This window comes from Periplaneta americana, chromosome 3 (assembly GCF_040183065.1).
Source record: "Periplaneta americana isolate PAMFEO1 chromosome 3, P.americana_PAMFEO1_priV1, whole genome shotgun sequence".
Lineage (NCBI taxonomy): Eukaryota > Metazoa > Arthropoda > Insecta > Blattodea > Blattidae > Periplaneta > Periplaneta americana.
The window spans coordinates 183,054,121-183,126,209 of record NC_091119.1 but is presented as its reverse complement, the minus strand read 5'-3'; the positions used below and the strand labels follow the sequence as shown (position 1 = coordinate 183,126,209).

General features: G+C 35.3%; 1 protein-coding gene and 1 non-coding gene across 4 annotated transcripts; one reads left to right on the top strand and one right to left on the bottom strand.

Annotated features, from left to right (window-relative positions):
* The first annotated feature begins 18,017 nt into the window (after positions 1-18,017).
* On the top strand, positions 18,018-63,381 carry anchor (integral membrane protein GPR155 homolog anchor). Of its 3 annotated transcripts, none has more exons than XM_069822375.1 (14): positions 18,018-18,350; positions 19,190-19,351; positions 21,859-22,148; positions 27,759-28,081; positions 31,465-31,586; positions 36,043-36,208; positions 36,339-36,494; positions 44,800-44,883; positions 48,983-49,191; positions 51,586-51,725; positions 53,547-53,720; positions 55,544-55,845; positions 57,732-58,033; positions 62,657-63,381. In XM_069822375.1, exons 2-14 carry the CDS (start codon positions 19,236-19,238, stop codon positions 62,865-62,867), a joined length of 2,595 nt encoding a protein of 864 aa, XP_069678476.1. In that variant the 5' UTR covers positions 18,018-18,350; positions 19,190-19,235; the 3' UTR covers positions 62,868-63,381. The 3 variants fall into 3 exon arrangements, with proteins under 3 accessions (XP_069678476.1, XP_069678475.1, XP_069678473.1); XM_069822374.1 differs by lacking the exon at positions 18,018-18,350 and adding an exon at positions 18,700-18,795 and having other exon boundaries at positions 55,547-55,845; positions 62,657-62,944; XM_069822372.1 differs by lacking the exon at positions 18,018-18,350 and adding an exon at positions 18,700-18,795 and having other exon boundaries at positions 62,657-62,944.
* TRNAY-GUA (transfer RNA tyrosine (anticodon GUA)) lies at positions 59,168-59,239 on the bottom strand. Its single transcript has one exon. It is a non-coding gene; the product is annotated as a tRNA-Tyr (tRNA).
* Positions 63,382-72,089: the final 8,708 nt, after the last annotated feature.

The window sequence follows — 72,089 nt, the reverse complement described above, 5'->3', positions numbered from 1 at the left end:
TTTTGCACGCTAGTAGACAAGAATGTTTTTAAACATCCTTGGATTTTTCAGATTATAATGTTAGAAATATTGAGATTTTTCACCTAACATACCTACATTCTCCCCTTAAGACAACAGCAGAAACACAAGAGAAGGTACATATTCTGTGTGGAAAGGAGATGAATCTCCACCTTTCTACTGGAAATCGAACCCGGATTCTTAGGATTTGTAGCCGGATATAACGATGAGAGTAACACTAATGGACTTAATTAAATATGTTTTATGTTACTACTAAAACGATAACATTATTTATATATTTTGCTATTCTGGGAAGTAATAATTTGAACCTTCGTAATAATCAGCGTTCTTTAACAAAGATTTGAATGGCGTGTCACATTTAAATGAGATCTCTGATATAATCGTTACATGAACTAAGAATAAAATACATAAAAATACATGTTAAGGAGCTGTATACGTCATTTGCTATTGCGTCACCTCCATCCTATGTCAATGTTCCCGCAGTTCCATTTTGTGAGTGTTGAATCTGATTAGAGGTGCAGGGGACACTGAAATGCCCTTCAAAACCTGATTTATAGAAGATACAAGTGCCCCTTATTTGCCAGGCAAAGCAGGGCATATGTTACATGATGCAGCTCCGATAGAATTTCTAATTTAAAAAATAAGATTTCTGATGTTATTCTGTTTTTCACAGCTCGGATCGGTGTTCCTAAAAAATAAGAAATGTTCTAAGTCACTTGTTTTAACAGACGTATTCGAGCACCATCACATTTTATACCACGATCTTGAAAACAGAAATGAAATATTCATTTGACATTGTATCTACGACCACAGTCATTCTATATGGAATAATTTGGTGATTTTTTTTTCGTTCACTTACGTCTGTAGAACGATAAAATCGCTATAAAATGGTAAATTATAAATATTTTTCAGGAGACGGTCATATTATATTTTCAGATAGATAGATAGGTGGCTTTATTGAGTAATATTATACATACAGATTTTATATATCATAATTTTCCCTAAAATCAATGCACGGGTCTTCTGACCGTACGTGCTTTGTACCTAAAACAAGTCCTCCTTTGTAGGTTCCTCCCCACCTATGATTATATCCAACTACTCTCTAAAAGAACGCCCATATTAAAATGGAAATGACACAATAAAACACATTATATAATATATCCTAACCTAAAAGACATAAAAGTGTACAGTTGGGTGGATACTATTATCCCTTCCTCAGTTCGCGTCACAAACTTCAACAGCTGAAGTTCTAATCTTTCTCGCCTTCAAGAGGAACAATCCAGTCTTTTGTTCCCATTCTCTATTCCCCATGAGGTCAAGACATGCAAGCGAACTCCTATTCTGACTTAGCATCGAGGGTGTTAGATATATGTTCCAATTCGACACACTGTAATAAAATATATTTATAGGAGTTCTTTTCTTTGCAAAGCGGACAAAGACGCTCCCGTTCTTCGTTGATAATATATTATAGTCCGGCAGTTGGTTCTGACAAATTTCAGTATGCTGTTCTAAAGTGAGTATATAAATATCAAAATAACACAGGATATGCCTTGAACAATGCAGTCATTATTTTTTTAATGACACATTCAAATGACCCCCTCGATATCTTATGGTTGTTGCGGTCTTACCCGGAAATTTTTCATGACACGTTAGTTCTGACGAGTTTGGCAGAACTGTAAAGTGAAATGAGAGCAGCAACAATTAAACGTTGTCTAGGCACTGCATGAACGGCCAATACCCAACAGGAGGTAACCGTATGGTGTGCTGTTTCTACTGTAATCACGACGCTGTTATTCCCGGCGTGACTCCTCCTCTTTGCTTACGTCTTAGAAATGCAAGGCTCTATAAAGTCTAGGTAGGTAGTATCGTTCGCCATTTTTGTTCTTTCGTTGCCGAGCTACCAGACGAGGGATCTATTTGCCACACCGTTAAACATTATCATGTCGTAGCTCCTATAATAATAAATCAAACGCACTGTAATTCAGCAAATAATTAAGCGGCAAATAACGTCCTCGTATGCTTTCTGCGAACGCCAACGAAAGAGCCAAAATGGCGGGCCATTATATATTAAGTATTTATCCAGCCTTAGGAAATTCTTAATTTCTTCATCAGCGAATCACAAGATGCACACGTTTAAATGTAGCCGACCTGCAACGTGATTGGCTGCCGGAAATTAGAGCGACGGGCCTATAGAGTCATCATTGGTCCCATTTTTTTCAAGATGAAAATGAGAGAGTTATTGCAGTGAATGGTGAAAGATGTCGGCAAATGTTTCTTTTTAACTAATGACGGTCACTTCACTTTTCGCCATTCACCAATATGAAGCCAGTTTGGAACAATTTACCGACAGAGTCGTTACCCAGGGTGCGCCATAGGAGGCTAGTCTACGCTACACCCTCTGTGAGATGAGATGATGATGGAGATTTGTTGGGATACCACAGGAGAACCGAAGCTCCCAGAGAAAACCCCTGCGTTACCTGGACCACCGGCTTGCCCAACACAAGTTATAAATCGGGAGTACGCCGGGGATCGAACCCGAGTCCACAGGATTATAAGTCTAACGCTGTAGATACTAGAACAACGTAGCGGTTGTGTCAGCGAATGTCCCAGGCATCACTCAAAGATGCACTAAACAAGGATGTCATTTGGTTTCAAGACTGGGCTACGGTCCATACTGCCAGAGACACACTGTGGTTGCTGAGAAATATTTTACCTCAAACAGTTAATTTCTCGGTTTGGGGATATCAACTGGCCGGCTCGATCCCCAAATCTTACAGCTGCTGATTTTTTTCTGTGGGGATACCTAAAAGAAAGGGTGTTTCAAACCAGACCACATTGTATCCAAGAACTGACGAACAGAATACTGGCAAAATTTCAAGAAATAAACGAAACTCCAGGTTTATTGCAACGTGTCGTGAACAATTTACGTGTAAATTCAGTATCGAAATCTAACATTAGCGAAAAGTGGCCGACGAATTTTACCTGGAGCCCTGTTTCAGAGACAATTGTTGACGTTCCGTAAATCTACGACACGGGCTTTCCGCCTTTACTTCCCTCCCGTAGGAAATCATGCTAAGTATTCTATTTCCCTGGACTGAGTTTGAACCTTCGAACCTTGAATCCAACGGCCAGCATGGTAACTGCAACCCCTGATCACAAGACTCTTCAATGGCGTTAATGCTATAAAGTAATAGTAGTGATTAATTTAACTAGAGCTGGATCTGGGATGGAGCCTTGCAATTAGGCCGTTTATGCCCATTTCACGCTATATATGCGATGATTGTATAAGTACGGCGGATGGCATTCGTGAATCCGATGCTGACAGGCGCGCCATCCTTCTTGGGCCCTGAAGGTAAGATCCCATCGACTACTACGAGCTCGAACTCGGAGCCCCAAGCCCTTAGAGCCTAGATAAGTTTCGTAAAACCTTACTATCCCCAGACATCACCTCAGCCTATTTTTACTATTGAATAGGAAAGCAGAAAAACGTTGCAAACGCCAAATTAAAATTTTACAGGAACCGAAAAAAAAAATAATTTTTTGGAGGGGTGAGTATAAGATAGTCTAAAGCCACACTTTTAACAAAAATGTTTCTTTGTGCGAATTCATTTCTTATGCATATGAGGAAGCTACCAGTAAAATATTATAAAAATTACTCAACAAATGACGGAAGTATACGCCGAAGAAATTATGATACCGCACCTAATAGCATTGGACTCTAAACCTTCAATACGCTCTCCTGTAAAATTTTGTCTGTGTGGCTTAGGACTATATCATTCTCATCCCTTAAAATAACCCCTTCAATTGATGCTTAGCATTGTAACATTTTCTCACAATTTCCGAGGTTCTACAGCTTAAATTGAAGGTTCTACTTTCATTTTCAACTAAAAGACTTCACAGAAACATAAAAGAAAGCATGTGCAACATGTTCATATTAATACATTTCAAGAGGAAATAAAATGTTCGCAACGATTTTCCGCATACGTAAGTACGTACGTACATACATACATACATACATACATACATACATACATACATACATACATACATACATACATACATACATTACATATTCGCCCATGGGCAGGTCTTTCTCTACAACCCAGGATTCTCAAAAATCTTTCCTATTTTCTGTCTTCCTCTTAGTCTCCGCATATGATCCAATGTCGCCTATCATCTGATATCTTCTTCTGTCCCAAACTCTTCTCCCGTTCACCATTCCTTCCAGTGCATCCTTCAGCAGGCAGTTTCTTCTCAGCCAGTTACCCGACCAATTCCTTTTTTTCTTTCCGATCAGTTTCAGCATCATTATTTCTTCACTCATTATTTCCAACACAACTTTATTTCTTATTCTGTCTGCCCACTTCACACGCTCCATTCTCTCCGTATCCACATTTCAAATGCTTCTATTCGTATCTCTTCACTTCGTCGTAATGTTCATGTTTCTGCCCCATACAATGCCACACTACACACAAAGCACCTGACTAGTCTCTTCCTTAGTTATTTTTCCAGAGGTCCGCAGAAGATGTTCCTTTTTGTATTAAAAGCTTCCTTTGCCATTGCTATCCTCCTTTTGACGTCTTGGCTGCAGCTCATGTTACTTCTTATAGTAAATCCCAAGTATTTGAAGCTGTTCACTTGCTCTGCTGCCTAGTTTAGAATTCGCAAGTTTACCTTCTTTATTTTTCTTGCAACTATCGTGGTCTTCGTCTTGTTTGCATTTATCTTCATCCCATACTGCTCACAGCTGTCATTTAGCTGTTTTTCTGCTTAGCTATTCTATTACAGATGATAGATGAAATGAAGGGGAAGTGGAGGGTGTTGTTGGAAAGAAAGAGAGAAACAGGAGTACTCCGAGAAAAACCATCTACATCTATCTATCTATCCAGCCCTGTCCGGGATCGAAACTGGGCTATCTGGATGGAAGACCAGCGTGCTACCACTGTAACCACAGATACAGTGGTGGTGGTGGTGGTGGTGGTGCTAGTAGACTAGTAGTAGCAGTAGTAGTAACCAATTAATGAAGTGAAGACGTGATTGATAACCCTGATACAATAGTGGAGAAAATGAACCAACGATAGCTCAAAATAAAATATATTATTACAAGGCTATCTTTAACACATTAATGGAAATAGAGTGCCAAACTAAGTTTAAAAATAGACTCTAATAAGCTAGAAAAATAGTGAAAAGGATATAACCATGGCCAGAAGGAGTGAATAATTTAATAAATAAAAAATAATCATTTGCTGTAGATTACAGTAGTTATAATTCACGGGCAAATCGACAACAATTGAGATTGGATATCGAAAAACAATGGACAACTGAAAAAAAAACGATATGGTGTTGGTATGGAGGTAATAGGGTGGGATATTAAGCATCCCTAGCGACTTCAACACAATTAGGCTTTCAGTGCACCTGTCATGGAATGAGTTGCGTGCCGATTGTGCTATTTGGCTAAGCCGTCCCCACCATACACTATCAGACATTTCTCTCCAGCCAGCAAATCCGAATACTATCTCTCTGACGGAGTTCTGCCGTACTTAACAAATCTGATGGTTATGGTGATGAAGAAGAAAGAAGTATTAGCGTTTACTTGAGTGACAGAGGACTCCAGAAAACTCCTCACTCAGATGGTAGACCTCAAGATGAAAGGTACGAGCTTTAGATTATACTAAGTCAACGTGTTATTTTCAGTCCTGATCAGTATATTTATCAAATTGACCATTACCATGTTATGAAATGGCAACATAAAAAGAGAACAACCACTGTCGAAAAGTCATTTTGGTAACGACCGCTAGATGGAAGTACAGTTGCAAGCTATTACTCCATGCAATTCCATAAGGGTTATAACGTGAGTTCTTTTGCAGCCGCTAGATGGCAGCATAGTGAAATTGATAAAAGTTGTCTTCAAGGTCCATTAGGCTGATCAATCTGTTATATGTGATCAGGGCTTTTAGCCATAATGTTCAGCTTCAGCATGTAATACAGTCTCCAGTGATTATGAACGACGACCAGGAAAGAATACGCTAATTAGGAACTGAGACCTGTTAAAAGGTAGTAATGACGGGACAAAAAAGTTGGAAAACCCAGTGAAATATCAGTCCGTTGGATTCAATAAAGCACGTGCAGATTGCAAAACATGGAAATTCCTAGTATCAGAAATCTGCAATCCGGCACAAAATAGTGAAATGTCACATAAACTCTGCTAGTGTTTAAAATAATTTATCAACAGTAATGTCACTAGAGGTTTTGATTTATCTAGAGAAAATCAAAACTCGAGTGGGATTTAATTGACTATTATATGATTAGAAGAAAGTATGTAAAGATTAGAAGAAATAAAGTACTCTAATACAATAAAATATTAATTGACTTACTAAAATTCTATTTCACTAATGTTAGCTTCACCAAAACGTTTGAAGGAGCCGCCATTTTCAGTTGACTATCTATGTGGTAAAAAATGACGATCGAAAAGCATGTTTTATAGTACCGTAAAGAATTTGCAGTTTGAAATGTTGGCAAACAAAGAAACAAATAAAAGAGAGGTGATAAAAACAGAAGAAAGTACAGTATATAAAGATTAGAAGAAATAAAATACTCTGATACAATAAAATAGATATTAATTGACTTAATAAAATTCTATTTCATTAATGTAAGCTTCACCAAAACGTTTAAACGGACCCGCCATTTTCAGTCGACTACCTATGCTGGAAACAAATGACGAACGCAAAGCATGTTTTATAGTACCGTACCGCAAAGAATTTGCAGTTTGAAATGTTGGCAAACAAAGAAACAAATGCTAGGAAAGTGATAAAAACAAACAAATGTTAGAGAAGTGGTAAAATTGCAGGGATAAACCATGATTGGTTGAAACACGTCCTTTCGTACTGTTTTGTTGGTCAAAAGTAAGTTAGTATGACGTAGTAAAGTGTATTAGTCAGTGACAAAGCACTTTTTATACTCTTGTATCAATTGCTGTCGTTTTGTTTAGGTAATAATTCAGAAAACATCACATGAATAGATGTTTGCATTTAGTTTTCAGAAAGTTTCAATTTTGATTTCCGTTCCGTCCTTCGGTAGTTTTATTAAGAAGGTCTAACAGTTTTATGGTAATTATTTAATAAAAGAGAGTGTTGTCGTTTCTGATTCTTTGTGTATCACATTATAAGAAATCAATGGGACTCTAGTACAATCAGACAAAATGCTGCATCGTGCTGCACCGCATCTGATTTTGTGTGCACTCGGCCATATAGTTACAATTTACTTTTTTAACCTATGGTGGGTTCTTTTATTGCTGTAGCGAATAATAACATTTTATTAAACATTTCTAACGTAACAATTTCCTGCTTCTCCCAACCCGGAAAAGTCCTTGAATATTTATATTTATTATAAGAATAATGAGAAAGTAATCCAAATTTAATTTAGCGGGTTTTATATTTCAAATATCTTTGGAGTAGTGGTAAGCATGCCTGACTGTGAAACTAGCTGGCCCGGGATCGAATTCTGGTTGGGACAAGTTGCTTGGTTGAGGTTTTTCCGGAATTTTCTCTCAACCCATTGAGAGCAAATGCTGGGTAACTCTTAGACCCGTAACACACTTGCAGAGTTTTCGCCAGCGAGAAATGTGTTGCGAGAAAATTAAAAAATTGATAACATGGATTCAAATGGACGTAAACACACTGGAAGAGATTCTCGTTCGAGGCAAAAACCTCGCGCGAGTTTCTCGCTGGGATCGGTAGCTCAGCGAATGTTCTTGACACATTTAGCAAAGATGTTTGACATTTATACTCTTTATGACGATTGAATGTAGAAAAAGATATCACAAGTGGCGATGGATTGTTTGTTTTTATTTGAAAATGAGGAAAGATGGCTGATAATTGCAGTCAGAAACTTATCGCACTTATACGATGTCATCCGTAGGCCTATTTATAGGATACACGGGATGAAAACTATAAAAACACGAAACTTAAAGAAGAAATCTGGAGACAAATATCAGATTACCTGAAAATAAATAGGGCTATATTTTATTTTGATGAGATTTAATAGTATTAAGTAAATATTTGAAATAATGTATCTATATGTCTTAATAGTTTACATAATTTTAATCAGAACATAGCAAAGAATCCTCTATCATATAATGAACAAATTAACAAAATATGTTTAGGCCTATATAACTCAATTTCCTCATCATTTGAATACTCAGCTTCAACATAGCGTTCGTACGTAATTTGTAAAGTACGACAATATACTTGCAGGTTATATATTTAAGTACGACAATATACGTAAATACATAACCTATAATATTTCCCCCGAGTGATTACTATAGTCCCGTCGCTCTAATTTCCGGCAGCCAATCACGTTGCAGATCGGCTACATTTAAACGTGTGCGTCTTGTAATTCGCTGATGAAGAAGTCATACATTTCCTAAGGCTCGATAAATATTTAATATAATCTCCCGCCATTTTGGCTCTTTCGTTGGCGTTCGCAGAAAGCACACGAAGACGTTATTTGCCGCTCAATTATTTTCTGAATTACAGTGAGTTTGATTTATTATCATAGGAGCTACGACATGATAATGTTTAACGGTTTGGCAAATAGATCCCTCGTCTGGTAGCTCGGCAACGAAAGAACAAAAATGGTGAACGATATTACTTACCTAGACTTTATAGAGCCTTCACTTCCTAAGACGTAAGCAAAGAGGAGGAGTCACGCCGGGAATAACAGCGTCGCGACTATATAATCAGAAAAATGCTTTCTGCATGAAGGCAGTGCATAGATGATCATAGCGAGGTGTGATCTGTGATAGCGAGAACTCGCCAAGTGTGTGGAGGAAGGCTCTTCGCCTCTTTCTCGCAACACATTTCTCGTTAACGAAAACTCTTCAAGTGTGTTACGGGCCTTATAGACTCATTTCGTCATCATTACTGCCTACATCCATCCTGCTTACTTGCATTCTCGTGCCATCCTACCACACAAGGCGAGCAGATTCCGACCTAATGCGTTTCTCAGTATCAGAAGAGAATTCTTTCGTCATAATTTCTAAGAAAGTAGGCAGAGATGCAAATGGCTACACGTCAATCTGTGCGGCGTTAAAAAATGATTCAAATCTCACATAAATTAAGATAATTGAAGTCATAAGTGACAATAGCGATACTGCTACAAGAGTACAGGAACGTCTCTAGCACAACTGCGAAATAAGTAAAAAAAGTTTCACCTTATTTCGATATTTTCTTCTTTTTAGTTGTATATGTATGTATGTATGCATGTATGTATGTATGTATGTATGTATGTATGTATGTATGTATGTATGTATGTATGTATTTATTTATTTACACTGCAAGTGGGCAAGCACCCGGTGGCAGTGGTATACACAATATAAACAATACTTACTTATTGGCTTTTAAGGAATCCGGAGGTTCATTGCCGCCCTCACATAAGCCCGCCATTGATCCCTATCCTGAGCAAGATTAATCCAGTCTCTACCATCGTATCCCACCTCCCTCAAATCCATTTTAATATTATCTTCCCATCTACATCTCGGCCTCCCCAAAGGTCCTTTTCCCGCCGGCCTCCCAACTAACACTCTATATGCATTTCTGGATTCGCCCATACGTGCTACATGTCCTGCCCATCTCAAGCGTCTGGATTTAATGTTCCTAATTATGTCAGGTGAAGAATACAATGCGTGCAGCTCTGCGTTGTGTAACTTTCTCCATTCTCCTGTAACTTCATCCCTCTTAGTCCCAAATATTTTCCTAAGAACCTTATTCTCAAACACCCTTAATCTCTGTTCCTCTCTCAAAGTGAGAGTCCAAGCTTCACAACCATATAGAACAACCGGTAATATAACTGTTTTATAAATTCTAACTTTCAGATTTTTTGACAGCAGACTAGACGACAAAAGCTTCTCAACCGAATAATAACAGGCATTTCCCATATTTATTCTGTGTTTAATTTCCTCCCGAGTGTCATTTATATTTGTTACTGTTGCTCCAAGATATTTGAATTTTTCCACCTCTTCGAAGGATAAATCTCTAATTTTTATATTTCCATTTCGTACAATATTCTGGTCACGAGACATAATCATACAAAATAAACAATACAAAATAAAATTACAATACAATACACAATATAATTATACAATACACAATACAATTATATACACAATATATTTTAACACAAAAATTACAATTAATAATAAAACATAAAATAACCTAATTTTACAATACATATGTATAGACCCTACATAAGTTTCAATAGTCTTTCACTTTACTCTCATCTCACTCACTGTAGTGGCACTATGATGCATTTCACTGACACTTTAGAACACATTTCACTGACACTATAACACATTTCACTGACACTATAGAACACATTTCATTGACGCTATAAATTATCACTGATCGGAACTATTTACTGCACTGTAAAACCACAACTTCACTGACTCACCACGCTTCACTGATACAACAGTTCAAATAAGAAAAATAATTTCACCCTTTTGCATACTTATAAACAGAACTACATTTAAGCTAAATATTTCTAGTCTAAGACCCTCTTACATCCTATTTTTAAATAATTTACAATTCAAACGAAGGGAGTAACTCGTCAGGCTAAATAAATACATGTCACTTTAAAAAGTTAAATGTTAAATGTCACCTTAATTTTAATTTATACTTTATACACAACTTTTTAAGTTATTCTTGAATCTCCTTAGGGAAGGACAGTCCTCAAAGACCACTGCAGGTAGGTCATTCCAATCATTTATAGTTATATTTAAAAATGAGAATTTACCTACATCCGTTTTCTGTTTCCTACATTTGATTTTAAAATCATGATCGTTCCTACCATAAGTACGTTGGCTTTTCTAACCGAGCCGTTATGTCTACCCATGCTTTCTGACCTAGATGTGCTTTATACAATGATGTTATTCTAGTTTTCTACGTCTGTTTTCCAAAGTTTCTCATTTAAGTTCTTTTATCGTATCGTTTCCATCTTCTCTTTTACCTTTAACAAATTTAGCTACCCTATACTGGATTCTTTCTAAGGAATTTACCTGATATATTCTATAGGGATCCCAACATGTAGTTCCGTATTCCATTAACGGTCGCACTAACGTTAAATATGCTATTTCCCTCGATTTGGGGCTAGCCTTTCTCAAGATTCTCATAATAAAGTGAAGTGCCCTCCATGCTTTACCCGTAACATTATCAACATGCTCTCCCCAAAAAAGTTTGGAGTTAAATACACTCCTAGGTATTTACAACATTGTTCTTGCGGAATTACAACACCACTGAATTCGTAATTAAGACTAGTTTCCTCTCGGGTTTTACAAAATGTTATAAATTTACTTTTAGAACCATTTATTTTCATCCTATGCATTAACGCCCGGTTATAAATTTTATTCAAGTCTATTTGAATAGCATCCACATCTGAATTATTTCTAATCTTTCTATAGATAATGCAGTCGTCTGCAAATAGCCTCACATTTGATGTAATATTCTGGCATAAGTCATTTACGTATATTATAAAGAGTATATGTAAGCAGAAGATTTAGATGATGATAGATATAGTCGGAAACGAATGAAGATTCTCATTTATTCGCGACACCTGGTTTAATTTTTGTTGCGCAACTTGACAAGATCACCTTGAAATTAAATTTCACAAACAGCGAGCGTTCTCAATATAATTTTGCATTCGCGGAGATCTGGGCCTGAATGCATGAATTTCGTATCATCCTTGTCTGAATATGCAAATCTGTCAGTGTCAGTATTAAGGTTGATCAAACTGATGCCCTCCAGATGTCACCTAAGCCCTAGCGCGTGGTAGTTACAAGAATGGAGCTCACCACGTGGTTGTTTGTATTTGTCACTATGATGACATGAGAATTGCTTTCCCAACAAAATTCACATAGCACAGAGATTTTTAAAAATAAACAGATAATTTCAGGTCTGCTCTATTTTCATTTTGCGTTTATAGCAATGTAAATAATTTTTGTGCGAGATCGTGCGTATTTGCTTGCTTTCCGCACAAAACCAATACGCAGTAAGTGTGAAATACCACATTCAGTATTCCCAACGTAACACACATAACAATTTCCCTATTCTTACCGCTTAAGCGTCATATTCATTTTACTGCTTTAGGCTTTTAACATATTATTTTTAAAGACGTTCAATGTAGTAATAATTATAAATTGGAAACTTAACACTGCAATTTCACCTAAATTGCACTGTTAATTATTGTTTTTAAATATTTGCAAAATTAAGTAAACTCTAAATCATTACATAACCTTACCGTTTGTTTTAAGTTCGCATTTATAGACTGGGGGGAAAAAAAGACAGACGTATATCACGGCCTACTGGAGTATAGTAAACACAGAAAACATTTTATAGGAACAATGTTGAAGATAGATATATTTGTTTTCCAAAGTTGCCGTCATTGAACAGAAACCAAGATGGAGATTTCATTGCAACTAATTAGAAATTCGTCTTTCAGGTATGTAATAAACGATCTTCGCACAAAATAATGTACGATACACGAGCGGTATGTTTGTTTTCATGTTCGAGGAAAAGATTGAAAAAGCGAAACGTAGTTGAGCTTTTTTAATCTTTTCCTCGAACATGAAAACGTCAACATACCGCTCTTGTAACGCATATTACTATTATTGCATGTAGGGTTCGTCCAAACCGAAGTTGATGAATATAGATCATTGGAAGTATTCGTTAACCCATGTTGAATCTTTCGTACACTACTTTTAACACTTGAATATAAATAATTGATTAAATGGCGATCTTACTCGTGTTAATTGTGTAAGCATGTGCGGCTTACAGCTGTTTCGGTGCTTTTTCAAACTATCCTCAGAGTTATACTAGGTCTCGGCGTCATCTCGAACTTCGCTGCCTGTTGTGTGGGTGCGTTCGATTGTTGAAATGTGGTGTCAAATAGTGTGTGTGGTCTGAAATTCTCAACACACAGATCAATTTCAGAACACACACACTATTTGACACCACATTTCAACACTTTTCAACAATCGAACACACCCACACAACAGGCAGCGAAGTTCGAGATGGCGCCGAGATCTAGTAGACTCTGAGGATGGTGTGAAGAAGCACCGAAACAGCTGTAAACCGCACATGCTTACACAATTAACACGAGTAAGATCGCCATTTAATCAATTATTTATATTCGTTAACATTTACATAATTTTTAACCACTCTAAAATCAAGTGCTTTCTTTTATATGGTCCGGCGTCGTGGTCTAAGGCATCCTGCCTAGGACTCGCGTTATGGAATGCGCGCTGGTTCGAGTCCTCATGGGGGAAGACATTTTCTCATTAAATTTCGGTCCACCCAGCATCGTGATGCACTTGGGGAGCTACGATAGGTAGCAAAATCTGGTTGCGAAAGCCAGCTATAACAGCTGCGGGGATCATCGTGCTAACCACGATACCTCCATTCTGGTTGGATGATCGTCCACCTCTGCTTCGACATGTGAGCGTGAAGCCAGCAGCAGGCTTATCGGTCTGGGCTCTTCACGGGCTGTAGCGCTACGGATTATTATTATTATTATTATTATTATTATTATTATTATTATTATTATTATTATAAAGAAGTGTGAATACGTCAGTGGAGAGGTGAAATTAAGACTCTTACAATTAGTTAAATTATTAACATGATCTAACTTCCAGTAGGCCTACTTAAAGTGAAGAACTTATTATTCAATTAACGAGTAAGGTTTCTTTATTTTACGTGTTACAGTAATCATGTAACTGTCATTCCTTGTCACATGTGACTGATTTTTATCTTTTGAAAATTCCTTCCTCGTACCAAGTGACAAGTTCAATTAGCCATGTATGACACCAATTTACTCCTATCCAAATGACAATCAAACACAGTGCTAAAAGGTATGTTAATATTTATTAGGTATGAGAGCACATTGTTCGTTTTAAGGTTTTATACAGTTTATGAAGGATGGATTGGAAACTATAGAAGTCTGTCAGGAAACTCGATTAGTGACAGAAACTGGTCTCAAAATGATCGCCTAGTTTCATAAAATTTTACTTTTGCGGTCAAAAACGACATAAGTTACAGCGTAAAGCCGTTGGGAAATCATCGCTGATAGAGGGGACTTTAAAGTGGAAGAAACAGTGACTTTTTGTTAAAATGTTTTACATTATATGTAGACATATGGAGGTCATTAAAATTGAGTTGCTGCATTTTCCTTAATCTTGACATACAGAGGAGGTAATATAGGCCTATTTGCCTATGGTTCTATATTATGCTGTCTTACCGGCGTTATACCCGACAAAGAACACCGGAACATTTTTTTAGGAAGCTAAATGGACCTAAAATCGTTCTGAAGTTATGCGAAAATCAAATTACTTATTTCGTCTGGTATCATCTGCATCCATTCTCTCCAATACCAGTAGTATGGTTGATTGGATCCCACAAATATTAACAAAACACGTTGTTCATTCTGAATTAGACACAACTGAGAAAACGTATTCACGCTGTGGTACAGTGATAAACGTATGGGCGAATCCAGAAAAGCATATAGAGTGTTAGTTGGGAGGCCAGAGGGAAAAAGACCTTTGGAGAGGCCAAGACGTAGATGGGAAAATAATATTAAAATGGATTTGAGGGAGGTGGGATATGATGATAGAGACTGGATTGATCTTGCTCAGGATAGAGACCTATGGCGGGCTTATGTGAGGGCGGCAATGAACCTTCGGGTTCCTTAAAAGCCAGTAAGTAAATAAGTAAGTAAGGTACAGTGATAAAAACAGACAATTTTTCTCCGGAAAGGTAACTTCTCAGGGAATGAAACAACAGAGTGGATGATGGGTGGAATGATAGAGACTGGCTTAATCTTGCACAGGATAGGGACCGCTGGCGGGCTTATGTGAGGGCGGCAATGAACCTTCGGGTTCCTTAAAAGCCATTTGTATGTAAGTAAGTAAGTATTATTATTATTATTATTATCGTTATCATCATTATGCACACTTGATGAATACTAGCCCTACCAATCTTTGCTAAATGTCGACCGTTTCATTACAAGTTTTGAAGTTAAAAAGAAAAAGTAACTAAATAGCATCCATTTATTCTGATGCGCGAAAATGCACGTTTTGAACACCTAAAAGTGGTATCGGGTATGTCCTCTTTCTGTCTTTCGGTGTATAGCGATTTTTCTTAAACCCTTTGATATATTTATCTATATACAATACTTGCAATTCAATTCATCCTGGAATGATGACATTAAATATGATCATTTTAAAAAAACTTAGCCAGACTTTATTTGAAATGAAACATACACAGTGAGATTTAATACAATTAATTAAATGCAACGACTTTGTTCATGATATTTTCTATAACGTAGAATAAACTAACGTATCTGTAACTCAGCGCTGGCCCTCTTGTCTACTGTCTAGGATGCCCAGGTTCGATTCCCGAACTGGTAGTAATGGAATTTGTGGTGGACAGAGCAAACGTCGTAGAAGACTTTTCTCTGGATCTTCTAATTTTCCTCTTTCAATTTACTGACAGTATCCACTTCCTCTTGTCGCCCTGAGTGGCACAATCGGTAGAGTATTGGTCTTCTGTACCCGAGGTTGCGGGTTCGATCTCGGCTCAGGTCGGTGGCTTAAATGCGACAGGCTCATGTCAGCAGATTTAATGGCATGTAAAAGAACTCCTGCGGGACAAACGGCGACGCTGATATAACCTGGCAGTTGCGAGCGTCGTTAAATAAAACATGTTTCATGTTTTCCACTTTCTCTTCATTTCATCATCATCTGGAATAGTTAAAAATAAGCTGGGGTGAAATCTTGGAGATGACACTGCTCTCTGATGCCGATATAGAAGTTTATCTGTTATTCGTTTGGGAATGGGAGCTCGTTCTGTCAGGACTGAGGCAGGCGCGCCCGTCTGTCAGGATCGGATTCATGAATTCCAACCAGGCCGTGGACAATCATCGCATATATAGGAAGTACATTGGGTCAGTATTAGCCCAAGTTCAAGGATCCGTCCCGACTCCGACCGTTGACAAGCCAGCAAAGCAGAAACGGTGCGTTTCATATCGAATGAAAAATTATTTCGGAAAATTTAATTGTTACAGAAAATTATGTTTAATTTCTTTGCGAGTTCACCCTGAGTTCCTACCACATTCTGGCTCGTAAGATTACTTCCTTGAAGTATTAGCGGTAACTAGCAGCAAACCAGGGCGCCCACAGGGGGTCGCCAGTGGTAGCAATTATCCTCTATTATGTTTTAAATTTTTAAGTAATAGGTTTATATTATACAACCATAATATTCCTTAATATTAGTTTGTGTTACTACCTGAAATAACCTATAATCAACAAGTCTATGTAGTTTTATTCTCTTCAGCTATAATCATAATCAATAACAACAATCCAGGTTGCCAGGCAACCGTAGAAAACAAAAGATGTGAGAACAAATGAATGAGATATATACTTTTTCATATTTAAGTACAGAGTGATTCAAAAGTCTCTTGACATTATATGGAAAATGGCATGTAATTGGAAAAGTTCCTATACTTCTGAAACATACTATACCAAAGACTACATTTAGTGCATTTCAATGTGGTTGCTCTCTACGTCTAGGCAGAGCCTCCATCTTTCTTCCGTAGACCGGAACATTTTGTTCAGCATAGCATGCATGATCCCGTCTGCTGCTGTCGTAATTCCTATAGGGTGTCGACCCATAATCGATACACATTAGACTTAATGAACCCCCAGGCGAAAAAGTCTAAGGGCATCAGGTCTGGAGAGCGGGATGACCAAATTCTCGATGAGCCACGACCTGTCCACCTATTGGGAAAGTGTTCATTGAGCTATTCTCTTACAATTAAGGCAAAATGGGATGGTGCGCCATCTTGCTGGAAAACAACGGTGTCTGTTATTCCATCCTCTTCCAGCTGGGGTACCAAGAAGTGTTGTAGCATGTCAAGGTAGGTATTCCCTGTAATTGTTCACTCAGCGAACATAAACGGCCCTTCATCACTGAACAGCACATTGTTCATCAGGTTTTCATTCTCGACAGCATCTAACAAGTCAAAACACATTGCCTGTAGAGCTGCAAAATCCTCAGGTTCAAGCTTGTGCATTATCTGGATGTGATATGGCGTATAGCGTAAGTACGCCATACAGTGCTAAGTGAAACATCAAGCTCCCTCCTCAGTCTCCTGGTAGAAGCGGTGGGACTCCGTGTGATGGCACTCTGTATGGCTTGCACTGTTATGTGGTGTTGTAGCCGGTCTCCCCGAACGCTCCTCATCTGCAAAATTGCCAGTTCGTTGGAATTTGTTTACCAGATCTCTGATAGCTTGCCTGCTAGGCCCCGGTTTCCTGAATCTTCTCTCGAAATCTTGCTGGACCTATTCGTAGGTCATTCCACATAGTCGAGCTGAAACGACTGCTATTCTTTCTTGTATGGTGAGCATTCTTTCCAATTATATATAAAAGAAATCCATGCATTGGCGATATCAGGAAAATGTCAAGAGACTTTTGAATCACTCTGTATAATAAAAATACAATAATATAGGGGTGCCATTTGAAATTTCAAAGGAGGGTTGGGGACAAGGGGTTGAAACCTAAAATGGAATTAGGCCTAACAATGGTTTCAATCTTCCCCCTTAATATCTAAATTGACATTTTTTTGTTCAAATTAAATTAAATTGAAATAAATAGTTATATTTATTTAGACTAGGAAGTTTTAATGTCTTCACTATGCCCCCAGAATAATAATTATTATTACTTTTAAAGATGGAAGTTGGAAATATACATTTAATTTAAATTGAAATAAATAGTTATTTAGATTGGGAAGCTTAAAAAAATATATTTGTCTTCACTATGCCCCCAGAACAATAATTATTATGCTTAAAGATGAAAGTTGGAAATATACATTTAATTTTCGCGCCACACGCGTTTGTGTTGTTTTTAACACATCCGCTCCTGCCAAGTGCGAACCGGTGAATCAGCTGTTCCGCTGTGGATGTTTTAATATTAATCAGTAGCACGTATGCAAACACATTGATCGTGATTATTTACCGTTCTGTTGGTGTCAATGGTACATCGAAAGACTGAAGTGAAATGCAGAAAGCTTTAAGCACAGATAGTGTTGTACAGATTACTCGACACGAAACGAACCATTTTGAATGTCTAGTTTTGTGAGTGTAATTATCTTTTTAAAACATGTGATTCACTGACATATGTCAGTGTTCCAATTGATCTGAATCATGTTGGTTAGACATGGTATTTCAACGCTTGCAATAGTATAATAGAAAACGGTACAAGAAGGTACGGTGGATTAATTACATAACATGTGAGTATGAGAATTTATATTTGTGTAGAAAACTTTTTGTGTATACGAGTAATTCTGTGAAAGTGTTTAATTATTTGCATGCACACCGGTTAAACTCAACCTAGATAGAACAGAACTGTATTGCTTGGTTGACGGATCATTGAGGTCATTTTTGTCATGGTTCAGTTTTGCACTACCGTCTGGCTTCATGAACACCCTCCAACAGTTGATTAAATTCCTTGGATGCCTTCAGATCTCTGTGGCATTGTGTGGGATAGAGAAATGGTCCCGGACATTAATACGTTCTACGGAATTGAATTTATTAAAGGTTAGATGCACTTGCGCACTGGCGCAAATTTCATGGACAAAAAGGGGTTGTTACTTCAGTTCTGTCAATTCCTTGAAGAAGGGCAAGTGGGTTGTAAAGTACCATATAATTGTTTTAGTAGCTCTTTAAAATGAAAAGGTAAGAAAAAGAAGTAGGCTACGGCAAAATCAAATATTTTTCTGTGCTTCAAAACTATTTCGAAAGTTAGTACCGTATAGCTTTTATGAAAACATAAATTTAAACCTAAATTTTATTGCAATTGTAAAATTTGTATGTTTGCTTTCAGAAGGATGATAGGCCTAATTGTGAAAAAAGTAGCAATATATTTTAATGTGTGGGACAACGGACATTATAGCTTACTGGTACTGATACTTATATTAAAACCACACATCTAAGTGATCTTTCTGTGATTTATTTTAGGTTTACTGTACAAGAATATGTTAAAATGAAGTTGGTTTTAGATTTATGATGTTACTATTTTCAAAAAATATTGTATGGCAGTGTAACATAATAATATTTTGATATTTTCTAGCTCAAGATTAAGTTTACCGATTCAGTCTTCTGAAAAGTGCTACACTATGGAGAATATTAGCTCCCTCTTTTTGGCCACTACAACACCAAAACCACCAGGGGATATTGCCATGGATAACCTGTATCCTGCACTTTTGGAGTGTTTTGCAATTATCCTTTGTGGGTAAGTCAGAAATTTATGGAAGTGTTTATGAGTTCAGAAATTTTTATCATCATCATCCTCCATCACCTTCTGTCATTCAAGTAATCAGTCTTCAAATATTTTATTTATTACTGAATTATTATTATTATTATTATTATTATTATTATTATTATTATTATTATTATAGGTGAAATATTCCATTTTGACTATATATTTATTTTTAGTTTTTTTTTTGTAATGTGAGTTTTATGTTTTTTTATGAAAACATTTTTGAACTGTTAATTAAATAGAGGGGTGGTTGTAATGTTGCGGTACTAGTCTGTAATTTAACCCTGATTAACAGCATTTTAAACAACCATTATTTTGTAACAGATAGGACATGCACACATAATTTGGAATCCATAATAAGGAATAATATAGGACATGCACACATAATTTGGAATCCATAATAAGGAATAATATTATAGAAAGCAGAAGACTACGAGGTAGTTTACCCATAGAAATTTGCAGTTAGCATCTCTTTGCTGTGCAAATTTTCATTACGTGACATCAAGACATATTTTTCGTGTAAAAGTTTACATCATCATCAACGGTACTGCACTTATCCTTTGTATAGTGCTCATTTTTGCCAAAAAATTAGTTTTCTTTCTGATGTAAAAAAAATAAAAAGAATCCGAGTATGTTTTCATGTAGCAAGAAGACTAAGGCGAGCTTTCATTAGTAGATATTTATTTAAAAGGAAGAATATAAGTTATATAAGCTTAAAAAATATAGTAACTGGTGTGAAAAGTAATGAAGTATTATACTACATGCTTTTCAGTATTACTTAACGTTAAAATATCATTAAGGAATAGGTAACAAAAAAAGATACTAGAAATAAAACTTAAAAAATAATTATAAAAACACAATGGTTAAAGCCATCTTCAGGAGGATTACCTGCCGAGGTATCAAAGTTTCATATTTTATAACAAAAATGCATTTTACGGCCTTGACAAGTTGTGAGAACAAATAAATGAGATGTATAAACAATTGAATACTCTTAAAAATGTAAGTATCATAGTGTAAGCGTGTCGTTTAAAATTTGTAAGGGAAGGGTGAAGAGGATGAAGGAGTGAAACCTAAAATGCAAATAACACTAACTTTCTCCTACATGTTTTAGTTTAAATTAAATTTAATTGAAATAAATATATAGAGACTGGGAAGTTTATAAATTAAATTCCTGTATAATATATGCTTAGAAAGATGATGAATAATTAAATTTGCACTATAGACATTCCTTACAGCTTAGAGCTAATGTCTCCCCTTTGTGACAATATTTTTATTCTAATATTTCGTTGCTTTTAAAGAGGAGAAGAGCGAATCAGTGTTCTCACCTGTCAGCTATAAAATTGCTGCTCTTTGTAAATATATACAGTATTTTAGAAGAATTTATTCATGTACTTTAATAAAACGTTTCGTATTTATAAGTTAATAAACCAATGTTAAAATCAGTATTTCGGCTTGGCTTTTCGAGAGCACGCTTGGCACTGGATCCAAGGTCTGCAGGTTCAAATCTAACTGAGAGCATTGGGTTTTTAAGGGTGATAAAAGTTCTTTAGCAGGTATCCTTCTGTAGTAAAGTAAAGCTTGGGGTCCTATGTCATATATAAAAGCCTACGAAACGCAAAAGAACCTTGTTCCTGATAGGGGGCTCCAGCCTAAGTTTTCTAGCTTTTTCTCGCCTAAGTCAAAATTTGTAGTTAGCACACGAAGTAACAGTTCTTAATATTCCATTCAAATTTCGTTAATAAATTTGACCCTAAATAAGAACACAACATTGTAGGGGTGGATGTATGGAAAAAAAAAAAAACACACGCACGCACATACATACACACACACACACACGTAAGCAATTGATATGGGACCATTTTTTTTTTCAAAATTCAGTTCACTGTGCAGTGATGAAGCGTTTCCCACATAACTCAAAAACTATTCAACATTCTGTTATGAAATTTTTTTTGTGTATTTATGCATGTCATATCTACAATGTAATGCAAGATCACTTTTCTACTTTTGATAGATTGTCTGATAAAAAATAAATTCATTTAAAGAAATGGTCAAATATCAGTATTTTCTTCTAACACAAAATAAAAAAAAATATTATTTACTAAGGAATGTAGTTGAAAGAGTATGAGATTGTAAACATGAGTTTCAGCAATAAAATAAAAGAGAGAGAACATGAAAAAGTTAACAAGTTTATGAGTTATGAGGGAAACGCTTCATTACTGCACAGTGAACTGCCACCATTTTGAATTTAAAATATATATATATATATTTTTTAAAATAGTAAAAATATTTTTTTCGTATAGCAGAAGGACAGTGTTTTACACAAACCAATTATCATTATTGTACAAAATACAGTAATGGAGGAAAAAAAATGTTAAATATTTCCAACAATTTTACTGCTGTAAGCTGTACTTAACCCCTTAACTCTGAATTTTTTAAATGTTGATCTCTGTTACACATTTTAAAATGTCTTCCCTTTGCAGGTATGTGGCTGGCCGAATGAGCATTATTTCACAAGCAGATGCCAAAGGTCTCAACACCTTCGTAGGCTCATTTTCGCTGCCTGCACTGATCTTCTTGTCCCTTGCTGAACTCGATCTCTCCTCTGTAAACTGGATGTTTGTACTGTCCATCTTCGTTGCGAAGGCTGTCGTATTTATTTCAGTGATGGCTGTCACTCTGCTTGTAAGTCGTCCTATAAATCCAGGACGAGCTGGTCTGTTTGCTATCTTCTGCACACAAAGCAACGACTTCGCTATTGGTTATCCCATAGGTAAGGAAAGAAAATCTATGTCAAACATTTTAATATCGTTGAAACTTCAAATTTTTGGTTTGGTAACAATATAGAAACCTAAATTCAGTACATTCCTGGAAATGAATAAAGCCAAATATATCACTTGTGAATGTTCCATACAATCTTATCAAGCAAGGCAGTATCATCATCTTAAGGGGACTGGATAGTGATTAGGGGTCAAAAATCCGATTTTTTATTTTGTACATCTTGATTACACAACTTTTAACACTGTATCACTTCGGAATATGTATTATATGACTTTCTTGTGTTAAATTCTATCGTACCTGGTTTACATGTGTGTTATTTTGTGTTTAAAAAAGTACAAAACTTGCTTCGGAATATAAAGTATACTACTAGGTTCAAAGAGTTCCCGGAATTTTACTACCATTTTTCGTATTAATATATAACAAGGGATATTATACATTTGTTTTGTTGGTAACATTCATGATGTCATTTCCTTAAAGTTTGCTGATAATGGCAATTATTGGTTTTGAGTTGTAGGCAATTGTTTATCATAGTGTTTTGTTTGTTCGTCGCATTTTGTAATTATGTCCACAGAGCAAAGTACAAACATCAAGTTCTGTGTTTTGCTGGGGACATGATCAGTATGGCTGATGAAGATGGTGATTTCTTAAACAAAATGAAACTGGTGCTACTTGTACGACCCAGTCCCTAAACGACAGTCATCTGAGTGGAAATCGAAAACATCTCCTCGGAAGCAAAAATTTCCTAGGGACACTTCCAAAGGCAAAGTTATTTTAAATGTTATGTTTTATTTAACGACGCTCGCAACTGCAGAGGTTATATCAGCATCGCCGGATGTGCCGGAATTTTGTCCCGCAGGAGTTCTTTCACATGCCAGTAAATCTACTGACATGAGCCTGTCGCATTTAAGCACACTTAAAGCAAAGTTATGTTGGAAGTTTTCTTCGACTCTCAGGGTCTCATGCACCATGAGTTCATTCCAGAAGGTCGTACTGTAACGAAAGAATTGTACGTAGAAACCCTCCGTCGCCTCTGGGACGCAGTGAGAAGGAAACGTCCAGAAAAGTGGGTAGAAAACAACTGGTTCCTTATGCATGACAATGCACCTGCTCATGGCGCAATTATTGTAAAGAATTTTCTTGCCAGGCACAACATAACTGCTTTGGATCACCCACCATACTCGCCTGATCTCTCACCACCTGATTACTTTCTGTTTCCCCGTCTGAAAAGTCATCTGAAAGGACGGAGATTCAATGCTGAAGAGGTTATCGCAAACGCGACGAGAGCACTAAGACGGGTTTCACAAAATGGCTTCCAGGCCTGCTTCCAGGAACTCTACACGCGTTGGCAAAAGTGTGTTGTTGCGGAAGGCAACTATTTTGAAGGGAATGCTGTAGAATAGTGTTTAAGGTACGTTGTTTCTATGATGCTAGCAAATTCCGGGAACTTTTTGAACCTAGTATGTATATATATGTTTTCACGTGTTAATTAACTAGGTTAATTGTTGACTAGTTTCATCCTGTGGGCTACATCAGTACTGGGTGTCTTCGCGCCTTTTGATTGCGTTTCCTGTGGGGATGTTTTAATTAGCATGTGAAAGTATATATATATATATATACTTTATGCTCGACCATGCCGAAATGTAGTAATTATACACCTGGTAGCAGCCCCTTAATGGACCTCATTAAAGTACACCTATTCATTAAAGTTCAGGTGTTCCACCAATCAGAAAACACCATTGTAGCAATATGAAAGCGCAAGTATCGATTATTCTCGGATATGCAATCAAAAGACAACTAGAGAAACGTCACAGAGGCTGGAAATCCAATACTGTCGCAGAAGGTTATGTTCTGTTACTATAATAATTAGCGTTAATTGTAAATAATATTAAAATAAATTCAATTTGTCATCTCGTTTTTCAATGTCTAAATCAATTTCAAGGTTATATCAAGATTAATGTTTATTTTACTCTCTAGATTATATTAAGGTCAATGACATTTGTTTCTCAGAAAAACTCAATACTTTCGCGTCTGCGCACATCTCACAATTTACGAGATATTGCACAAGGTCAGTTCCACTCCCCAGTCAGATAAGAATAACATGAATACTTATGAATAATTTCAAGTTAGAAATATGGTCGAGCATAAAAAGTCGTATGAAACTTGCCTATAATGGTAATTAAGATGCTCGTATGAAAATTATGAAACTCGCTTGCGCTCGTTTCATAAACATACTCGCGTCTTAATTACTACCATTATAGGCTCGTTGCATAATGCACTATTATATTCTGGTAGTATTAAAAGTTGTGTAATCAAGAAGTATAAAAACTTGCTTTTTAAAACTATATATATATATATATATATATATATTGTTGGGGGTATCTCTGCAGATAAGCCCTTTAAATGGCCTCCTTAAATTTGGTGGCACATGTAATAATTCATACATCCTTCTTTCTCTTTTTTTTTTAAATGCAGTTTTCCTTAAGTTGATACAGTATTTTTCAAACTAAAGTTAAATTTTTTTCTGAAACTACTGAATCTATTTACATGAAATTTTTACAGTGTTTTCTGCAGCCTGTGTTCTACAAAATAGACCTACAGGTTTATGAATCTCACACACATAACATTAGGAGAAAAGTATATAGGCTAAGCATTGAAAAAAATAGCAAAAATTTTTAATGAAAGTTCAGTATTTTTTCACACGAATCCGTGACAGATTAGGGCAATCAGTGTAATCTGTTGAATAAAGTAATTAATATTTAATTCTTTGAGAAGCATGATATTCAGTAGTTAAATGTAGTTTCATTATGAAAATAATGGAGAGATTATGAACACTCAGAAGAGTTCAAAATAATATAATTGTAAGTATTGCTGCATGATTGGCACTCATTTATAATTCACCAGCATCTGTTCAAAAGCACACGTAATCCAAAAGTGTAAGATTTTAGATATAATTGATAAAAGAAGAATTAAACATTTTTGGCAAGAACAGAGCTTCGTAGGCTTACTGAAAAAAGTCCGTAACTACATAGGAAAGCAATGACACTTGCCAGCTTTTTCCAGTAAGCCCACGATATTTATTATCTTCATAAAGTAGTCTTGACACTTAAAGATTAGACTTTTTAATTCTCTGAGTTCATAGTTCAGGAGTTAAGACTCTGTATACCATACTGCAGTAAAAATTTAACTGTACTTCTTAGTGTTATCGTAAATACTTGAACCATATTATGTACAGCAAACTAAATATAGTTGTTATGTCTTCTATTATTTTTTTACAGAAATAGAGGTTATCCAACATTTAACTATTATTTATAGTGGGTATGTGAACAGTTGATTATAATAATTAGTCATAACGCTAAATTTGAATCTTGTTTTAATTCTAATTAAACCCACAATAATCATAATGTAGCTTTAATTAATAGAATGAGGACAGATAATTACATTTTTTAGAACTTGATTGTTTTGAATTTCTTCTTGTTCAAAATCCTTCATTTATTTATTATAGATAAATTGAGTTGAAATGTTAATAGACTTTTCGCAATATTCGACGATGGTAAAATAAAGGACCTTAACATGAAATTGACAGACAGACTACAGCGTGTTCATAATGCATGTGTTCGATTTATTTGCAACGATCTGACCGTATCACACCTTCACTAAATATGCTGTCCTGGGCCTGTCTCAAAGAGCGAAGAACTATTCACTCTTTCACTTTACTCTTCAATATTCTTCAAAGCTCTAACCCTAGCTACTTTGCTTCTCGTTTTCAACTTTTGTCCTCATATCACGAAATAGATACTCGCTCACAACACCATATCACACTCTCCATTCCTAAACACAGAACATCCTTCTACTCTTCATCTTTCACCGTCTCTGCAGCTTATCTCTTCAACTCTCTACCACAACATGTCAGAGACTGTCGGACATTGTCTAGTTTCAAAAATAAATTAAAATTGCACTTTTTCAATTCAGATTCCTTTCAGTTATAAGCCCTTTTCTCTGCGACAGTTTTGTAAAAATATAGGCTATATATTTCTTTTCCTTCCTTTCCCCTTTTTGTTCTCTTTATCAGCTGATGAATTTATTATCATAGCCTTTTATTGTGAATTTTATTTAATTTTCTTTTTTTTTTTTTTCTTTTTTATTATTATTTTATTACATTCCATTTTGTTATATTCTTCCTTACGTTTTCCATCTTAAACATTTGTACTAAATGAGTTGCTTTCACTATATTCCAATGTATTTTACTTTCTTTTTTCTATTATGGTATTATTTTCATATTGTTTAGTGTCGATTTTATTATGCTATTATTATTATTTTTTTGTAATACTAGCCGTACCCGTGCACTCCGCTGCACCCGTTAGAAATAAATATAAAGTAATTACATAATTAAAATAGGACATTTGATCCAGGGAACATTCGTGTTTGATATAAGGATAAATCGTTTATTATATTACTTAATTTAAATTGTATTTGCATAATTAAAATGCGATCATTTTGATCCAGAGACCACTCATTTGGTCATAAAAATTATTTTAGGAAATACAGGAAACGAATGTACAGAATAGCCTATCAAGCTTTCTGTGCATAAGAAGCTATTTTAATCTTACCTGTCCTCGATTCACTCAGAAGTTACTGTAATAACATTATAGCATTATGTCCATCTAGAGAAACTACACTTTCCAATGGCGAATTAATAATTAATTATACAAATCGGTTAATTTAGCTTCTGATATTACTTCATACAAACACAGAAACATTATCTGTAGACTATCTTTCATAGCTTTCGATTGTTGCTGTCCAAGGCCCCTTATAGACGAAGTCATTTATTTTTTAATTCATTACACGGCCTTAGATGGCAGTTATTTAAATTTTAAAACTCATTTATGTCATTAAATATCAGTCCTATCAAAATTTTTCAAGGAATAAAACTTATCGGAAATTATTTTTAAAGAAACTTTTGTTATGTAACATTTTTCACAAAAATCAATAATAAGCGAGATATTTCGATTTATTTAATTCAGGCCCCCTTATAACCCATCTTTTAAATAATGCATTTTGAATGCCATATAGCCTAAAATCTAAGTTACAACGAACTTAATTTATATTCCAATTTTCATTGAAATCCGTTCAGCCATTATCGCGTGAAAAGGTAACAAACATACATACAGACAGACAGACAGACAGACATACAAACAAAAATTTCAAAAAAGCGATTTTCGGTTTCAGGGTGGTTAATTGTATATGTTAGGACCAATTATTTTTGGAAAATCGAAAATTACCAGAAAAATTTCGGCTCCAGATTTATTATTAGTATAGGTGTTAGTATTCTGTTCTTTAACTTTTTGTTAAATTTTAACTGCTTGTATATTTTGTGACCTGGTAGAGTGTAAGAGAAGGCCCTATGGCCTTAACTCTGCCAGTATAAATAAAGAATTATTATTATTATTATTATTATCATTATTATTATTAAAGATCTAACATATTTATTTTTATCAACTTCACGGGTTTGAGCCTGTTGATTTGTTCCAAGCTTCAAGTAAATTCATTCCTTCATTAGGCTGAAATGTGTAACATCTCTGGAAATATTTTCTTGTGTTTGCAGTGGTAGCATTGTATCAGAAGACTCATCCTGACTATGCAAGTTACCTATATTTGATGGCTCCCATTTCACTCGTGATCCTCAACCCGTTGGGCTTCATTTTGATGGAAATAAGCAAGCAAAGCAGCAACACCCTCTCTCGACCCGGTACCAGTGACAGCTCCAGCAATCTGGAATTGTCTAGAAGAAGCAACAAGCTGCACGTAGCTGCTGCTGTCGCCAAGAGTATAATACTCAATCCCATTGTTCTAATGACAGCACTTGGTATGGTGGGAAATCTGGTATTCAACCACCGTCTTCCAGTCGCCCTATCAGGAATCCTCAAGGTAACTCTGAGGCTTAATCTAAATTTGCCAAACCAACTAGTAACAAACACTGCAGAAATGTATATACAGTAGAACCCCGATTATTTGGCACCCTATTAACCGATTCGTGGATTATCCGACTGTCTTCCTCCCCCCCCCCCCCCGTTATTTTTGCTACAGAAAAAATGAAGTACTGTACAGTATACTAGTACGAACTTTTTTCTACAGAGTGTTCTTTTACAAACTTTTGCCCTTACACAGTATGTTCTACTCTTCGAGTAGCCGTACTGTTCTAACTTCTATGCAAAATGTCTTCTACAGGTGTCAAAAAAAAAACGTGTTGTGCTACAAAAAAGTGCAAGTAAGTGAGTAGTTCGGGAAAAGAAAAACTGTGGTTAATTTCATATCAGAATACGAGATTTAATTACAACTGTGTGCAGTTTAATTAAAAAAAAACGAGTATAATGTGTATTAAGTATGTAAATCTACAACATGAGACCTGTACTATTATCATTCTACAGACAGCAGTCATAAAAAGTTTCCTCAGCCATTAAAAACCCGTCATTTAAAACCAGACCTAAATTAGTGAACTTCTAATCTACTACCTATATAGTGCATTAAAACAAAAGACCACAGTGTAAATTACGAAACCATTTATGGTACGGTTTATACGATTTTTTAGATTAACCGTTCACTCCACCCCCTTAATTACCACGGATAATAGAGGTTCTACTGTAGATGTATGACAATATAACGGGTTTCTCACGTACGACGCAACTTGTGGTCTCCTGGATTGCTCGGAAAGCATTAGCTTGGCAGGAAGACAGCACTTACCCACATGATCAGCCCTGCCTAAATTTGATGGTTTCATTATTCTGGTAGTTAATGATGTCAATCCATGCTTTAATTCCCATTTGTGATTTAAACAATGCGTTACTCTGTCTTTTCATTGCCTTGATTGTAATTTATTTTTGCATTCTACAAAAAGCTATTAATTTACTTTCACTTACATTTATTTTTCATTTTATGTATGTTGTTTAGATTTCAATAACTCCAAGATCGTTTTGCAAGGTGGCAATATCCAATTCATCACTAATTTTTCTATATATTATACAGTCGTTATATAAGGAACAATAAGGTGAAAGAACCACTCTTTGTGGGACTCCTGAAGTTACATTTTGCATTTCCAAGTCCTGACGTTTCTTTTCCTAGTCTGACCATTTAGGAATCGGTTTTCTAAGAATTTCTGTATCCATCTTATTACTCGATTATCTGTTCGAAGTCTGATTGATTTCCCTAATAGTATTCGGTGCACTTGAATGGGGTTGATCTTCACTGGAAATTCTGTTTATTAACGAACCCAAATAGGTGGAAATGTGCCTCGTCTGACATAATGAGTTTTTTCAGAATATCCGGATCAGTATGTAACATTTCACTGAACTCTCCGCAAAATGCTAATCGAACAGGTTTATCAGTGTCACAAAGATGGTTCGCAATTTGTATTTTGTATGAATGGAGTCTGAGGTCTTCATGTAAAATATGGCACATGCTTGTGAGCGATAATTTCAACACAGCTGATTGATGCCTGGCAGAGTGAGATGACTTCTAAGCACAGCTTCTCTAATGGACTTATCATACAATACCTCTGAGATACAGAATTGCTGCGAAGATTGATAATAATTTTTCTGTCCGCAATGGAGGTTTGCATCAGTTTCGAACTTAGCACAATGTCCTGTTTTATTCTACCAGTGAGGAAATTGTTAGTCCGACGAGGGATATTTTATGTATGGATTAGGTAGGATTATTTAGATTTCTCTCTAATATTAATTACAATGAAGTAGAATAATACAAAGGAGGAAAATTAACAAAAGAATGGTTATAGGACTCGTTATGTGTCAATGTTGCAGGAGAGAAGGAAAAAACACAAAAATAAATACCGTTTTTGAAGAATGGTTATGGGTTGTCAGCTGTTAATAAAAAAAATGGGCAAGTAGAAGTGAGTGCTAAGATCCTGTATTTTTGGATAGTGTACTACGTCATACCCACCAGGTAATAAGAAATAATAAGACACGTGAATTTATAAATTTTTTACTTTGTTAAGCAAGTATTAGAGAACAAATAGTATAGGTTTTTTTCTGTCAAATCACTTATCATAGGTACATATGTTGAACCTTTATGTTAATACATGAAGTGGTATTTACAAGTTTAGACTAACGTTTTACCATTAACTATGGCATCTTCAGGTCACAATAAAAGAATATAAAAAACACATAATGAACACTTAAAATTCAGATATTCACAATCGTTAAAAAGATCAAATTTTTTTGAACGGTTCTGGTATGCAATCAAACCTATGCCATTAGAATTACATGTAGCATAAAGTAAACATCATGAAGACAAGGAATGAGCAAAAATCACTATACTAACTGATACGTGTACAAAAAATTTGGATGAAGGCATAACATTCTTGAAATACATGTAGGTGCAGTTCACAAAATGATGAAAACATGCTACAGTAGTAGGTCACTCGTGCTGCTATTTATGGACGTTTGAAATTATAACCCTGTAATGTATAAAGGGGTAATGTCAGAAATTTTATTAATTATAGAATTGATAGGGGGATGTAAATTTTGAAGTCAAGGTTAACGTTATGTACAAGATGGTTGAAGAGAGGCTGACGTGAGTCCATTGGTGCAGCAACACGACTGAGCTTTACAATGAGATGTAGCAAATGAAGAAAACTACGTACCTGGCGAACTTAGTGGATAAACTGGAATTATTTCAGTACAATTTTGAAAAGCGGGTTATTTAAATTAGGATATTGTTCATTGAGTAGATGGGTATTATTATTATTAGAGTGAGTGGCTATGTAATATTCCTCTGCGGCATTCATGTACTTAATATTATTAACGGTCTTTAAAACTTGAAGGGTGTTTGTTTGCTACCACACTTATCGGACCCAACATGCCTTTAAAAGTATAAGAGAGCAAAGAATATAATATAGGCTAAAAACACATAAATCTCCTATCCATAAACCATCCCTTTAAGCAACGAATTGTATTAGGAACCATAGTTAGTCTCTTTATATCGTATGTTAGCCTATATACTGTAGTTCTACTGTTTGTAGATGTATATGATACTAACAATACGTGAAGTATTTACTGTAATGTATAATTATTTAACTAAAACTCTTGTATGTGTTTGCTAATTCTTAAAGTTTTATTTTAAATGTAGGTAGTTAAGATATCGCATGGCATAAATTAGTATGAATGATGTTAACAAACTTCAGTATTGCTATCACATTAGTAATATCCTGTGGTTGAGGCTGATTTTTCTTTGATCCTTAACTTTTGCAAGTAATGTTTTCCTATAAGATGTATTATGTGTCCTTCTGATGTTGTTAGGTTCTGGGCTCATCATTCTCTGCAACAGCTCTTTTCCTTTTGGGGCTACGTATGGTGGGAAAGGTGCATACTTTACAAGGGGCAGCACTAGTTGTTCCAGGAATCCTCATTGCTGTTAAGCTGTAAGTTGTAGAACTACTTGCTTTCCACAATTGAATATTTCTTTATCTAACAACAGCTGTTACAACATTGTAGGATTAAGAGTTTCTTTTGAGATCCTACTTTTCTTTTCTTTCTTTCTTTGTTACCCATGACATTGTAACTAAGCTTGTAAACTTGCCTTATTAATTAACATACAGGGCTTTCATTTCAAAACTTCCCAGTTTAAATAACTAATTATTTAAATTGAATTCAATTTAAACAAAAAAAAAAAAACACGTCAATTTAGATATTGAGGGGGAAGTCTGAAACCAGGCTTAATTGCATTTTAGATTTCACCCACCTCCCAGCCACCCCCACTTTGAAATTTTAAATTTTAAGCACAACTCTGGATTGGCAGGCAAGCACCTTAATCAACTGAGCTATGCCGATGGCTAAAAATACGTTCAAATTTTAGTTTAATTGAGGCACATGGGCTGCCATATTACGACGAAAATTATTTAAATAGGCTATTTATAACGAGATTTATTTTATAACTAAATTTGACAGATTATTATTATTTTAATACGAGACTAAATTTTAAAAGCTTCAGTTGTGCAGAGCTTCATTATAATATTTAAAAAAAACTTATGTTTTTCGTATTATTAGTTCCTCAGAGAAGTATAAATTCAGTAAAACATTGTTAATCTGGACAGGCAAAAAAAAAAATCATTTAGTTTGGAAAAATTAAAGAACATTGTTTTAAGGCTTTACTTTTATATATTAGAACTATGTAATTACAATATTATACCTATAGTACCGGTATTAAAACTAAAGAAAATCCATCAAGTTTGCATTAAAGTAATTAAACTATACAAACAAATATTATTATCGATTATACATTTTACTGTACTGTATAGTGTGTTTAGGCCTATGCCTTTTAAATAAACCATAATAAACATGTTTTGTTGCTATAAACGGAGTTTTAATGCACGGAGTTTAGGTTATTTCAGTTAATTCGGATTTTCGTTAAACTGGTCAATTTATTCCCCCAGTTAGTCCGGATTACCGAGTTTTATTATAATACAATCGATGAAATTCGTTGATAATTAATTATTCTTTGTGTGTTTGAATATTTTAAGAAATACAAAATCTGCATAATGATACACACTTTTTAATAATTGCATTTTAGATTTTGACATTCAATTTTTCAATATTATCCTATAGCGTACTACATTTTCCTGTAATGTCCTACATTCTGAACCACTGTGTCCTACATTTCATTAAAATAATCTGGTAACCCTAAGCACTCGTATCTTTGTTAGTATACATTCATGTGATAGTATTTATGTATAGTAGATATTTCACCATGTTGCAGAGAGAATTAAATTGACTATAACATTTCGAAACATCTGATTGATTCCAATTAAATGTTTGTCGTATACTGCAGTCATCTGTATTATTTTAGGAAGGAATATTTAACTTAGTTTCGGTCCATTATGTCAACTTACTCTTGACAATTGAGTAATCTGTTTTTTCTAAGTTGCGGATAGAGGAGACGGCTTCCAGATATGGAGGGTAGCTGCAAATATATTGAATAAGTAGTCATGGACAGCCGATAAGGGGTGGTCCTCCAGCTTTGGGGTTGGGCAAAGGCCTAACAACCCATCACCGTAAAAACCAGATTGTTACGAAACCACACAATGAATCTCAGGATGGGAGTGATTATCTGGCACGACCACAGCAAAGGAATAAGGTTGTAAGATTCGGTACTTGGAACGTAACTAGTCTTTATAGAACAGGAGGGGTAACATTAGTAGTAAAAGAACTAGCTAAATATAGAATAGACTTTGTGGGAGTACAAGAGGTTAGGTTAGATGGGAATGGCATATCACAAATAGGAGATTACTTGCTGTATTATGGGGAATGAAACAATAATCACTAATTAGGAACAGGATTCTTTGTTCATAAAAGAATAAAATCAGCAGTAAAAAAGGTCGAATTTATCAGTGACAGGTTATCGTATTTAATACTTAAGGGTAGATGGTGCAATATCGTAGTTATAAATGCTCAAGCCCCTACAGAAGAGAAAGACGACCATATAAAGGATAGCTTCTATGACGAATTGGAACACACTTTTGATCAGTTATCTAGATCACATGAAAATTTTATTGGGGGATTTCAATGCTAAAATAGGATGGGAGGATATTTTTAAACCGACTATTGGGAAAGAGAGCCTACACGTAACTAGTAATGATAATGGAGTTAGGTTAGTCAACTTTGCGACATCAGAAAATTTAACTGTCAAAAGTACAACATTTCCCCATAAGGATAGACATAAATATACTTGGACTTCTCCAGATGGAATGACACACAACCAAATAGATCACATCTTGATAGATAAACTGCTTGGCTGAGAATGGGTCAACGAGAAGAGCAGACATTATAGCCATCGATCACCGGAATCAAAGAAACCTCATTCTTGACGCCACAGTCCGTTTTGAGAAGGATGATCAACAAGTCAATAACGTTAACGATGAAAAGAAGTCTATTTACAACCCATGTATTCCTCACTTCAGTGAGAGATACAAAATGAATATTAATACATGGGAAGTGAAAGGACTTCTTTTTGGCGCTAGGGGAACTTCATTTAAGTTAACCGAAACCATTCTCTTTTCTCTTAAATTTTCTAATGAGGACATTAACAAAATTTGTCTAATGGTATTGAGAGATTCATTATCCATTTTACACAATCACTTGTATAATACTATGTAATTTTTTTTTCACTGCATTTCATTACTCTTCAATGTATTTTCATCTCATGTTTCTCCGAAATCAAATTGTACTTTATTTTTAAATTTATCATTGTTCCGTATTCTCTCCACAATCATATTGTATTTTTCATTTAACCTCTGCTTTGTATTCTGGATCCTAGTGGTCAGCCGTAGATTTCGGCCAGATGTCCCAAATTGTGGAATTTGTTGTAGTATAGTAGACATTCGAACCTTCAGGTGGCATTAGCGGATGGTGGGTTTGAAAATTGGGGAGGCCAAGACGTGAATGATGAGAATATAAAAATATAAGGCCTGTGACGTACCTCATTACCAAGCACAGAAGTTATAGGTTTTAAGAAATTAAAATTAGGTTTTCCAATTTATGTTTTAGGATTTTAAATCTTATGTTTAGGAACTTATATGATTTTACGGGAAGAAAATAAAAATAAACAACATACTGTTAATATATTACAACGACTTGGTAAAGATTGCCTCTCTTTAGGACACTCCAAATCCTAACCTACGAATTAGGTCTTTTTAGGTCATATTGAATTTAAGAACGTTACGCTTTGCTACATAAAACGAATAAGAAAAGCAATATTTCGAGAGTAAGTAGATAGCAACAAAATTGATTCGAACCTAAGAATCCGGGGGTTGCTCATTACTATTACATAGTCTAATGTTACAGCAAATTAACTCTACGTTCCTCTTTCTTCGCAAACCGATCAAATAGGTCACAACATACTGAATAACTGCTACTAGAAGAAGCTAGAGACAAATCTGCATTTGTTTCTAAACTCTCGATATATTTAAAATACTGTGTAAGTAAATACATCTCGTAACACAAAAGAATAAAATAACAAGAACACCCACAAACAAGAGAAAATCTAACAACATAATTGAAAACTTTTACGCAGGGAGAGAAAACTAACAGCACGTGACTCAATTTTCTAAAACCAAGAAGAGAGAAAGAGAGAGAGCTCCCCAATACAGTCTAAACCAGCCGTGACTATACAGTACAATTGTCAGCGGTGGTAGGACGTCTTCAAATCGGCTCCCCTCGCGCGTTCTATCAAGTTTAAACACTCTGCTTACCAGCTATCTTATTGGTTGAACTGCTGTTGTCATGGTTACCAGGGAGTAGCGTCATGTAGCCGACTCCTCTCTCCCGCTCTCGCATAGATACAGCAGGCTGCTAGATGTCGACTATAGGGGTTACAACGCTATCTGTTATTTTTCAGTACGAATTATTTGTACTATCTACAGTATTGCGAGCGGGCATCACCAACTGGATGTGATCAACTTCACGTAACTTACTGTACATCTTGGTCATAGTGAATAGTAAAATTAATATAAAAGGAAAAATGTTCGTCATTTGCTGTAACTTGTCTGTGATCTTAATTCAGCTGAAATTATTACTGCCATATTGTGTTCTGGTAAAATATTAGGGGAGGCACAGCCTCCCTTGCCTCCCCTGAAAATCCGCCGCTGTCAGGTGGGCAGACTGTAATTCTGATCATTATTTGGTAATTGGAGAATTAAGAGAAAGACTATCAGTAGCCAAGTGAGTAGAGAAAAAGGCAAATATTAGCTAAAAATAATTAATATATAAATATTAACACATCACAATTACTACATAAATACAAGTACGCACGATTTCATGTCTTTTTTTAGGCTAGTACAGTATTGCGCTTTTAAGTAGAATACAAATATGTACCTCTTGTAGGCTAGCGCTGCCCCTAGTGATACGTGAAGTAGTGAGCTTGTTCCACCCTGGTATTAATGCAAGTGACACTATGGACCTCAGCACATATGGATTCCTGTATGGAGTGTTCCCTTCAGCTCCAGGTGTGTTCGTCTTTGCAACACAATATTCTCTCGACATAGATCTGGTAAGTGGGGTGTCAGTTTCATATCTTTTATGTTTCTAATATGATAATAACATTGAGAGACCGTAAGTTTTAGAAGTTCCCGTATATTCAAAGAGATTGAAATAAAACTTTAACTATTTTATTTTTTCAGATTGCAAGCTCGATGGTGGCATGCACATTCATCTCAGCTCCACTGATGTTTATATCGGCAAAAATGATCACAATTAACAAAATGAAGCCTTCCGATTATCTCCAGGAACTTGATTCGTTTGCTTTCGATATTAGCATTGCTAGCATTCTTGCTTGTGTGAGTATTCAGGCTAATTTTAATAGTTATTATTTCATGAAGCACATTATGTAAAAGTCTACAACCATGGTCGTCATTTCAGCTTTTGCTTGGGGAAGGGGGGGCAAGATGTTTTTAGAGAAGACCTTATGAAGTATACCACATCGCACATTCCCTCCCTAATTCCTCTGAAATGAATTATTTTCCATACAATAAACTGGGGTAAACTTGACAGCTAGGGGCGATTTCTCAGGGCGTGCTATGCTTGCTGCTCAAGCCCAATATTTTCGTAGAATGTGTATTTCTCAAAATGGGATTACATACATTAAAATTTATTTTGATTTTTGGAATACTGTATAGGCATAATACCATCCGCAGGTTGCATACCGCAAGTATCGCAATGCTTGCTCGTTTCTCGGAGCTACAGGAAAGACGTAGAAACAGCGAGAATATGATGTGCGTGCAAGTGCCTTCCTCCTTAGTCCGTCCTAGGCGCACATGCTTCTGTTATGTGTTGTTTGAAGCTCTGGTCCGAGAGCTACACCAACGACTATTTAACGTTACACAGAGCAGTATTGACAGCAGGAATGTGCTGTGATTTGCGAGTGCAATGTAATTGTATGAGCGGAATGCATGTATTATTAATTCTTAAACATTAATTTGAAGTATTGCAATGAGTTCGGAATTGTGTGTTATTATTAAATCCATTTTCCCGAAGGACTATTCAAGAGAAGACAGACATTATAGAGAATATGTGCGCTCGTTCAGTGCAGCTCAATACAACAATATGCATTGGTTGGCAGGTCGAAAAAACTAAATAAACTGTTTTGTTGGCCATGTTTGTTATATTATATCGAACTTCTACATCTGATAAGCGAATATGATCCATGACTCATAATGATTTCATAATTATAAAATAAATTATTTATGTGGGTCTGATTATTTTTATTAATTATGATTTATTATATCCTCACATCTTCTCCTATGAATAAAAGAGCAAGCCTAACTTTCGTGACTAGCATTTGCTCCTGAAAAGAACATATCAGCGCATTGAACATGTTTATAAAGTTTATTATTCTTTCTCTGTTTCGTAACTATTTTTTTATTATTTTAAGTCAAAAATAGGGATGATGTCATGGTTTATTTATTTATTTTTCATGGACAAGTTTACCCCACTTTACAGCACATTTCCAGTTGCCGTACATAGGTCTAGTTTTAACTTCTTATCCCATCTATATGAAACGTAATTTACATGCACTTGTTAATATTAAGGATGTGCTAACAAATGAACATACACAGTTTCACCATTAATTTCGAGAAAAATTCGTTCCGGCACCGGGAACCGAACCCGGGACCTCTCAGCTCTGCGCACTGAGCGCTTTTTCCAACTGAGCTATGCCGGGACACGATCCACAGTGCCAGTCGAACTCTGGATCGTGTCCCGGCATAGCTCAGTTGGAAAGAGCGCTCAGCGCGCAGAGCTGAGAGTTCCCGGGTTCGATTCCCGGTGCCAGAACGAATTTTTCTCGATTTAATGGTGATAATACACATTGACTACTTCATAGTAGTCGTGATAATATTCAATGAGGATGGCGAGACCTCATATAATGAATATGTGATGTATACACAGTTTCATTGATAAAAAAATTTAGTTCCAATTAACAAAAAAAAAATGCTTTTATTTACAATAGGTACCAGTTACTTATGTAGCAAAGGACAATGCCTTGGTTTCATTTGAGCAAATCATCAACTAGCTTGTCTTTTATTTATTAAGCCTTTATAAAAGTGGTATATTTTAATATGAAAATTAAAGTTCTCACTTTTTTCTCTTTAGTAGTATTACTCGGGCGGCCGGGTAGCTCAGTTGGTAGAGCAGCTGGCTACGGACTGAAAGGTCCGGGGTTCGATCCCAGGTGGTGACAGGATTTTTTCTCGTTGCCAAACTTTCAGAACGGCCCCGAGGTTCACTCAGCCTCCTATAAAATTGAGTACCGGGTCTTTCCCGGGGGTAAAAGGCGGTCAGAGCGTGGTGCCGACCACACCACCTCATTCTAGTGCCGAGGTCATGGAAAGCATGGGGCTCTACCTCCATGCCCCCCAAGTGCCTTCATGGCATGTTACGGGGATACCTTTACCTTTTTTTTTAGTAGTATTACTCAGTCATTAATTTTTTAATCTTAAACTCGGGGAGGGGGGAAACATTTGCCTATCTCTCCCTAAATGACTCCTCTGTCTGCAACATTATAATTTAGTAGAAATACTCATTGCGTTAGATTGAAGGTTCATTATTAATTGTGTTGTACTTTTAATGGTATGCAACTTTTTGTAATAGATGAAAAATACTAATGAGCCTTGTTTAAAACTCGAGAGATAAATGTTTCTTATTTACTGTATATCTCTCTCTTTCCTTATATGCACAAACACGTCAGGTCCTTGTCAAGGAACTACGTGACTCCTAAAATCCAAAGTGTAGGGTATTTCATTCCAAATATGGAAATATTTACTAAATTTATATGTGAATTGCTGAAAGTGAATACAGTACGACTGTATGGAAATAATTATGGCAATATCGTGCACTGCTGAATAAGGTAGAAGAGCAGGTCTGTACACCACAAAATCTTCAGAGTGAACGTAAATACAGCTATAGTCCAACCATCGGATTTGTGCCCCCGTAAGATATGCGAACTGAACCTTAATTCCTTTTCAGCCTCGGCAATTCATTTCTCCCCCTGTATTCCTATTTCTCTCTTTTCTATCCCTCTGTCTTTCTCTCCCCCACTACTCACAATTTTGAGCCTTCTTGAGGGACAGTTTATTTGCACTTGCAGTCCAGTGTTGTCAACTCAACATGAATACTGTAGCACGGAGTGGTGAAAGAAATATTATTAAGCAAGTAATAGCATTTTGCATAAGTCAATCAGCGTCATTAGACCTACTTAAATTAAATTATGAATAAGTAATAATTAACCTTACAGTATTATAAGCAATATTTAAGAGAAATGACACTGTTTGACGGAAGTTTGGCAACATCCCTATTTGGCCTGCTGTTTGACGTGGTGGGAGAGAAACGGGTGGAATGGGGTGAGTAGAGGCGTTAACTTTTCCAAGAACGACGACAGCGCTGAAGGGGCATAGATCCGATGGTCTGACAATAAATTGGTTTGTAACAAGTACAGCGTACACTGCATGGTAACACAATGTTAATATTTGTTACTGTGTAATGTTGTATATACATATTTTAATCGGTTATTTAAGGGGTTAGGTACAGCTTAGAGCAGTAAATTGTTTGGAAATATTCAACATTTTCTTCCTCCATTACTGTATCTTGTACAATAATGAAAACTGGTGTGTAAAACACTATCCTTCTGCTATATGAAAAAAATATTTCTACGATTTAAAAAAAAATTATTATTTTTTTTTTCAAAATTCAAAGTTCACTGTACAGTGATGAATCATTTCCCTCATAACTCAGAAACTTGTTAACTTTTTCACATTCTCTCTCTTTTATCTTATTGCTGAAACTCATGTTTACAATATCATGCTTTTTCAACTACATTCCTTAATAAACATTTTTTTTTTTGTGTTAGATATTTGACCATTTTTTAAAATGAATTTATTTTTTATCAGACAATCTATCAAAGTAGAGAAATGATTTTGCATCATATTGTAGATATGACTTGCATAAATACACACAAAAAATTTCATCACAGAATGTTGGATACTTTTTGAGTTATGAGGGAAACACTTCATCACTGCACAGTGAACTTTGAATTTTGAAAAAAATTATAAATAATTTTTTTTAAATCGTAAAAATATGTTTATCATATAGGAGAAGGACAGTGTTTTACACATACTAATTTTCATTATTGTACAAGATAGAGTAATGGAGGAAAAAAAAATGTTGAATATTTCCAAAATTTTACTCCTTTAAGCTGTACCTAACCCCTTAACAAACCTGTATAGTGGAATACGACATGAAGATAGCCTGTCACCACTACTTTTTAATCTCGTTTTAGTATAAGGATTGCTAAAAAGTTCACGTCTCTCCTTTGCCCTAAAAATGAAATAAAGAAATTTCAGTTTCTTATTATGTGAATGTTGTTGTCTTTACTGGAAAAACAAAGGATGAAATTTCACAGTAATTGGAGATTTTGAAAGATGAAGTACATAAATTAGGTCCCCATGTAAATACTGAGATAACCAAATACGTACAGTAGAACCTCTATTATCCGTGGTAATGAAGGGGATGGACTGAACGGTTGACCGAAAAAATCGGATAATCTGCACCATGAAAGATTTCGTAATTTTATCCATGGTCTTGTATTTAACTTGCTAGGTAGTGGATCAGAAGTTCACTAATTTAAGTCTGATTGTCAACTATGAGTTTTTAAGGGGCAAGGAAGCCCTTTTTAATGACTCTGTGGAAAGATAAGAATAAAGGAGGTCTCATGTTGTAGATTTACATACGTTTTTACACTTTATCCTTGTTTTTTTTTTTTATTAAATCGCGTAGTTGTAACTCCAATCTCGTATTCTGATGCGAGATGAGCCACAGTTACTCTTTCTCAAATCATTCAATTATTTCCATTTCTTTTTCGATTCTTAGCACAGCACGTTTTCTGTTAACACCCGTGGATGACATTTTATATAGAAGTTATATTATAGAACGGCAATTCGAACAGTAGACAATACTGTGTAACGATAAGGCTTGTAATAACACTCTGTAGCAAAAACATATGTAGAACTACTAATATGATGTACAAAACAGTAGGCTGCTTCATGTAAGTTATTTATTTCTGAAGAAAAAAAAAGAGCGAGAAATAGACAGTCTGATAATCTGCCAGTCGGTTAATAGAGTGATGGATAATCGGGGTTCTACTGTACATGGAAATTTCAAGGAATAATGGCAATAAGACTCTGTTGTTTTGTGATAATACTAACTTTGAATTGATTGGAGATTTTAAATATTTGGATCACAAAATCACAGATAAAAACCTAATGGAAAGGGTTATTCATAACTGATTAGCAGATATTTCCATGTTTTAAAAACAGTTATCTCTTCTAAACAAATGTTTTCATGTTTTAAAAACAGTTACCGGTATCTCTTCTAAACAAATGTTTTCATGTTTTAAAAACAGTTATCTCTTCTAAACAAATGTTTTCATGTTTTAAAAACAGTTATCTCTTCTAAACAAATGTTTTCATGTTTTAAAAACAGTTATCTCTTCTAAACAAATGTTTTCATGTTTTAAAAACAGTTATCTCTTCCAAAATACTTTCAGTATGGTAGCTGCTAAACTGCGATGTTGCAAGTCAATAATTCGACAAATGTATGGTGCAATTACAAAAGTAATAAAAGTACCATTGTATCTTTTTTTTTTTAATTTTAAGAAATGTTTTTGATCCCATTAATGAAAATGGAATATGGAGAATTAGGAAAACAGAGAAATTAGAAGGTTAAATGAAGGCCTGTTCACATGATTAGAACATATTAAGACACTGGAAAAGATTAAAAAACGGGCTCTCAAGTGTTGTCGGAAAAATTCACCATTAAAATGGGACACACTCACGGACAGGAGAACGCGAATTCGATTATGCGCACTATTCAAAACATACAGAGGTGAGCCTGCCTGGAGAGAAATAAAAAATAGGTTGCAGCCGCCAAATTACTCTTCAAGGAACGACCACTCTTATAAATTGAGGGAAAGAAGACAGAGGACGGACACTGGAAAGTTTTCTTTTCTCAATCGTACTATCAGGGACTGGAATGCTTTACCTGCAGACTTACTAAAGGCTTTACCAACAACCAAAAATGTATTTAAAAATAGGCTTCAGGACTTTACTAATAGACGGTAATTATACACAGTATTTAAAGGGTGTAAATGATATTTTGTTATTGAAGTGTTGTATCAGTGAAGAATTATGTTGTGTCAGTGAAGTGTGTTGTGTAAGTGTAACGTGTTCCTGTCAGTGAAGCTTTATAGTTTATAGTGGCAGTGCAAAGTATTTGAACAGTGAACTGTTTTTGAAGTGTTAGTGAAATCAGGATAGAATCAGTGAAATGTGTCGTAGTTCCAGTGCATTGAGTGAGTTGACAGCGAAATGAGTGTAATGTTGAAAGGTACTTGTGCAGATATGAACATATCATACTCGTGGGTTTTAGTTTGAACTTAGGTTTAAGATACAAATTAGATTTACTTTAAATGTTATTTTAAGTGATCGTGCTTTATTTAATTTAGGATGTTCCCTGTTATTATTAATATTATTATTTATTATTATAAATTGTTGTTAGTATTAATTATTAGTATTATTATTAATTATATTTTTAATTAATAAGTTTATTATTGTCATTATTGAGTGTAATTAGTTACCACTGCCACCGGGTGTATATACCCATTGCAGTGTAAATAAATACATACCGGTACATGATGTGTGGGAAACGTGCATTTATTCGAATCTTTTTCGTCCAGCCAGTATTGTGTACACAGTTCGATTTTTTGTCGTTAAATTACATATGGGAAAAAATCAAACCATATGTACACTGTTGTTTGCATGAAAATGATTCGAATAAATACCCGTTTCAAGAAATTCTCGTACCATGTGAATGGGCCCTAAGGATCCGGACGTCATAGCAGTTCTGAATAGTAACAGAATTCACTGATTGGAACACGTTTTCAGACAATGATAACTTGCTAAGGAGTTCATGGAGAGACGACCTGGGTGGTCAAAGAGCTCTTGGAAGACCGAAATTACGATGAACTGATCAAGTCAGAATGGACCTCATCATCTTAGGTGGACGTGAACACCAGATAGAGTACAGAGCGGAGTGGAGAAAAATTATGAACAAGTCCAAAATCTTCTGCAGTTTGATGCACCATGGAAATGATTTGAATTAACTTATCAGAGAAATAAATCAGAATCAGAAAGAAATTATAATTCTGCCTTTCATTGTGGAATTTAATATATCTCAAGAACGACTGAAGACAGATACCCACGAATAATTATCCAGTTGAAGATAAATGCAAACAAGACGAAGACCATAGTCATAGGAAGAAAAATAAAGTAGGTACACTTGTGAATTCTAAATGAGGCAGTAGATCAAGTGGACAGCTCAAAATACTTGGGATGTACTATAAGCAGTAACATGAGCTGCTGCCAGGAAGTCAAAAGGAGGATAGCAATGGTAAAGGGAGCTTTTAATAAAAAAAAAAAAAGAATTTTCTGCGGACCTCTGGAAAAAGAACTAAGGAAGAGGGAAGAGACTAGTGTAGTTCTTTGTGTGGAGTGTGCCACTATATGGGGCAGAAACATTACAACGAAGTGAAAAGAACCTACTGGACGCATCTGAAATGTGAATATGGAGAAGAATGGAACATCTGAAAAGGATAGACAGGATAAGAACTGAAGTTGTGCTAGAAAGAGTGGGCGAAGAAAGAATAATGCTGAAACTGATCAGGAAGAGAAAAAGAAATTGGTTGACTAAGAAAAAACTGCCTACTAAATAATGCAGAAAGGAATGGTGAACGGGAGAAAAGTTTGGGGCAGAAGAAGGTATCAAATGATAGACAACATTGAGATATATGAATCATATGATGCAGAGTCTAAGAGAATGGTGGAAAATAGAGAAGATTGGAGAATGCTGAGTTTTCAGTGAAAGACCTACCCTTTGGCAGATGACTATGAATGAATGAAATCAACCGTGAGGGAGAGGGGGGGGGGGAACTAAAAAGACTTAACAGATTCCCAGAACAACTGACAGACGAAATTGAGTTGGAGATCAAAATAGGTGACTGTATCTATAATCGTGAAAGGATATTATGATGTTGATGATGATTGTGTATTGTTCTGAAAATAGTTAACTATCGTGTACGGTAATTAGAACATATTATTTGTTTACTGTTATTGTTACAGATATACACTTCTTCAGGTGCTGTGTAGAATCCACTCACTATTGTTGTATTTCTTAATACTCGTGAAAGGATATTATGATGTTGATGATGATTGTGTATTGTTCTGAAAATAGTTAACTATCGTGTACGATAATTAGAACATTTCATTTGTGTGCTATTATTGTTACAGATATACACTTCTTCAGGTTGCTTGCCATGCTGTGTAGAATCCAGTCGCTATTGTTGTATTTCTTAATAATATGTACTTTATAATGTATTCTAAGTTATTTCTTGGTTTATATGTTCGTAGTTACGTGCAGTAGAAATGCATGAAAAAACAGAGAATAGTGAAGTAAGAAATAGACACTATCTAGTTTTTATATTGTTATACAGGATCTTCGAATTTCCTTACGTTAAAAGAGTTTAATCTTTTACAGATTTGGATACTAGTCATTTTCGTTTGTGGCAAGAAGTATAAAAGAATACCTCATAAAGTGACTTTCTGCTTAGTTATATCACAGGTATGTGAACATTATGTGAATGCTATACTCATAAAATTTTACGTTTTATTTTCATGCATAATCCTAAAAGAGTAAAATAGTGATATGTAGGAGCTAAGAATACTGCCTGAAAAGTAAATTAGAGATATTGCAGAGAGAATCTGAAACAGAAAATGTAAAAGACAGAAAGAAGATGAAGGATCTCAAAGGCTGGAACCTGTAAGGGAAGGGTGTTGATAGTGAAGTTAGCATGTGTGTAATAGAGAAATAGGTTGCAGAAAATTAATGTTATTGCTGTACACTGGGCTGCAGAGGAAATGCCAATATGAAATTATATCTGAATAATTTCAAGGAAAAATTGTTTCGGAGCCGGGTATCGATCCCGGGACCCTTCGCTTAGCGTGCGAACGCTCTACCGACTGAGCTACCCCAGGAACTATACACGACACCGTCACAATTTTTCCTTTTATATCCACACAATTCAAATGAGCTGACAAGACGCCAGAACTCAACTATGAGTGCACGCAATACTGTGTGACTTAATTTATGGCTTTCTGTTAACGTACCTCCAGTAACAAATGTATTATACAAATCTGGCTTTCAGGTAGTAGCTCCCTGTAAAGCAGGTTTGAATAATTTCAAGGGATCGATACCCGGCTCCGGAACAATTTTTCCTTGAAATTATTCAAACCTGCTTTACAGGGAGCTACTACCTGAAAGCCAGATTTGTACGAAATTATATCGTTTTCAGAAGGCTTCAGCAAACATGGTGAGGTGGAAAACTATTTCCCTGAGATTAGTTTTTAAAGACATCCAAATACGACTTTTATAACATGTTCACGTTATTATTTCATATGAATTGATTTTAAATTATTCATACACATTTATTTTACAACATTAATAAGAATACTACACGAAAATTTTATTCTTAATATTGTAGTTATAATCCCCTGGTAGAGGTGCAGAGAAGGCCTGACGGCCTTATCTCTACCAGGTTAAATAAAATACTAAGTAAAAATAGTAAAACTGCAGTTTATATGGTATTCCACAGCCTTCCTTATTATCCATGGATGCTGTCATTGTTACAATCTATATATACGGCCAGTTAAGTTTCATATTGTATTAGCAAAAAAATGTATCAAGTTTATTATAAAATATATGTTGTTGTTTTAGTTTTCTAATGCCAGGCATTTGACAATAAAGTCATTTGACCTCTTGCACTCCAATATTTTTCAAAGATATTGTCATGGTTAGTCACTGACGCACAGATTTTGAGATGTTTTGAAAATGACAAGTTGTAGCCGATTTAAGTGAACACCATATTTTAACGTTTTGGTGGCTACTTCATTCACACACAACTCCCAGAATGTCTGGAGGACCACACCTGCTGTTGGTCGACGGGTCCATTGGATCTAGCTGGGAGATCTTGTTGATCACCAGCTTTCCCTCCTTAAGCCACTGGATGACGATTTTAGTGCCATAGCAGGTCAGCACTATACTTGGTAAAGTTTATCTTGTCTCAGTGGCAATAAAACCAAGTCCCTTCAAATGAGGGTGGAGATTATTCATATTTTAACGTTTTGGTGGCTACTTCATTCACACACAACTCCCAGAATGTCTGGAGGACCACAACTGCTGTTGGTCGACGGGTCCATTGGATCTAGCTGGGAGATCTTGTTGATCACCAGCTTTCCCTCCTTAAGCCACTGGAGGACGATTTTAGTGCCATAGCAGGTCAGCACTATACTTGGTAAAGTTTATCTTGTCTCAGTGGCAATAAAACCAAGTCCCTTCAAATGAGGGTGGAGATTATTGGAGGGTTGTAAATTTTCAGGATTCCTTTCAAAATCTTGTACAGGCTACCGGAACTCAGTTTCTTGAAAGACAAGCTCAGTAACGGAACTATACAGATACGAAGAGAGATACTTTGTTACTTTATTTTGCGCTACAGAATGTATCAACTAGTCTCTTCCGCCACTGGCATCGCTTCACTCCCCCCATCGCAATAACAACACAGACAAGGTAAGACATATCTCCTTTCTCTCTCTTTTCACAGTGAGACAAGATTCATCACACAAACTTTAGGAACAGAAAAGTAGGAAGGAAAGTGAAAAGAACCCCTAGGCCTCGAATGCTCTAATACTGTCGGGGTCGAAGAAAGTAAGAGTTCAGTCAGAGAACTGGATAGGAAAGGGTAAAGAGGGAATTAGGTATTGAATAGAGGAAAATTATACCAAATTCAGTCAATAACTCATCAAGCTGACCAGTGCTAATTGATGAGCAGCCCCTCCCTTTAGTTCAGCTTGTAAAATTATGCTTACTAACAGCTGCACCATGGGAAGGTAGGGATGGGACATTGGTATTTGTCAGGTTGGTTTCTTAAAGCCTTCAATGGGAAGGATTAATGGCCCTCCCCCCCGTATTCGACAAATACAGTTTTGCAGCCTTATAAAATATATAGTATGATGTATAAGGCATGGTGTTTTCTAAAATGTATAGTTTATTGAAGACATGCACCAACAAGCTGAATGATATAATAACAGAACAACAATAATAGAATTTATATGCAATGTCTTCTGTGTATCTCTATTTCTATCGTTTGCTAAGCGAAGTCCTCATAACACGAGAATATTTCAAATTGATAGCGACTTCGACTCGGCATTTCTTTTGTAGCCCAGTGTACTAATACTATATTCTTATTTGACATTTGTAATGTTATTTCATTGTTAATTTCTAATATCACAAATAATTTAGATTAATGTTTTCTGTCATATTTCTACTTTCACATTATGCTAAGTATAAGAAGAAGGTATTTTGCAAGACTGTAAAAATCGATTTCGAGATTATAACAGAAATATGCGTTTCTAGAAATTTTGAAACAGAACAAATATTATTGGCATGCCATACATCTATCTGTGTACATCAGTTTTTCGTATGTAGACTGTAAGATGTATGTTCGTTCAATCAGAAATTCTGTAGAAACTAATATACGATTAGGAACCAAGAAGAAAATGGAGTGTTTACAGCCGAGGAAACTCTGGGGTGGCCTTCCAGATAGAGACTTTGTAAAGCCAGAGCATACCAGTGTACTGAGCTGTGTGGTTTATAATTATGATGATTAGGGCTAGGATTTTGATGACCTATAAATCATGAAAAAATGTCCTAAAAACAATGCATTTATGACCTAAAAAACGTTCAAAAATGCCCTTAAAAATGCCCTAAAAATTGATCTTACATAATTGGCTTAGTAGGAAAAGAGGTTTTGTACTATTTAATAATATTATTTAGACTAGTAATTAAATTAAATTTTACATAATTTTTTCTAAGTAGTACACTTCAATTAATTATTTTACCTGATGTAGTTTCCATGTATGATCGATTGTTCACTTCTGCTTCAGCATGTGGACGTGAGTTCAACAGTCAGCTGGTCGTTCTTGGCCCTTCATGGGCTGTAGTGCCATGGATTTACTTTACTTTTAGTTTCCATGTAGTCTACCGCAAGGCCACTCTTATCCGGAATTAGCAGGTATAGAGGAGTCTATATTGAAGGTGTAGTTGGACTGATCCATTGCATGGGTGTACTACGTTAAAGTGGAAATATTTGTTTTTCGTTTTTCTAAAACGATTAAAATATTATATAAAAAATGGGTATTAATGGACAAAATATGTAAAGAAAATATCAAAGAAAATAAACGTTATTTTATATTAATAATGGGCATTTATGGCCGAAATTAAATGAAAATGCCTAAAAAATGACCAAATAAAACAAAAGATGTTCTTATGAATTGAAACAGGCAACAAATAAAACAAAATATGCTCTTATGAGTTGAAACAGGCAAAAAATGCAAAAAAAAAAAAAGCCCTAACAATTAATATGTCTTAAAACACTCAGTTTATCACATAACATATAAATACTAAAGCAGCTATGTTTCTGGCTTACTAGAAAAAAGATGAAATTTCATCAAAATCCTAGCCCTAATGATGATGATTATCGCGTAGAAAGATCATAAGAATGTCATACCAAAATTTTGTTTATTAGTGGTTGGATATATTGTTTTAGCTCTTTAAAAGTAAAATACAAGTTATGTTCACTGATTGTATGAAATTGTCATTTTTCCAGTTAATTGGCTGTGTTGGGATTGTTCTGTGGTCATCGCTAGACCGCTCTAATGCCCTGACCATGTACCTGCAATTCTCTGTGTATGCTGTTGGTGTATACAGCTCGAGGTTGTGGACAGCATTCTTGGCCATCACACTTCTGTTTCTACAATGTCGCAGCCTTTGCTTTGTTTTAAAGCTTCAGCCATTCTTTATAGTGCTCGGCTGGGGGTAAGTTCATTAGAGAAAAGAACATAATATAGACATTTAGAATGCTTTGTTGAAATTCGGAGCTGTGACTACTTCTGGCAAGCTTGACATCCTTGGCAGAAGAAAGTTTAGTGTGGAGCAATGACTCTTGTAATTATTCTGAAGCTAATCACATAAGCCCACCATCGGTCCCTATCCTGAGCAAGATTAATCCAGTCTCTACCATCATATCCCACCTCCCTTAAATCCATTTTAATATTATCTTCCCATCTACGTCTCAGCCTCTCCAAAGGTCTTTTTCTCTCCGGCCTGCCAACTAACACTCTACATGCATTTCTGGATTTGCCGATATGTGCTACGTGCCCTGCAGAAAATAAAGTTTTATTTTCTTATTTAGGTGTGTAATATTTAATTTAATTGTCTTGTTTTTGCGAATGACAACTGAAGAAAATAAAGTACTAACAGGAATATCATTGATATTGTCGGACCATCGGATCTGTGCCCCTTCAGCGCTGTCGTCGTTCTTGGAAAAGTTAACGCCTGTACTCACTCCATTCCACCCGCTTTCCTCCCACCACGTTAAACAGCAGGCCATGAACCTTGCAGAATAGGGATGTTGCCAAACTTCCGTCAAACGGTGTCATAAATAACTGGTCCTCCATGCTACAATATCATTTCTTTCAATCAAAATACATCTTGTATTTCTACAATTTTTAAACCTAAATCGCATGTCTCGAATTACTTTCCGTAGCGTTTCTCTCCAACCTTGGAAATTATTGCTTCTCTTGCAACCTTCAGTAATTTCTTCAATGTCGGAACTTCTTTCTGCACAGTATAAAATTCTTGTAGGCCTATCTTTCTTCTTAAAATATACATCAGTTCATATCATCTACAAGAATTAAAGATTCCCTTGGTCTGTTCTTCCCTGGTGATTCTAACTTTTCATCTCCTGCACAGACTCTCTCCAGATTTTCTTTATTAGGCGCTCTAACCTGCCTATATAAATTACATAACATATTGTATTAGTATTAGGTAAGTAAGTAATTTTAATACGTAATCAATTGAAATAAAATTAAGCTTCACCAGTGATCGCAGCTGCTCTTTTCGTTGCCTTATTTATAGGAAAGAGATATTGGCCTGTTTGTTTCCCTTAATCGCAAAATGCTATTATGTACTTGCTTAATAATATTTCTTTCACCACCCCATGCTACAGTGTTCATGTTGAGTTGACAACACTGGACTGCAAGTGCAAATAAACTGTCCTGCAAGAAGACCCAAAATTGTCAATAGTGGGGGAGAGAGATGGGAATGCAGGGAGAGAAATGAATTACCGAGGCTGAGAAGGAATTAGGGTTCAGTTCGCATATCTTACGGGGGCACAGATCCGATGGTCCGACAATAGCATAATAAATCACTGAATAATGCATCATATTCCTGCCACTAATTTTTTACACTGCTAACAGTTTGTGGATGAATAAATGAAAGAAATAATGAAACATCTGTAATAAATTACAGAAGGACAATATTATTGTTAATGTAGAATGATGCACATACAAACATAAATTAAGAAAAAAAAGAAAGAAACCTGTTAATAGATACTCAAAATAGTCAGAACAGAGTATGTATCATAGATCCCAAGTCTTGAATGTACATATAAAGGATGAAAATGTGAAGTACCATCTCACCTGAAGTAAGTGCTTAATGACAAATATATATATGAAATATAAAGCATGATGACATTTTCAATCTGGATCTTGATCCCTGTATGTGCCATAAAAGAGGAATATATTCTTATATTCTCCTGTGTTATCAGTATTATATCTGCAGTGCTTGGGAAAAGTGACGTAAGTCAGTTTTCACAAAAAACTTTTTTGATAATTTATTGACAACTTACACTGGTTTATGTCGATTTGATTTTTTTCTGTATGAATTATTGTAATGGGAGGAATACCTATGTACTTTTTTCCAAGCGAACAGATGTTCCATAAGTTGTCAATAAATTATTATCAAAAAAGGTTTGTGGAAACTGACTGTGTCACTTTTCCCGAGCGCTACAGATATTGTGTTCCCATTGGCAGCATAATCTTGATCATTGAACCAAATTTCACTGATTAGGATTATGATTATCCGTTACTTCAGCACTAAACTAATTTCACAGCACGTGTCAAGACTTAAATAATCTATGTCGAAAATAATAAGGTATATGATTCTAGACAAGAAATTAATTTTAGGGTGATTTTATTTATGTGTAATTATGTTATTTTGTAAGAGAGACTCGAATATTTTAGTTAATTTATATCAACTTAATTAATCTTGGGCTTCCTGTTTACATTGTTGAAGCTGTACACAAATTCTGGGGACTAATTTATGACCAAGTTACATTAACTCTTTTGTTGTTATACTGTCTGTTCACAGAGGTCCTTTGGTGTTAGTAACAGTACTTATACTGTCAATAGAACCATTCTCCATGACAATAGAGAAGAGGAACCCAAATTTTCAGTATGGGGAAGTGCAGGCAGCGATTGCAGTTTTCATTCTTGTTCTTTGTTTCATTGGTGAGTCTTCAATTAGTGCTTGATATAATTTGTATGGAGAGGTTAAGGTTTGGAAATGTTACATTTTTATAAATGCCCATGTTGTATCTCAGGCAATATGCTCTCACTCCAGAAATGGAATTATTTATCATCACAAAAGAAAGAGAACCAGGAAGATCGTAAAGATCAAAACAGAAGGCGTTACATACACCACGCATATAAGTCTTACTTACCTACTTACTTATTGGTTTTTAAGGAACCCGGAGGTTCATTGCCGCCCTCACATAAGCCACCCATTGATCCCTATCCTGAACAAGATTAAACCAGTCTCTACCATCATATCCCACCTCCCTCAAATCCATTTTAATATTATCTTCCCATCTACGTCTCGGCCTCCCCAAAGGTCTTTTTCCCGCTGGCCTTCCAACTAACACTCTATATGCATTTCTGGATTCGCCCATATGTGCTACATGCCCTGCCCATCTCATATGTTTGGATTTAACATTTCCTAATTATGTCAGGTGAAGAATACAATGTATGCAGCTCTGCGTTATGTAACTTTCTCCATTCTCCTGTAACTTCATCCTTCTTAGCCCCAAATATTTTCCTAAGAACCTTATTCTCAAACACCCTTAATCTCTGTTCCTCTCGCAAAGCAAGAGTCCAAGTTTCACAACCATACGGAACAACTGGTAATATAACTGTTTTATAAATTCTAACTTTCAGATTTTTTGATAAAAGCTTCTCAACCGAATAATAACAGGCATTTCCCATATTTATTCTGTGTTTAATTTCCTCCCGAGTGTCATTTATATTAGTTACTGTTGCTCCAAGATATTTGAATTTCTCCACCTCTTCGAAAGATAAATCTCCAATTTTTACACATATAAGTCTATACTGTTAAAATCAAAATGTATTTGGGACTTTAAAATGCGTATTTCATTGAAAATTGGAAATTACTATTTGTTGTTTTTGAGCATTACACTTTCTCCACATGGTAGTATCGAGAAGGTTTTCCCTTTTCCTCTTCTTTCTTGTCATCATCCATTATCTGTCACCCATCAGACGTCATCATTATCATCATCATTGTCATCACTTTTGTCATCATCATTTACTCCTTAAACATTCCTCTCCTTTTGTAGATTTATGAACGAGCTTAATCCTTATGATTTTCCTTCATTTTAAATTATTGTCTTTTTTTAAATACAGTAGTGGTGTAGCATGATATACAAACACTGGGTGTCTGTTTGCAATATAGAATGCCACACAGCATATGTACTATCTAGATCGGGAGAAGCTTCTTGTACGGATGACATCGTAGTGACAGGACAACAAAACAGATAACTAAATATTACAGCTGATGAAGTGAGGGGATCGAGGAGTCCATACATTACTGATAAAATTTATTGCTCAAAGTCTTGATTTATTGCTTTCAAGGACGCATTGGCTATGTGAGTTCTGGCAGAATCTTGTTAAAATTACGCAATTACCCTCCCTCTCAGTTAAAATTCTAAATAAATTATATAGTGAAATGATTAAATTAATTTTTTTCAGAAAAACGATTTTGCACTGAGGTATAAATCCGTTACTATCAAATGCATTTTACATGTAACAATTAAAATGATTCACATATGTCGAAATAAACATGTACAGTATATTTATACTCAATACGTGCCTTCGTGCATTACTATATTTTCAGCTGTACTATCATTTGAAAGTGCGTCACTGTCACAAGGTACATTTTAATAAAAGTTACCTGCAGGTTGCTAGACTTCGTTATATTGCTATTCCACTGTAGTTTGCAGACTTAGATAAATTAATGGTAAATATGTTCCATTTCAGTGACAATTGGATGTTTGGTTCTTCATCAGCGGTATCAGCGGAGATATGCACGGTATCTGCTTTTAGTGCAGGACGTCAGTACCAGAGAAATCGCCAGTGATGTGGAAACTGATGATGCTAGTCCGAAAGAAGTTCACACTACCAGCATTGTTAACGGATGTGGTCCACCCCAAGGTAGAGGAAATAAAAGCATTTACAATGAAATACATAAGCGCAAACACTAACATAAACGCAAGAAAAGTTTGTATTTAACACGTTAGGTAGTGGATCAGAAGTTCACTAATTTAGTCTGGTTGTCAACGACGGATTTTTAAGGGAAAGTAAATTCCTTGTAATGGCTGTCTGTTGAAAGATAGGAATAGTGGAGGTCTCGTGTTGTAGATTTACATATTTTCTACACTCTAATCTCGTATTCTGATGCGAAATGAGCCACTGCTTCTCTTTCCCCAAACCACTGAATTATTTAGGTTTTCACTTTGTTTTTTCGGTACTTAGCACAACATTTGTTTTGACACTCGTAGAAGAATTTTTATGTAGAAGTTATACAGTACGACAAGTTGAACAGTAGACCATACTGTGTAAGGGTGAAGGCTTGTAATAATACTCTAGAAAAATGACTTGCTAATACAATGTATAGTACTTCATATATTTGTACAGTAAAAAAAAAAAAGTGAGAGAAAGGCAGACGGATAATCCAACAATTGATTAATAGGGTGAGGGATAATCGGGGTTCTGTATTGCCTTTTGTCAAGACATATATTGGACTCTAGATCAGAAAAATGAAAGAAAAACATTGTGGGACATGGTTTATTATTATTATTGTATCTCCATTGGGGGGGGGGGAGCACTATTTTACATATGTATGCTAGGGCTATAGTTTTACACAAAAAATAGGCCTAAGCATAAAAACAAATTGAAAAGAAAAATAAATTAGCTTACACAATGTAAACAAAACATAAACAATCCGTAATTTAAACATTGCGATTGCAAATCAAACATCAGGCATCAATTTGAGACATACAGAAAACAGTTACAATACATAAACATAACATTTCTTGTAGCCGTTCTCTATAACACAATTATGCAACTTTCCGTAACACACATCATAAATTAATACACAATAGTCACACAAACACAAACTATAATTAAGACATTGCGACGACATCAAGCATCCCAGAACTATGACTCACATCACAACAAATCAAGCATCCTCTACAACATATACACTTCAACATAATAGCCATACTTTTAAAAGTTACAAATTTGGCTCCAAAAAGAATAAATAGGACACTGTTACTAAATACTGTTATTTTCTACAAGGTCTTAAATACATCTGTAATAAATCTGTGAAATTCCTTTATGCAACATTGCTTCAGAAAAACTTTTGTTAACGGTGGTGAGAAAGTTGTATCGCACATGCTAAGATGGGTTTCTAGCCGGTATCTCTTGCGTTCTTGTAGTGGGCACTCAAATAACAGGTAGTCGACTGTTTGTGTGGGGTGTTCACAGGGACATGAAGAGCTGTTTGGGTTGTCAATTTTGAAACGTTCAAATATGAATTAAATTTTCTGTGTCCAGTCATGAATTGCGTGGATATGTAAGATGGTTCATAATTCTTTAACAGTGGGAAATATAGCGATTTTGTGATTTGGCCATTTGTACTGTTTAACCACATTGCATTCCAGTCATTTAACATGTCCACCTTCATTTGCATTTTTACATAAGAGAGGGGAGAGTATGTGTGTTCTGTTTCCGATTTCGCGGCCGTCTTGGCTAGATGATCTGCTCTTTCGTGTTCCCTACATGACCACGTACCCAATCGAAACATACATGTTGCTTAGATAGTAACAAAGTGGGACATGGTTTCTTCAAGTAATTTGGTGTCTCTCGTCATTATAATTACACTGATGATCCATATCATAATTGTTCTGAAAAGAACCACATATTTTATATATTTGATGTCTTTAGTCTCGTAATGTTTACATTTGCATGAACAGCAGGAAGCAGTACCCCCATTCGTCGTCCCGCAACGCAACAGCAAGTAGTGGACATTGAGGAAATTGTATCAGACAGAGGTCGATCTTTTCGAAGTTTAAATGAGGAAGTAGGAGCCTCCAATCCTGGAGACATCTGTCCAGCTAGATTTGGATGTCCGTCTGCTCAGCGAGACCAGTGCCACAGTGTTGTGAAGCGCTATCACATCCAGGAGGCCCTGGAGGAGGAACAGGACAGTGAGGAGGATCGCCAGACTCTCCGGCATATGGTGCTGCTCATCCTGCTAGCGTGCTCCATGTTTGTGGTATGTATGTTGTTAGTCTAGACGTGTTCTGTATGGATATGCTGGGCTCCTTCATGAGCATAAGCATTTTACGAAGGAGCACGTGCCTCACAAATTCAACTAACTCTACCAATATAACTAGAATAACTATCCAACTCTGCTGCGATCTCAGAAGCAAATGGCCGAGTAAGCCGATGCGATGCATTTTAGCCAACCCATATCAAATATAGAACTTGATAATTAGGGAGCAGATTTTTATGTGCTAAAAAATTTAAATATATTTATTTTTTATGTGCTAAAAAGTACAAAAATATTTGCTAAAAATAAATTTTTTTTTTTTAAATATGACAAAAATACCTTACTTAGCTTGGAAAAAAAAAAAATTACTAGTTACTCACCAACCACACTTGAGTGCTAGTAGTTGGCCTAGAATTACGGTGAACAGCAAAGGTCATCACCAAATTCTCCATCACAAATGCATGCCCATTATCTCTGAACAACGACTTATACTGTGAAAACGATCTTTCCACATCATAGGACGCCAGACGTGCATATTTAAAAAGAGGAATGTCACAAACACAAACACCGTCAGTTTCACCCACAGGCACACCCTCCAATACTTGAGCAACTTTACACATTTTTTTATATCCACTGTTTTTCCAAACACATTCTGGAATTTGTCCCTTAGTACTTGTACTTCTGAACCTGGTAGCGAGTCTAGTTTAATTTCCACGGCACGCACCTCCCTGTTTCAGACAACAGGTTTTTGGATGTTTCGAGTTTTTTTTTATGGTGTCACACAAAAAGCTTAGATTTGCTAATAGGAAAGCCAAATCGTTTTTTAAATAACCATCTTTCAGTATATCTTGAAGGATATTGATTGATGAAGCCCGATAACAGGGATCACAACAAGACATTTTGCCTTATTTGATGGACATGATTAAGATGGGAGAGATTTGTTTAAATTAAATAATGTTCATTCCTGAGCTCTTATCTGTTATGTTTCACAAACAAAGCGTGGAATGAAATCATCTTCAGCAATAATAAACATTCCTAATTATGTGTTGCAAGATCTCTCCTCCTTGTCTATGTTAATTTATTCTCTAATAATAACATTGATATGCTGCCTAGCAGTTCTCAGAACTTGAGGCGATACTATAAAAAAAATGGATGACGGATACACCACACAGCGCTTAGAAACACGAAGCAACCAAGAATTCTTAAAAAGTAACGTACTTCTGAGTGACATAATTGATTTAGTTTTAAAATGTTTAAAAGTTCTTGTAAAAAATTATTTAAGTAAAAAAAACTCCAAGATTTATGTGTCTATAACAGATTTCCTGAAAATATGTATTTACATAATTTTTTGTGAAAATATGTGGTTTTATGTGAAATAAAATTCGGGTTTTAAACTTGAAACTTCATGTTCGGAATTTTTAACTTTGTTAATTGTGTTTTATCACACACAAAAATAATATTTAATTATATAGAAATCCGCTCCTTATTGATAATCAATATTACGATATGTATATCAATCATGTGATATTCATTATCATTATATGACATCGAATTGAGCAGACAATAATTGATAAAAAATAATCGATCGACATGTTTTGAGTATTTAAAAAGTGCCTTTAATGTGCGGAAAAAAAAAAAATATATATTTTTATATAGCTTTTTGCTTGAAAAATAGCATTTTACTATTAAATATAATTTTTCTCGTGATTTTGCAATTGGATAGAAAATTTGCATTTTTCGCACATTCAATTCTGCTAGAAAATCATGCTAAATTATCTTACAGATGAAGAAAAATATTTCTACCCCACAATTAAAAAATTCGCGGATTTCTCAAATGCGAAATTTTCAGGTCCTTGCTTATTAGTAATTTGTGCACTGTCGTGTTTCAGGGAATAGCACTTTCCATATGGACGCTGGTGATGGAGGAGATGTCCGGTATCTATGTGGAACTGGCATTTTTGGATGCAAGTCTGAACTTTGGGCAGGCTCTGATGGTGTTTGCCGTGTTTGGGCTGGACCCCAAGTGTGTGATGCAGCCACTTGTCAAGTGGTGGCGGTACTTATTGTACGGAGCTGCTGAGGTGAAGCTTCCTTCATGGGACGAACTGGGTTTTGAGACCAAGCACGTTTGTGACCAGTTTGCAACCCATCATCTGGAAAAATGTCGCCACGATATTTCCACTAGCAGGAGGTTAGTATCACATTTATTTTGTTTCTTATTCTTTCACCTCCTCTTCTTCAACTCTTAAGATAGGTGCTCACTTCACTGTTGCCATACCTACTGATTTAGCAGGAGATTTCCTGTTTTTCCATTGAATCTACTGCTCTACTGATTTTTTTTGTCAAAAGTCCGAATTTCTCCTGCCTTTTTGGCAAGCTGCAGTCACCTAGTTCTACGCCCGGATTTTCAATTCATTTGTTTAGTACACATATAATTATTATGTCACCATGTCTTATTTTTGCATCTTATACACATGTCAAACAATGTTTTCATTTGTCTCCCTGCTCCTAACTCGTTAGCGTCGCCACAATGATGCTTGCAAGAAGCCAGGTGTCACTTCTCGGTTGGAGTCTAGCGGCAGATTATATCAGCACACAGCACACTGCAGATAAAGACCATGTTTTATACACTTGGCTCAGAGTTATGTCCCTCTCCAATCCACTCGATAGTCTAAACATAATTAAAAAATGGTATTAGAGAACGAATATTTGAAACCTTACCACGAAAGGGTGCACACTCTCCTCCAAACATACACACTCAGGTATATAATCTTCATGTAACATAAGCATGTGATATAAGTTATTTCATTATTGTTTTGGGAACAGAGGAAAAACGAAACTTATTCAGTAGTGAAATTTGTTTCCGATTGTGTGCACGAGAAACAGTGAGAAAGTGAAGTGTAGGTAATTGTGTTACATATCGTGCACAGTGATCTTTTAAAATGAGTGAAAGTGTCCCAGCAAGAAAGAAAAGTAAATACTCCCAGAATATATAAATCAGAGTGGGAAAATGATGAACAGTTTAAAGGGTAGTTATGCAAAAGCAAGAAAAGGGATAATTTTTTGTCTGTTACAGTTGCAGCTAATGCAGTACTGTATTTAATATCACCTTTAAAATAAATCTTGTTCTATCGAAAATCGTTTGTGAATATACGAAAAACTCCTGATTAATACATTTTAATGCGAAACATTGTCAATAAGACATTGCTATGTAAAAACAAAATAACATACATATATTTTGATGTACCGAAGTACATATGATATTTCCATGCAGATATTCTGCGTCATCACATGATGAAAGAGTGATGGAACGGAGAAAAATTCTCTCCGGCGTCGGGATTTGAACCCGAGTCTTCAGCTCTACATGCTGATGCTTTATCCACTAAGCCACGCCGGATACAATCCCGACGCCGTTTAGAATCGTCTCAGATTAAGCTCCATCTCTTGGGTTCCCTCTAGTGGCCGCCCTCTGCACTACGTCATAGATGTCTATGAATGCAGGACCGAAGTCCATACATGTGTTGAGGTGCACTCAGATGAGTGACTGTTTGGCCGGGATCCGACGGTATGGGTGCCGTCTTAAATCACAAAGTGATTTATTAAGCATATCATATATATATTTTGATGTACCGAAGTACATATGATATTTCCATGCAGATATTCTGCGTCATCACATGATGAAAGAGTGATGGAACGGAGAAAAATTCTCTCCGGCGCCGGGATTTGAACCCGGGTCTTCAGCTCTACGTGCTGATGCTTTATCCACTAAGCCACGCTGGATACAATCCCGACGCCGTTTAGAATCGTCTCAGATTAAGCTCCATCTCTTGGGTTCCCTCTAGTGGCCGCCCTCTGCACTACGTCATAGATGTCTATGAACGCAGGACCGAAGTCCATACATGTGTTGAGGTGCACTCAGATGAGTGACTGTTTGGCCGGGATCCGACGGTATGGGCGCCGTCTTAAATCACAAAGTGATTTATTAAGCATATCATATATATATTTTGATGTACCGAAGTACATATGATATTTCTATGCAGATATTCTGCGTCATCACATGATGAAAGAGTGATGGAACGGAGAAAAATTCTCTCCGGCGCCGGGATTTGAACCCGGGTCTTCAGCTCTACGTGCATACTCTGAGTAGAGATGACAGTAATTAGGCCTATATTTAGCAAAATTGTTCCATTTCATTGGTTAGGGATGTGCTATATAGTAATACAACATATCATCTTTCTTATAGTACACTGTTTTGTAATTAATAATATAATACAAAGAAGAAATTCATGTTTATTAATCTACTGTAATCTCCTGTTTTTTCTATGATTTTCTCCTGATTTTCGTGAGTAGGTCGTGGCAACACTGGCTCACTTACATGAACGAATTCGTTTGGTGCATTCTGATTTTATTATAGTATCGCTCACTTGTCTGCATTTCCGAATTGATCATCTAATAGTGTCGTTATTTACCACTAAAGCGAGCGTATTATTTCCTTGTAGTGTCCTGGACTAAACCTGGAAATGAAATGAATAGCTCTGAGGAGCATGTATTTTTAATTGCGTTAGCTTTGGAAGAAGATTTAACAAAATAAGCTTTGCGTCTTCCATTTCATTTATGCCTTAAATATTACTGCGATTAGAGGCCTTGCAATCGATATAATATCATGGCTGTTTTTGTTTCGATCTTAATCCCTATGGAAATCTGTGTAGACTTCTCTGGCCAGAATTCTGGATGGAATGCAGTCATGCAGACAGAAATGATGCTTATTTTAAAATATAGCAAAGAATAAAAATCCAAACATGCTGAATAAATCCATTCTGGTAAGGGAGCACCTAGTCTACATTTAGCCTTCTTATTCTGTCACTGTTCAGTTTAAATTATAATATATTCTATTCTCACTTGTAAGGAAACATTATAGCATTACTAACAATATAGCAAAACTACTTTCTTCGAGGACCAATCACTTGTAAATCACATAGTAATTAAATTTAAAAAATTCAAGAACGATTTTCAAGGTACATTTATTTAAAAAAAATATAATTACTTGGCTTTCCATAACAAAATTTCGTACAACAGTCTTATTTACTAAATTAAATTTAATGTCTCTTGTCAATCATAGATTACTTGCTGAGCAACTTTTATTGTATAAAATATTCAACGGTCTACTGGATAATAGCGAAATACTGGGTGTTCAGTTCAAAGTGTGTCATGGTTCACTGTATGCCGTCATGTGGCTAGCCGATGAGCCTAGAGAATTCAATCTTCCTACACATCTGCAAAGGCGTATTGCCTATGTGCCAGAGAAGTTGCCTGGCAAGTACGGCATTCATTCTGAAGAGTACGTACCGATACGTACGGTAACGCCGGTAGTGGCAGGAATGTGAACTGTTTGGAAACACGTACTGAGGTGAGTTTTTTCTTACTGTCGGGATATGGGAAGAGGGTTAAGACGATTACTTACGTATTTGTTGACATTAACTTGGACGGTCAACATGGACACGGAGCATTTGATTTGTGTTGCGGAATGTTGTCGTACGCAACCGATGATAACAAATACCCTGCGTACGACTTGCCCACGCAAAACACAGTTCGAAAAAGGTTATGGTAGCACACAGACCAGACAGACCGCCATCTGTTGCTACGACGTTCAAGTTACCATACACGTTCTCAAGTTCAGGTTGAACGCCTTGAATAATAGGCAACTTCTCTGGCATAAAAGCTGAAACTCGCTTCAAATCGCTGACTCACAACAGTGACGTCATGACACACTTTGAAATGAACACCCAGTATTGTCACAAATCCAGCTTAACTTTCGAACATCAAATTTAAGAAATCGCCAGTTATTTAAAAAAAACACTTAATCACATAAAATTCAAAGAATTATGTAAAATATGAGAGCTAATATGGGAGCTCTTCTTCTTAACTTCTGATTGAGTTTTTGGCTGATATCTATTGTCAAGCAGTACATCTCACTTGACGATATGTGTCAGAGGAAGAACAATTGTTGCATACATCTGAAGTCTGATTAATGAACTGTCCATATTCAATGATGTATGCAATTGAGGGGGAAAGGAACTGGTCATCCTAACCTATTATCTCCTGACTTAGTTGCCTCATGAGTGATGCCTTATTGGTGTCACTTTAGAGGTTCCAACCAGTCTTCGGACTGTTGACTGAACATTTCTTCTAATGACCTTCCAGTTGGGGTCCTCAAGCCCATTTGGAATCTGTCGTTCCAATATAGACGAAAGATTGTGCCTTCTGCTGCTTTGATAGATCCAGTTTAACACAGGAGAGGAGATGTTCTTCGTTCATTCGTTTTTGATTGTCATAAAGTGAACAGAGGTCGTAGTTTAAGATGCCAATTTTGTTTCAGACATGGCCAGTTTTTAATCAGAATAGTGTTACAGCTTTTTATCTTGGTTTACTACAATTAAATTTCCAATTTTGTTGAATATCTTCCCATATTTTGCCCTGGATATTTTGTTTGCAATTGTTTTCTTATTTTTGTGCTGCCTTTTTCTTAAGGATTCTTTTTAATTCATGTTTATTGTAAGTTTTGAGTTTACTTATGGATAGCACATATTCTTTGTATACAAACTCCGATTACGATTGTGTAAGAGGAACTACCCCTTTATACGGGGTGGTTTTAGACAAAAATAGTAACTTCTCTCCTATCTAACAGATTTTTAAGAAAAACTGTACGGAAGTTACAGATAGGATATTAGAAAAATGTAATGAATGATAGAATCGAAGTATACATTTTCAAAGATTTTCATTATGGTCACCATGCCTAATCTGTTTTTATTTGAAGATGGAGACTGAAGTATTATAGAGAGACTTTCTTGGGCTCGAAGCTAGTGGATTGGCTGATGGAAGTTGGACTAGCCAGAGATCGAATTCAAGCAACCCAGTATGCATACCATCTACTAGAAGGTCGAGTGATACGCCATGTTGAAAATCTGCACCATTTTCATGACAGGGCCATGCTGTATACTTTCATGGCTCCAGAAGAGGCTCATTAACCATTCTGAAATCTAGAATTTTCAGACTGTCATTTGCAATGTATTATACACAAGGATTGTAGCATATACATATTTATTCTATTTATGTGCATACAAGATGATTCCCGAGATCTACATATTATTGCATATAGACAATATTATCGTACATTTGCTCAGAAGTATTATGTTGTCATTATTAATTCTATGTAAAAAGTGTTTTATATTGACTTGTTCCAGTATGTCATAAAGGTTAGTTCATACCTGTGTGACTTAATATCTCATCGTGTACACACAGTTTGTCACATTAAAGAAAAGGAACTCTATTCATATCTTTGCTAGAGGATGACTGAAATGACATAGGCCTATTGTCCAGCCGAATATAGTTTGACTGGAAAGAGCTCCAGTTATTGTTAAAAAAAAGAGAACTAGGTACGGTGTTATAATAATTAATCTGAAACACGATAGCTGTCAAAATGAACCTATCTTCAAAATTTCCTGCATTGAAACAGGTTGTCCTTTCTTTTTAAATAAACTAAACGTTCTAGAACATATATGATAAATGCAGATGAGTGTTAGGTGTGTGTTATTTTTTAATATTTTATATCACGCTAGAATATTGTGGTGAGCATGATCTTAAAAGATTGTTGAGGTTGCCTACACTACTAATCTAGTGCGCTGATGACTACTTTTAAGCAAGAGGATGGTCTTGTGTGGTTTTATGTAAATTAACGAATATTGTTCAGTTTTCCTGTAAATAATTATACATGAGAGTTCCTTAAGTGTGATAAAAAGACTGATTTATAACACAAAATATAACATGTATGTACAAAACAACATGTAAATGATATATATAGGATAAAGTAATTTAGAAGTACACAAAAATAATGCAGAAATGCGAAAGATGTTTTTGTAAGCAACAAAAATTGGATTTTATTTTATGTAAGTAATCTCTGAGATTGCAGGGACGCTTGAGATGGGCAGGGCATGTAGCACGTATGGGCGAATCCAGAAATGCATATAGAGTGTTAGTTGGGAGGCTGGAGAGAAAAAGACCTTTAGGGAGGCCGAGACGTAGATGGGAAGATAATATTAAAATGAATTTGAGGGAGATGGGATATGATGATAGAGAATGTATTAATCTTGCTCAGGATAGGGACCAATGGCGGGCTTATGTGAGGGCGGCAATGAACCTCCGGGTTCTTTAAAAGCCAGTAAGTAAGTAAGTAATCTCTGAGGTTGCAATGTGTTGTTTTTAATCAGTTTTTAAATGAATACTTATTACTGAATGTAATTAAAAGTTTTACTTTTAGTTTACCTCTTGTACTATGCAGTTAGTAATGTGGTGATATACATATTTGAAAGGTAAATTTTATTTTCATTAAGAGGAGGCAGAGGTGAAATTTTCAAACAAAACTGAAGAAAAAATGAAAATCTGGTTTTTTCCATTTTTATTATCTTTATTTTCATATTCCAATGTTAGTTTTTGATTTTACTATATTATGCCCATAATAAACTAATACTTATCATTATTTATATACCTTCTCTGAACATATAAATAAAAATAAATATTGAAAATTTCTTACAATATGGTGCATGGAGCATTTTATATCAAACGATATAAAGTTTTATAAAATTATTAATATTTACAGAACTATTGTACTTAGAAAGTTGAAACTTGGTATGTCCATTACTAATAACATACTTAGTATCCATGATCAATTTCAAACAAATCGGATACATTTTGTGGATTTTGAAATATTCACCTCTGCCTCCCCTTAAAGATCCGAATAAAGGAATTAAATATCACTATATTGTATAAGGTAATGTGCACGTTGATTTCCTTAGTGTCGGTATCTTTCATGTATCAGGAATTAAAATTTATGGTAATCTGAAGCTGAATTCAGAATAAGCTCCCTTATATATTAGAAAAAGAAAACTTTGTGTACGTCTGTATATCAAACTATTTCTGTGAACACATAAAGACATCATATCCAAAGCATCGGAGACATAGAATTTCAGAGATATGTGGTTTTCTACCCAATTTTCAAAAGTTCAAGCCACAGAAAGTAAAACTCTTGCTGCATACATCAGTCATTCGATCATACAAATACATAAATTGGAAAAATCATATTAAAGAAATTACCCCTAAACTAAATTCAGCATGTTTTGCTATTACATCTATGCAAGAGATAGTAAATATCAATACCTTAAAAACAATATACTTTGCATACTTCCACTTGGTAATGAGTTTTGGAATAATATTCTGAGAAAATTCCACAGATAGTAACAGTATATTCCTACTACAAATAAGAGTAATTAGAATAATAATGGGTGCCAAATCCAGGGAATTGTGTAGGACCATTTAAAAAAAGAAACTACAAATAATGCCCATAGCTTGTCAGTATATTTTTTCATTAATAATCTGCCTTGTATGTAATTGTGAAAACTTTGTAACTAATTCAACAGTTCATCGCATAAATACACGTCAAAAATGACTTCCATGCTCCATCGGCAAGTCTGTTGTGCTGTTAAAAAGGAGTGCGTGGATATAAAAAATGAAACTCAAAACATAAGATTATTTAGGGGCAAATTAAAGAAATATTGATCGGTACCTAATTTCTCACACCTTCTATTCTGTAAGTGAATTCATGACATTCAACAATGCTTCATGAATATTTCTGTGTTGTGTTAAGTATTGATACTAAAACTTTGTGTTGTGTTGAGTTGTAAAACTCTTCAACTAGACTGTGACTATAATTAAGACTTTATAGTACTATTAAGATTTTTTTTTTTCGTTTGACTTGTTCCATATTCTAGCTGTGAAGCAATGTACGAATACCATGGAATGTAAATAAATACAATACAGTTCATTGCTCCTCAGGTATATATATATATATATATATATATATATATATATATATATATATATATATATATAATTGTGTAAGTGGGCACAACTGATTTTAATAAGTGCCTATCGTGAAATTTTTGTAAATTTTTACATACTATTTTGTTATGAGCATAATATAAATGACAATCCCTACAGGAATAATCATTACAGCAAACAAACGGACAGAGCCAAAGACGAGATGGAAAGATTTGCTGTAAGACTGGAACATGCCTGAAGCCTAATCCTTGGAGTGGGGAATAAGATATAAATAACATAACATTATCACTTATATTATGCGGCTGTATTTATGATCAGAAAACCAAAGATGAATTATGTTTCATATGCAGGCACTTATGATCACAATCAGAAGGGTTGTATTTGTATACTCTTATTTTCTTTTCTTTTTCGGTCTTCCTTTATTTATTCTGAAAATTATACACTATTATACAATTACTAATCACTGTCACTAAGATATGAAGAGTTCGCGGGAAAAACTATGAATGTCACATTTCTGTTAAAGATTAGATAATGATCTAATTGAGTCTATAACTGCAAGATGTAGTGCTGTTTCTATAGAAAATAAAGGAAAGAATTACTGTATTCGTGGTGATAATTCTCCTTTTTACCATTTTTCATAAGAACAACATTAAATTTCGTAGTGATCCATTGAATTAGATGATGACATCAACCTTAAGAAAACTGTGACAATCATCGTTTTTCCCACGAACTCTTCATATGGGCGGGTTGGTTGCCAAGTGGTGTAAGTTACAAAAATTGAAAAATGGACTAACACCACTTATAGTTACGGTACTAGACATTCAGTTCTTTGTATCCTACAAGTAGTGTGTGTCCGAGTTCAATAGTTCGCTCACAAATAGCACAGAATATTATTACACTGAACGAAACTGCTGAGCGCCTTGGCAGTCAAGTGGTGTTATGTCCAAGTGCTTCTACCAGAGTTATCAGCACACAGATCTGTACTGTCGCTGCCTGTGAACATTGTTTACTCTGTTGTGTTGCAAACATTCTTATTATTAGGTAAGTGTTGTTGAAGAATAAAATAACGTAGCTTGTGTGTGAACCATTCATATTAAGTGCAAGTTGTAGTCCGTATGTGAAATGGTTAAGTTCGAAGAGCTTGACTTGAGAAAAGGTCGTGGCAGTACCGGGCTCCCGTCAATGTGCCTGACACAGCATCAACTTCAAACAGCTTACCTTGATGGAAGATTCGTTACAGAAGCAAAGAAAAAATATATAGGGGACCTATTGTAATTTATACCCTTGTCACTATTCTTTTTTTCTTGGCTTAAATTCTAATCCTTTAACTGTTTCCATTGACGATGAATAAGTTGATGAAATCATGATATCAGATGACATCGTATGAATTTCCATTTTGTTCTTTTCAATGTTCGTTTTTGTTTGTATTTCTTAACAATAAACAACAGTTCTGTTTTGAGTAGGGTTTCAACTTTTATTCGATCTCATTTTCTTTCCCAATTTATTTTTATTTCAATTAGGGGAATGCGATTTTTTTCTAAGATCATGACTTTGAAAAGTTCACTTTTGAGGTAGTTAAAACAGTTGCAAGATAGATTTATAACTTCTAATTTGAAAGGGTGTATGTTCCACTTATTGCCAAGCCATTATTTACTCAAGACATACAATTCTGAATTGACAGTGAATTGCAAACTTTAAATTTGCTCTCCTGAAAACATAGAAGTTTGGACATACACCACTTGGCAGCCAACCTGCCCATATGTGTATCTACTATTGTTTGCAATTTGTAGACTGAGTCTATTAACTGAAGTAAACTGATTTAGTGACATAAAGAAGTTATTTTTGTGCTCTAATAATATTTGGGCTGCACATTTGTTATATATCTGTGTGTGTGTGTCTGTGCGTGCGTGTGGTTTTTTTTATTCCTTCCAAGTTAAAAAATATTCACGTTATAGAGTAAAAATCATCTTGTATACTCATAAATATTTTAATACTAGTTAATTAAATTATTTTTGACATATCTTTGATCCATTTATGAAAACAGCAGTATTCTTTTCTACTGTATGCTTTTAATTAATTGCTTCCAAGAAATATGAAATATTGTTAAAGCATCAACTTCTGCTATAAATATTCTCGAATAGTCAGTATTTGAATGTATAGACATTCGTCTGTTATATTAGTTGATATGCTTTTTTATATTTCATATGATAAATATTTTACGAGACGTACAGTAGAATATAAACGTATTGTTTCATGAAAAAAATATTATTACGTGTAACAAATAGTAATTAATAAATAGTAAAGTACGGTACTTGCATTAAAAATGTTCCAATACGAGTCATTGCAATCATCGTCATAATAGGAAGGAAATATGTTTCACAGTTCATATCTTCAGGAAATGTGATATAAATATTGCAACATAATTGAATTATCCAGAAAATTCTGACCTGACATAAAAGAAAATTGTCGTAATATAATGCTACTGAAATTTAAATATTAGAGCTATGTATTCATAATCACTTATTTAAATATATTAACAGGGTTATCACATTATATTGTTCAATTTGTTGTTGTTGTTTCTAGAAATTTGAGTTACTCTGAAAACATTTCATGGCATCTTTCAGCATAGATATGAAGTAAAATAATAATTTTAGTTTTCATCTCTTAACTGTAACATGATTCACATTCACATCTTTCCATAATATTCCTGACGTTTCTCTTACAAAATTCAATTATGTGGAAGGCAATATATCACTAAATAATAGGACATATGAATTATAATGCAACTCTGTTTGTAATTTATATAACTGATATTTCGTAATCTTTGGCTATATCAGAGGCAGGCAAAATGTAAGGAGCAATTGATGCAGCCTGCATGACAACAAAATGACAAGATGGAAAGAACAAGAAGGAGTGAGACAGACGAATAACAAGTCTGTAGTAGTGGATTGCTGCACACAGAGCCTGTGCAGGAAAAACGATCGTCATGAGACACACTTTAACATTTAAAACAAGCCCATGTAGATTTTGTCAAATACAGTGAAACCTCTCATTTACGGACATCGAAGGGATGTAACAATCTGTCCGCAACTGGGAGGTGTCCTTTATTGGGAGGGAGGCTCCCCAATCTAACGTTGAATTTATAATATGCATTATGTATCCCTTCACGCTTTAAATTAAATGTATTACTGTAGTTTAATTCTAAATACAGTCTACTGTACTATAGTAAATTCTTTGCAATTTTGAACTACAGTAGATAAGACCAAAAAAGGAAAATACAGTACTGTGCCATGCAATTTTATTCTAGGTCTACAGTTATGCAGTACCATAATTCACAGTTTTCAACTTAATCTTTACGTTCAGGTGCCATGTCTCTTGAAACAGAACAACTGATTGAAGTGGAGAGAATAATCCTACTAACCCTATCATGTGTTGAATACAATTTCACGATCGCGGAAACCGTGGACTCATCAGACAGATTAAATTGTATGACTTTGTTTATCCACCTGCTTCCAGCTAACATGGGGTAGCCAGCTGGGCTAGTGGTAGCCTACGAGACCCTTATTGTCTTCTTTCATTTTAAAGAATTTATGTACAGTTCTCAACACTAAATTTTCCATTTTTGTAACACATTAGGTCTTGAAATCCAAGCTCTGTCCGCAATCAGGAGGTAAACAAGCTTTAGGACTGTGAAACAGCTGTCTGTGTCCGTGTCTGAGAGTGTCCGTAAACGAGAGTTAAATTTATCATTATTTCTATATTATTTCAGTTGGGACATAAAAATCTGTCCGTGTATGAGGAGTGTCCGTATTTTGGAGGTGTCCATAAGGAGAGGTTTCACTGTAATATATTTTCTTTGCCAGAATTGAAGTGCAAATATTTTCTGTATAATGTTGTCTTACATCCGTGTACTGTACTCGTAGCAAAATTTATGAACACAGGAGGCACATAACATATTCACTTTCTGGAATAAACAAATATTTTTCTTCCCATTCCTCCTCATATCATCTTTTACGTAACTCGACCACTGCTTTGAACAAGACCTCGTGTTATTGTCACTAAATCAACTGTGAGCAATAGAGCACTGTTATCTACAGTTGGTTCTGTTTTTCACTTGGAGGGTAGCCTGACTTAACGGCGATCACAGAGTTTGTTTTGTGTTGCAACACACATTTTACTCGCCTGTGTCTATATGCCCTGAATAATAAAATTAATTAACTGATTTTATAACTCTTTGCCTTCAGCGTATTCCGAATCTCACCGGACCGGTGGACAACAATGACGTCACGCTGCAGCGGAATAGGAACAAAACTGCTGGAAGGATCGATGGTTGTCATGGCGACTGTATAAGTTGTTGTCTGTGCTACGCTAGCAAAATTTTGCGAAATTTCTGCACTGCCATCTCGTTCAAAGAAAAGAGATCATAAACAACTTATTTCTTGAACCAGTAGTAATAACTGGTCCGTTGACATGTTCGCTCATAAGCCATTAACATATTGTTTTTACGTTGTGCTCATTACAAACAATACAGCAGAACACACCGCCATGACACAACAGTGCACGATGTCATTCGTCTGCTAATTCCCGCCCTATACAAGAACCAATCAGATTCACTGATGGCGGCTGATGGAGACTGCCACCACCTCTGCAAGCTGATGGCACCAGTGCGACACCGGTGGAGCATCAGTGACGTCATCGGTGGAATTCGGAACACCGTGATGCCATCGGATTTGCTCACCGGTGAGATTCGGAATACGCTCCTTGTATTTTGAAGTTTTGAAATGAATGTTTTGTACGGATAAAAAAACTGAAGCTACACCTTAATCATGCAATAGTTTCAAACTGTTACTTACTTTTCCTCAGTATGCACTTTGACAGAGTTTTCGGGGAATTGATTGGGATATACTGTACTAAGACGTGAGTTTCTAAATGTACCTTAAGATTTAGTTATAAAAACACATTTATGGTGTTAAATTCAAATTAAGATGGTAGATTACCGTAGTTGACTAGTTTCGACTGCAATATTAGTCATCTTCAGAACTTCAGAACCATCTTAGTTTCAATTTAACACTAGAAAGTTGTTTTTATAACTAGATCTTAAGCGATATAAAGCATTAAAAGTGTGTAATCAAGATATATAAAAAATAGGCCCGTAATACATTACAGTGAGAAATATGTAATGCATTTGTCGAGTTATGGAAAATACTTTCTTTTAGAATGGAGTAATGCTCGAAATAAGGCATAGCTGACATTGGTTGGCTAGCGATTTTTTTAAAACATGGCTATCCCACCACCTGTATTTCCTGCTCCCACAGGTAACTTAACCTAATTGTAGTCTATAAAATGTATATTACGTGAATAAAATTGAACAGTTAATTGAAAGTCAACTGTTCAATGACGTTAATTTCAATAATCAGATGTAATATGAAATATAACTTAAAAAATGAGAAAAATACGATTAACAATAGTTGAACTATGTCTTCATTCAGATAGTATCTTATGCTTTTATTGTTTAGCAGTTGGATATGTTGTGTTTAGTATATGCATTTTTTTTTTTTTTGCAATTGACTGAAGACAGTGTCTTAATACATAAATATCAAATTATTATAAAGAAGTAAGTGGAAAAAATTCAGCCGAAAAGAAATGTAGGCCTACTTCGTATTGGTGCCATAAGATGTTAATGTTTAAAGATTCTACAAGTTAAAGCTGGAATGTATTTTTATAATTTGCAAATAAAGAAAATTGTGAATGTAAAATTGTTAAGATGACATGAAGATGTGTTAGAGTGAATAAAGAATTTCTTCATTGAATTTTATGTGACTTCTTTCATGTACCTTCATGTAAATGATATAAATTAATGAGATTTTAGATTTTCACAGTGTTCAACATGGAACGAGCTTTTTAAATATTATTATTATTTATATTTTATTTATTTACAAACTGTTCTTCACTGAGATTAGTCCAGAGGCTCTGTATACTGGTAAATGATTTTATATAGGGTGTTAAGACGAACAGTCAAGTATGCACCATTAGTAAATATATATATATATATATATATATATATATATATATGTGGGTCGACCTGGTTGGCGAGCTTAAATGCAACATGCTCATGTCAGTAGATTTACTGGCATGTAAAAGAACTCCTGCGGGACAAAATTCCGACACATCCGGCGACACTGATATAACCTCTGCAGTTGCGAGCATCGTTAAATAAAACATAACATTAACATTGTATGTAGGGTGAACTGTAAGTAATGTAATTAATATCAGAGGGTTATTCTTTGAGATATTTCAAACAAGAAAGTTTAATACAATTTCACTCGTTTTTTATTCCTTTTCGAGATAAAAATTGT

What these genes read in the sequence shown, in the direction of transcription:
- anchor (XM_069822372.1), top strand. An exon ending in ATTCTCTCGACATAGATCTG is followed by an intron (nt 36,209 to 36,338) that starts GTAAGTGGGGTG and finishes TTATTTTTTCAG; the next exon opens with ATTGCAAGCTCGATGGTGGC. An exon ending in TTTATAGTGCTCGGCTGGGG is followed by an intron (nt 49,192 to 51,585) that starts GTAAGTTCATTA and finishes GTCTGTTCACAG; the next exon opens with AGGTCCTTTGGTGTTAGTAA.